The sequence below is a fragment of the Dermacentor andersoni genome, chromosome 9 (assembly GCF_023375885.2).
Source record: "Dermacentor andersoni chromosome 9, qqDerAnde1_hic_scaffold, whole genome shotgun sequence".
Lineage (NCBI taxonomy): Eukaryota > Metazoa > Arthropoda > Arachnida > Ixodida > Ixodidae > Dermacentor > Dermacentor andersoni.
Genome location: NC_092822.1, coordinates 103,069,367 through 103,141,455, shown reverse-complemented (window position 1 = coordinate 103,141,455; position 72,089 = coordinate 103,069,367). Strand labels below are relative to the sequence as shown.

Sequence of the window (72,089 nt, the reverse complement as noted above, 5' to 3'; positions counted from 1 at the left end):
AAGAATGAAAAATAAATATTGTAACCACAATATGAGCGCCTAGTCAGGTAACACCACTGCCCCAACAAGGTACTACTTCGGCATACAAGAAATAGATGGTTGTGTTGCATTCCTGCTGTCTTTTGCTATGATCTGCATTGCCGTACTTCACCCTGTATGCAAGTGCCGAACCTCAGCTGATTTTCGAAATGTATCTTGTGACACAACCCCCGGCCTTTCGACGACACAAATGCAATACACCGTATTTAGTGGTTTAAGATCGGCCCTCGTGTAAAGCCCGCATGGCCACAATGGAGTTTGAAAATTTAAGAAGAATCACTAAACGCCGTGTGCATGCTCGCGTGCTGGTTAATTCTACGAAAGTCGCTACAAGATGGCACTAGTCCGTGCCCAAAGCCCATCGGCGACTGTATATACGTTCATAGTTTCACCTGTAAATGAATTTATTTTCACAGCATTCCGAACGCAGCTCGAGGCCTCACTGAAGTAGGCATAAGTGTGCCTCGTGTAAGGCCAGCACTGGGTAAAAATTTCGAAGTGCGGGGCTTAAACGAGTACACACAAAACCAGTCGCGCGCAAGCCTTTCGGTACGCTCGTCACCCAACTTACTACGTTGACCGGCCCCGTATATGCTACGACACTTCAAATTCGCCATCCAGCATGTCCCTAAATTTCTTGGATGCTAGGCAGAAATGAAGTCACGTCACAAGATTTCTCAATGTCCGCAACACGACGCTTGAGCAGTCTGCGCCACAAATGCGCACAACAGTATGCGGCGCTTTTCAATGAACCTCTTTCACGCGAATACTTTAGCAAGCTGTGCCTCGTATGCACTTGAAATGTGCTGCTCCTCAATGAACCTCTCGCCAACTTGGATCACTATGTGCCACTGACTGTGCAGCTAGCGAAGAAGCAGTTATCAGCGTTCGTAGTCACCGACGTGCCACATTTCTCGTCTAGGAGTCCACACAAGGACTTCTCGACAGTGCCACTACATGGAGCGTCATGTTTACAAAGATGCGCGAGCGGAGAGGCTGGTTGCCGCACGATGCGTTTCAAAGCGTTCGCACGCACCGGTGCGCCACGCATTTCGGAGGCAACGCACTGGCTTCCCGGCGGCAACGCTAGATGGCGCCGAATGTTCTTTGGGAAGCGCGGAAAAGGAGACCCGCTGCATTACATGCCTCGTAAATAAGCGGTTTCGATGGTGGCAATACGTTGATTCAATACGAAACGCATTACTGTCGACAGACATCGAGAGAAGGGTTTCGGCGATATTTTTCGTCAATAGTAAGGCAGCTAATAGTGCCAAATGCAGATGTCGATTCTAACGACCACCGAGGCTAATGCGTGTTGGTAAAGGTGTAAATACTGGGAATCGTTTCTTGCTTGCTTTGTTCATAAGCAACTGATAAATTAATCGTCTCAAACTAGCAGGAAAACTTGGTCCCACACTTACTGGTCACGTTAGTCGTCTTAGTTTGCGCGCTGTCCGTGTTCACTACGTACGACTGCGGTTGGTTGCTCCCGTCACTGTCTTCATCATCTTTTCCGATGACGCGTTCGCCCGAAGCAGCTGAAGTTGGAAAAAAGAGATAGAAATAACGCTGTATGTAGTCGCTATGCTTTTAAGGGTAGCGTTATAGACAAGAACGAACGAAATAGATACATAACATGAAACAGTACCTACTCGCTCAGTTTATTGTTCCTTAGCCACTATGCGTTTACGCTTCCGCACCGACCACTGACTTCGCATACCTAGAGAAGTATCATGTTGTATAGATAGCGGCTGCTACAAGGCGCGGCGGAACTCCTATACTGCTCAAGAGATAGCTACTTCAATATCGCTCGCTACACACTTCCCTGCAAGCATGGCCTCCGAGATCGAGCGGCGCGCGCTGCTTGATATTGAAGGTCGTACTCCAAGTACTGCGCTTTTCATTTTGCCACTGCGTGGCTACGTAGTAAAAGGTTTACTTTTGATAGGAGGGTTCCAGTGGTGCTGACACAAACAAAATGTGTAACATCATGCTGACTCTCGGGTTCAGAGCGCGGCTTTTACGCGCCCGTTCTTGCGGCGAGCGTTGGTTCTTGGCGAGCGAACAAGCACAGCGAAGGATGAAAGAGCGAGCGCGGAGAGCAGCGGGGGATGAAAGACGGCGGTAGCGAAGAGAGCGCGAGGAGGAAAGGGGAAGAGGATTGTGCAGTGGAACCATGAGGCCGAGAGGGGAGGAGGAGGATATGGGGAAACCCTGAGAAGTGTAGTACCGCGCAAGACGGGCTCTGCGACGACAACGGCTACGAGGTGGCGCCAGAGTAGCGCTCGTCGTCTGTTCACCGATGACGGCACCGAAACATACATGTAAACAAAGTGCTGCATGAGCGAAGGTCTGTCTGCGGCGGTCGCTATGAATCGCGCGCACGCGTCACCCACGCGCTGCCTCTCGCAATCTCCCTGTCAGCGAGGCAGTCGTACTACACCGCTCCGTGTGCAACGTGCCGCACGCGACAGATTGTCTGCGCTACCCAATATATCGCGAGATGAAAACATGTATAGAGATGCAGTTAAATTTCGCATTAGGAGTATCGTAATCGTGGGATAATCCACCGTTCACTTACAGCCGTTTATTGATTTTACAGTCAATAACATAGAGCAATACATAACAGCAATAACATACTGCAGGGCAAAGGCCTCTCCCATAGTTGGAGAAGTATGGGAGAGACCTTTGCCCTGCAGTGGGCGTAGCTAGGCTGATGATGCTGATGATGATGAACGTACAGCTCCGCTCAAACAAAGTTTTGACGTCTGTATACTTACAGCCCCACGCTTACCCGTGTCGCTGCTGCTCAAAATTTATTACTAAGCGCAAACCCCAACTGGTTTATTTTTTAATGCGCAAACACTAATTGGCTTAACAGCGCAACGCCAAAGCCCCTAGGGCACCATGGTGGGTAATACTGTGTCATGACGTAATGACAAATATAGTAGTCACGTTGGAACAGAATATAGTGACGATTTTTAGACTCGCTCCGGCTCGCTCTGCTGTTACATTTCGACAAGGAGCCGCAACATTTGACCAAGCGAGGAGAAGTGAACCTGGTAAAATACGGTTACTCACGAAGTTCAAATAGTTGTTGAGGACATGTGCAGTTTTCGTAAAGAAACCCAATAAACTTGCACAGTAATCGCGGTGAGCTATAGCCCGCCACTGCATCTTTGCAAAGGAGAGGATGCATGACTTACACGAGCCTGTGAACAGAAGCACGGCGACAATCAAGACCCCGACGATGAGCAAGCCAACACCGACTGCCACGAACACATTCTTCTTGCTGGATCCTTTGCTGCACGCAGAAAAACAGCGAGGAGCACTTCGATGTTGATACATTATCATAGTTTCTGAGGTACGACCAAGTGACTGCTCGCTCGTGAATATTCTTCGCTTTATCCTATATATGATGCGGGCAGATGAATGCTGGGTAAAATATTCTATACGAACTGCTTGAGAATTCATGGCGCTATACCATCTCCATGAAATTTAGCCCGAACAATCAGGGCACATTCATGGCGACATAACTTTTCTAAAGAAATGAAAAGGCCAACGCCATTCAAAGCATATATCAACCAGCCATCGCCAGCGCCCTTCACAGGAGCTGCAAAAAGGCGTTTTAGAAATGGTCGGCTTAAGTATGTCAGACTGCACGACAGCCTCCAACATGCGAGGCTTTACAATGCGAGAGGAGCGCGTATTCTCAGCGTCCGTTTTCCCTCGTATTCCCATACAATCCCCCACACGAAGCTCACGATCAACTTGACCGGGTGGAGCACAACGGCTCCCATCGACTGAAGAAGCAGATAGATACGCTGCTCAAAATTCAGCAGGGACACGTAAGACTGCTTACGTCTGGGAATGCGAAAACATTATAGTCTGTTTCGGGAAATTTTCTTTTCTGACCGTTCCTTGTCCGCGCAAACTCTCGCGTGCGTTTTGTATGAGCCTCAGTAAGGCCAAGTGAAAATGCGCCAAACGTCCCAACGCGCTCGCTTGCCCGCGAGGAGTTAATAACTTCAAGGACCGCTCAGCGGCATTCAAGCGGACATAATTGCTTTTTAACGCGCTAGCGTTAAGGACTCCGCGTCCCAAACGATCGGGCGTCGGCGTCTTGTGTCGGGCGTCATTTGGCGAAATATCATTCCAAACCACCACCATGCAGGCCCTCCGGGTGGTGCAGAGGCGTTACTGAAATAATTGACTTTCACAAAGTAAGATGCGTCAGAAAAATCATAAAGTAAAAGCTAAACACAACATAAAGACACGATAGCATCGGTTTGTAATTTTAATGTACTAGAAAACATAATTCTGTTACGGGGAATGGCTTAAAGATAAACCCATTTTCCAGCGTTTCTACCATTCATAGAGCGGCGCGGTGAACTCGGTTCCTTGAAACACCACCATCCAGATGGCGCTCGCGTCCGTGCATTTGCGGCCCACGCAATAAGCCGTGTTTCAATCAGAAAGCTCGCCTTCGTGCACAGCGTTCGCCACCAGCGTTTCCCGATAAACATTACGTTTGCTTAAGCTGCAGTTGCTGGCAAGCGTGAGACGCAGTCAGGAATTTTTGCATGCTATCGCGTTCCACTCTTGAAGGCTCAGTTTAAACTTCCTCCAAATTTTATTTTATGCATTCATTTTATGCTTTCATTTTATACCCTCATGACGTAGCGCCACACATGGGCTGCGACGTCACATGCCCAATGACGCTCACTCTAGGTCACATGTTTAGTCAGCCAGCTTGCTGCGACGTCACATGCGCAATGACGCAAACGCTAAGCACAGATTTAGTGCACCAGAACCGTGGAGCCGCCGTGGCGCCGGAAAGGCATGCTCGTCGCGTACCCCGGAGGTTCGGGCTGGATTCGCAGCCAGACCGAAATTTGCCTAAAATTATTTTCAGAGCTATTATTTTACTTTGTTCACAGGAACCTCTATGAGAAATTTCACGTCAGTTCGAGTGGTTTTTTGATGTAGTTTTACTCTTTGGCATAGGCCATTTTTGGTGCCAGGATTCGGTCATGCCACCAACCTTCGCGGAATGGGGCATATGTAATGCTTTCCCATTAAAACATCCGAGGAATGCGAACGAAGTGCAGGGATAACTTCTGTCAGGGGATGGCGCTGCAATCCACTATCTTGTGCAGCCTATGAAAAACAAAATCACAATCGGGAGAGTGACCAGGGGTAGAAGGTTCACTTAAACAAGAAGAAACAAAAGCAGTTACGCCAGAGGATGTCTACTGGGATGCACCTGAATATTATATTCCTTTCCCAGCGTACACCAACGCCGTGGCTTCCCCGTAGGCAATGGCACCTCGACAAGCGTTTGTGCTCCGAGACGGAAACGCCTACCGAATGAAGTGTGCGGGTCTCGCAGATTACAAAGAGGAGCAGGCTCGTGAATTTTCGTGCAAAGACAGATGCTACGTTACAGGAAGTTGTGACAGAGGCGGATGCGGCGACTGATATTTGGAGCGGCCCAGAGTAATTATCATCCTCCATGCTGGCCTCCAATACATTACGCACAGCAGCGTACGTGTACAGAAATGGCAAATACTCACTATTGCGATCTCGACTTCGGAAAGAGAGAGCAGAGAAGCACCTTTTTGGGTTATATGGGACACATGAAGTGTCGGGCGAAGAGGCCTTGTATGAGAAGAGTAAGCAGTGGAACAATGACGTGAAACGAGCGTGCACATATCTGTGTCCGCGTGAGGAATTTGTCGGGGCACCACGCATGGCTCAAGTCAGCCACCAAGGCCTGGCGGAAGACCACGGCGGAAGAAATGGGACAGCGTCTGAGCCGTAGACTGTGCGCTTTTTTGTCTTCGTACAACCCACGCTGCGCAGCACCAACCGTGGATGAACACGTCAGAAGTAGCTTCGTTTATGGTGGCTCTTGGACAAGTAATCCACCAAAATGGCAGAGCCAAAGTTGCGGGTCAAACAAGTACGGCACCTCCACTACGCCAAGTAGTGGCCACGCCGTGGCCGTTGCCATCGCAAACGAAGCTTGAGAGTCGGTTTTCTGAACATGAATGGTGCCCGCAGGTGGGAACATAAGGGAATATAGCTATATAATGTCCTAATGCAAACGATACGTCGCTTCGTGCAATTGCATAAACACACCTCTGCGATCTTGAGCACCCCCTTGTGCATCTTGGATGACATTGGGCGGGCAAGAATCGAACTGGAGGTGACCGGAAGGGTTGGACAATTATGACGTCAAGCTATACAGTGGCAAAGTGTAAGTGATACGGTGTGAATCATTTGTGGGCACTGGGGGATGTTCTGGGCAGGCCAAATGCTGTGTTCCTGGTGTATGTGTCAGTCGGGAGCAAACAACACACTGTCAATACTCAGCTGGTGGAGTGCCTCTTCAGGGACGCAAAAAAGTTGCCGGTAGATAGATCATTATTGTGGGTGACTTTAATGAGGGCATGAAAGAACTGAATGGGTTCACAGATGGAGACGGACACCTCTTGCTTCGAATGACCGAAGAGATGAAACTAGTTGTGGCGAATCTGGAACCACACGGTCCGGGTATAATTCCACGGGGACGCCAGGTAACCTGAGTGGGAGGTGGTATTCTGTAAGAGTCCACCTAATGGACGGTCCATTCCGGCCACTGCTGATTGGTAAGGGCCGCTCGTCTCCTCTTCGCTCGTACAACTGCATCCAGTCATCAGTGGCTAAAATGGACAGCCCACTAGATGGACTCGTACAGAATACCCTCTCTCCCCTGGTGTCCCCTTGATAGCTACACATCCATCGATAATGCCCTGGCGTCAACAGGCCTTAACCACTTTCTTAGGCAGATGGACACCAACGACGAAGGTTTTTGCAGAGCTTGCAGCGATCACAATCGGCGGGTCCTTTAGTTAAACTGCTCGAGTAGTTTGGTGCCTCACGCCCGATATACAAAGAAACAGGGTAAGTACCTGCCCAGCCGAGCCACTACGGATGGCGTGGGTGAGCACAAGACTAGTGCGTTGAAAAGTGGGGCTGTGACCTAAGATGACTATGCGGCAGCCTTGCCATATAGCCATGGTACACATGGTACACGTGGTACACCTGAAGTGCGCAAACCTTGGTGAGATGCAGAAGTGAAAACTGCATGGAAAGCCCGCCGCAAGATCAACGGCCAACACCGATTCCTTGTCAAGAAGGGAGACAAAGAGGCATGCTCGCTTGCCTGGGCTGAGTACCTAGAACTCAAACACAATCTGAAAATCCTGATACAGACGCAGATCGTCACATATAATGTCCGCCTGTTTTGCTCTCTAAAAGCGTAGGTAAAGCTGCAGCGCAGAAGTTCTGGCGATATGTCCACTCCTCGCACTGGACAGTCGACCAATTCCCTGTATAGCTCCGAAATGTGGATACCGGGGAAGCAATTACGGAGCGTGAAAAGCACCTCACTTCCCACCTGCACCGCTTATATGGCTAAGAAGAGGGAAGCTAGGCCGCAGTCGGAGGAGAGTCATCCCATGTGCCTGAACACGAGACATTTCCAGGGGAGATGCCAGACAAGGGTGTGGGTGTGCGGTGGCAAGTCAGTGGAGACGAAATCGAGCGTGTATTGAAGCGTATCAGTGCCCGCGCAGCAGCTGGACTGGACGGCCTTCCCGCAGGAGCATTTATAGGCTTCGGCAAGGAGACGAAGAAACAGCTTGCTGGGCTGTTCACAGAGATTGTTGAAGGTGTTCCAATCCCAAGGCAGCTCGGCCGTGTAGTTTTTATACCAAAAAAAGGAGGCCAAGTTGATCGGATCGAAGAATACCGCCCACTAAGGGTTATTAGCGTTCTCTACAGGCTTCTTTTGCAGCAGTCTTTAAAGAGTGGATAAGCACGTGGGAAGAGGCAAAACACCTGCTTACGGAAATGCAGAATGGTCTCTGTCCAGGTCGAAAACTAGAGGACAATTTCCTCGTGAGTAGTGAGTGTGTGACGATTGCCAAGACAGAGCAGCGCTCTCTCCTATGTTGCTATCTAGATGTATAAAAAGGCATATTGCACAATGTGCCACATTCTCCACTTTTTGACTGCCTGTCTACAATGGAAATTCCGGCTACATTACTGTTTATAGTGCTGCGGCTGGACAGAAACAACACTGTTATTGCTTACTTTGTGGGTCTACTATCCGCACCTATTAAAGTTATGAGGGAACTACAACGGGGATGCCCTGTCGACTACGACAGGGTTATGTTCTGTATGTGGCCAACCTAGAGCGCAAATTTCTCAGTAGTGGTCTCGGTTTCCAGCCAAAGTTTAGTGCGGTGGGAGAGCATTAGGGGTGCGGATTACCTGCTCTCACCTTTGCTGACGACCTTGTGTTGGTGGCAGAGTGCCCTCAGGACCTACAGGCGCTCATTAACCTCTGTGAGGGTGAGATAACTCGCCTTCAGCTGCGCTTTAATTGCAAAATATCTACAGTATTCCCCCTCGCGGGCCGAGGCATGGATCAGGGCGAAAGAAGGCTAGGTAATGAGGTCCTGCTGGTGTGCTGGGCATGCAGGTATCTGAGAGTACAAATATCAAGTGGACCGGAGCTCTGTGGCCTCTAAGAGGACATCCTGCACCAAAAGGCACTTCGGACGCAGTGCATCCTTAGTCGCCGATGTCTCTGGGGATACAACCGGTTGATGATGGTTCGCGACACATGGAAAATCGTTCGTGTGCCGGTGCTGACGTTCACAAATGCTGCGCTCTGCCTCTATGCACCCACGCGGTAGTGGCTGGAGCGGCGCCAGGGAGAGGTTGGTCGGATAGCTCTAGGCTGTCATGGTGCGGTGACCAACGAGGCTATACAGGTCGCCCTAGGCTGGTCGAGCTGTTAGGCTCGGGAGGCCGTCGGCAGAGTCGCATACCGTGGCCACCTGCTCTACATGCCTCGAGAGCGGTGGGCGAGACGTGTGCTTGATTACTTGTCAGCGACATGCACGCGCACGCCATGGGTGAGACACTTATACCGCACAGAGACTAAATGCGGCCTATTTCGCTGCCCTATCAGGGAAATCTCGCTGGCGGATCGGGCAAAACAGGCACGGAGACGAGTGTAGGACGAAGAAGAAACACGGTGGATGCGTGATATGCCGACGAAATGGACGTTGGCTGTGTATTGATGTCATAAGAACACTATTGGCATGGTGCACCTGTATGACAATTTCCTTGCGAGTAGCTTGCCCTTTGAAGCAAGCGCTTGTGTGCTCAGTAAACTTGTGCGCATTCGAAGCATAAACAATGTCGTGTTTGATGGGCGGTGTCCGGCTTGCGGGAAAGAGAACGAAGCCATTGAACATGCGGTGGCATGCGTTGTGAGGGCATTGGGCGATCTGCCGCGCAGGGTGTATCCCTGGAGGCTGCTCTTGACTTCGAACGGACTAGTGGAGAAGACGGTGCATGAGGTGTAGACAGAGCCGCAGTGGCGGAGACGCCTCGAGCGAATGCTGGCGAATGCCACTTGCGAATGGGCACAAAGGACTGCCCATGAGCGTATCGTGTTCTCAAATTTTCCTTCTTCCTTTCTTTCTTTTTCCTTTGGGGTTCTCCACTTTCCGGCCTGTGCTTGCTTTGTGCTAATAGGTAGGCAGCAGAGCATCATACTGGCTTGGGCGTGGTTGCCACGTCCACCCGATGCAAGGGGTTGGCAACAACATCATCATCAGTCGAGTGGAAAACATTCTGGAGTACGAGGGTTCGAATGCTACTCCAAGGTGTCATATAAGTAATACTTCTAGAACATTAGAACATACTTGAATTAGAATAAGCAACACCTAAACACAAGGAGTTTCATGCGGCCGCCGCAATGGAGGCGGTTCAGCAAGCATGGTAATTATGGGAACTACACTAATTTTACCTAAACCTTGTCCTTCCTGCTTCGTGACTTGTAAACTCGTAATTTTCAACAAAATACAGTGCAATAAATAATTAAATAAACATTATTACAACTGTCCGACGCCAACATTCGAACACAGGACCTCCAGTACAGATGCCCCCCTTTAAGACCTCTACCTCACGGGCACATGCGTTGACGAGCGGCATGGAACGCCCTTATGAATTTCTAGCGGGCAAGTGAGTGCATTGAGACACTTGACGCGTTTTCATTTGGCCACGTCCACAAGCTGAACCGTTACAATTAGAAGCGATTGCGCGTGTTCGCATAGTCTTTCGCATTAAGAAAAAGTAAGAATGCTCTGAAATTTGAGACAAGGAAGGCAGATAAAGCACGCAAAAAACAACGCCACAAGAGCGTCTGAACTCACAAGCATGAAGATCAGATGAATCCACGTGCTTCTTCTCATTGCCATAGTGGCTAAACGATCGCTGCGCCACAGTTCCCTCTATGAAACTCTATGCCTAATCCTAACGGAACGTGCAAGAAGTCATGATTAAGAGTTAAGGTGCCGTTCAAGTGGTGCAGTTTCTTACTTTAACGCATAGTTCACGCAAAAAAAAAAAAAACGATACTCGGGCCGAACCATTCATATGGTGGTGGATTATAGCCAGCGAAGCTGCTTCTGCAGCTTGGACGCAGATTCGAACGACCTAGCTTGACGCTTACGAGCGGCCTTCAGTGCGCGCTCTTTATCGGTAGCTTGCACTCGGCGGTGACGATTAGACTCTCGCATCTGCTCTCGCTGACGTACTTCGGGGGCAAAGTCACTGGCCATAGTCTCCGCTTTTGCACGGACACGTTGTCGTTGGTCCAATTCAATTAAACAGCAACATTATTCAAATAACCAAAACTGGAATGCATCCTTAACCATATAGGCTAGTTATCGATCCATGCAGTTATTCTAAGAAAAGTAAACGATTCAGACACGGGCACAATCATTTCTTGTTTTGGATCAAACAAACAAACAAAACAAAACGAAAACAAAAGAAGGAAATGCAACCAAACAAAACCCAGTAAACTAAGACCACCGCAGGAGCGAAAAAGCCACGGCCCCCGCCGGCTCGGGCGCGCGCCATTCCCCGCATGCCGACGACACAGCCATCGGCACCCAGAAGCGAAAAGGCTTAGTTGCTGTCCAAACTGCCAAGTGTCGCCCACGACAGCAGCCCCACACGACGAGTGAGGCAGCACGTATCCGAGGCAAGACCCATGACCTCCCTCCCACGGCAACCCGCACACATACACGCTTGCGATAAGAATACATGAAACGGTTACACAAAAAAAAATTGGCTCAGCATTTGTGGCTTTATCTGTTTGCAGAACGGTAACACGTAATTATGATTCACTCAACGCAGCAAGAATGTACACAGATATGCTATATATACATTTGATGCACGGTGTATCGAATAAGATTAAGGGTACACCGGCATTTACACTCACGTTACTATACATCCATAAACACATACGCAGAAACACAAGAAAGCGTAACATCGACGCTGTATCCAGTTTATGACATCATTATAACTTTCGTTAAAGCCTAATCAGTTTAGATCGGAAAGAAAGAATTCTTTTACAGTAGTAGGCTGTCGACGCCTCCCCTCCTACTCGGCTTGTTCTTCGGTCGTGCGCACAATACGCGGTCTTCCCACTTTTCCAATTTTTGCAGCTGTTGCAATGGTTCTTCATGATCCGGTTCACAATGGTTCACAATCCGGTTCTTACACACCACGACGGCTACCACGGCGCGTTTTCCCCGTGTTTTCCCTCCACAGCTGCCGCGTCGTTGTATTAAGAGAAAGCTTTAGCTCGGGTGCTCCTATCTAAATACATGTAAAAGGAGAATTCGTTTTTCTCGGCAACCACTGCACCAAATTTGACGGGGTTTGCTGCATTTAAAAGAAAAACTTAACATCTAGTGACTGTTGGTTTGGAATTTTCGATTTAGGTTGTCATTTTTTTATAAAAATTGGCAAAAATCGCAAATTTTCAGAAAACGAAACTATCAAGTTTACAACTCCGTAACCCAGCAAGAAAAAAGGATATAGCAATTCTGTGAATTGTATCTGATAGCACATCTAAAGCGGACAAAATTGATATGTTACACATGAACCTCAAAAAATGTGTCAATGTGTTATTACAACTTTTGCAAAACCCTCGTAAATAACGTAACAAATTCACGTAAGATGTAAAATGACATATAAAATTTGTCCGCTTTGAATGGTCTAATGGATGACGTTTACAGAATCGCGATATCTGTTTTTGATGCAGAGCTATTAGTTTGTAAACTTCGTGCTTCTATTTTTTTCAAACTTCTGAATTTTTGAAAATCTTTTTAACAAAATTCAAGCCCTAAATCAAAATTCCGCTTCCAACAGTCACTAGAATTCAACTTTCTCTCTCAAATGCAACAAATTTCATTAAAATCGGTCCAGGCGTTATCTCAGAAAAACGTTTTTGCGTTTTTACGTGTATTTGAATAGGCCGCGTCGGAGTTGGGCCCGAGCTAAAGCTTCCTCTTAAGGGCAGAGTATACAGCAGACGCAGCCGGCAGCAACACCGGCAAGCGCGGGTCCACTCTGCCACTGCGCAGGTGTGGCGCACAGTGAAATCAAGCGTCCTCTTTCTTCAGCACCGTACTGTCGTTCATTATCTTTTTTGTTTACTTTATGGACGTTAGCCAGCTCAGATACCCCCACTACGAGACCAGACAGCGCCGCAATCTTCTTTGTCCACCTTACGGACGTTAGCCAGCCCACACAGACTTCCCCCCCTTCCCCTCAACCCCCCCCCCCCCCACGCGACCACACATACTGCTCATTCACACAGGTCCGTCACGTAAGCAGCTTCGCTGTAGAAAAACGTCATTTTCGATTTTTGTCGGCTAACACGAACAAATTTCACGGCAGAAATAAAAGGCTGCCGACGACTTGCTGTGGCTGCACAGCAAGTCGGACATAACGGCAGTCGTTTGACTTTCGCTTCCTGCTGTTACGATTTCAGGGCAGTGGGAACGTTAGGATGCGCGAGCGCAAATGCACTATACTTACTTATTTAGAAGTGGCGCCACAGTACCTGCGTGCAGTCAGTTCGACTTCAGAAACAGCAGTGAAAAGCGTACGCGTCGTTACGAAGTTACAAAGAAAGCTCTTATATATTTATATATGTATATATATATATATATATATATATATATATATATATAGTGATAGAAACGAAGGTGCACACTTAGGAAAATTGCACACTTACGAAACGGCCTTCGTCAGAATGGTTCATTCTGACGAAGGCCGTGCCACGGCCGAAACGTTAAAAACATTAAAGATGCAATTTTCGTTAGTGTGCACCTTCGTTTCTAACACTACCTATGCACCGAACCTACAGAACTTCTCATTGAATTATATATATATATATATATATATAAAGATTATTGGACAGCTACAAAATAAGGTTAGGAGTAATTGCAGTAAACATTTATTTACTAACAAAATTAGCAGGCATGGGCCCGTACAACGTTAAACTATTCCAATCTCTTTTTACTGCGAGAGCAACTATATGAACAACCCAGGCGCATTTCTGTCGTCGCCGTCGCCGCGATGTTCAGTGTAAAGTCCAAGGGCGATAATATCGTCGCCGCGCGCCATTCACTCTTAGACAAAAGTACACGCTTTGGGGTGTATATCTGCCGCAGAACAATAATCGGCATCTGCCTTACTTGCGTTTCCTTTCTTGAAAACGCCGCGCCCCCTAATTTCCTGTCGGGAATGCTATGTCATGCTGATAACGCGCATGCCGTTCGTAACTGGGAAGTACCGGGCTCGCCGCGTTAGAGAAAGGAAATGCGGACAAAAGTGATGACGTTTATCGTTGTGTGGCAAGGTAAAACCCTAAGGTTGTAATTTTTAGAGTGTATGCTATGTGTGCGAGTAAAAGCGTGCGAGGGTGAGCCGAGCGCACGGGAGCAAATTAGGGGAAAGCACGCTGTCTTCTACCGTGCGCAAGGCACTGGGGGCAGCGCAGGGAGGGGGAGGGGGTGTTCTACTCTGGCGGCTGCTGGGTCTTACACGGCCGCGCGGGCCGTCTCCTCAAAGCGATCTGCGACGGGGACACTCCGGCGTGTGCTGTCTTTTCGCCGCTTCGTTCGCGTTGAAGCGAGAGCTCGAGGCAGGACGAGGGTCAGTTCGCTCGCTGCTGCTGCCACGCTTCCACACTCCAGCATTTTGACAGCGAGTTTCCGCGGTCAACGAGGGAGATGTGTTTGTGTTTCCGGTGCACGCGTGACGTCATGCTTGTTAATTTCTTTAGGGAACGAGAATGCTTACAATTTTACACACCCGCTAAAACTACTATCCCTACTTCGCATAGCTGTCAATTAAGTTGCTATCGCATCGATGCTTCGCCTTCCGAGCGAAACTGCGATGGAAAAATTATGCGCTACACCGGCCACAGTGCGATGGGCGCACAGGCAGACGTGAACAGATCTCACTGCATGACCACGGACACTCGCTGCCTGGACTCTGACGTGATGAAGAACGGCAGCAGTGGTCAGCGAACACTTCGTGCTGCATCTATAGCTTCAACGCGTCTCCAAAAATTGAGATGACGCGACTTCCAACGCTAGCGATGGAGAACAAAGCTCACACCAATAGACAAATCATCTCGTCTTACGAAATCTTTGTGTCTGCCGCCACTGATAACCTCCAAGATAGGCCAAGTGCGACCACTATCAGCTGTGCCACGCGCAGCAACAGCTGGGCTAGAATTGGAGACGCGTTCATTTGCCCCCTAGTCGGCTAACACTCGCACGCTTTCCTTCGCACCTACAACATACGGCACCGCGGTAGGGATGCGATCTCATCGGGCTTGCACTTTACACGGAACATGATGGCGATGGTGACGATCGACTGAGGTGTAATATCACCTGGAGTGCCGCTATATGTATCACAATAAAAATTGTTTTTCATGCTGTAACTGCAGTTAAGCTAACTATAGACTTTCTCCGTCAACACATAAAAATTATGCAAAAGAATTATGAAAAAAAGAATTTTGATACTGCTGAGGGAGTCAAGCAAAACAATTCACAGGCATGGCTTTTGTATAGCAGAAAAAGGAAATATAGGGGCGTTGCCAAGTAATTATTTCTTCTTTAGAAAGTACAAAAAAGAACTTTGCGCAAACTTACAGGGCCCAATTTTCAAAAACTCCAGCTATGAGAGATTTGCATATTGACACGTGCATGGATAGCAAAGCATAAGTTAACAAAAGTCAATGTAGTATTTACTGTAATCCCCACTATAATAATTTCACATACAAGCTGTTTTAGACAGAGATATGCAATTTCGTTTCTTTGATTTCCACGGGGTGAAGAAAACATATCGTGCAACTGCGCCTCGGTCATTCAGGGACGGCACCAGTCTCTTTCAATGTGGGTATCACTCCCAGCTTTAACTTACTTTGGCTTGTGTAAGCGGACGCATCTCCTGTAGGTGAGAGACAAATGAAAACACGTGAGTGATAACTACAGCACGTAACCAATGCCTCATGGTATAGAAAGTGTCAAAACTCCATTTCCAGTCCACTCTACCTCAAGCTCAGAGTCATGAGTAAATTCTGGAACGCTTAGACGAACTATCTGTCGGCCTAGCCGGTGTATATTTGAGAAATATGTGTAAGGCGCAAACAAAAGACACGGCACAATATTAAGGCCATACACAGGACAGGCGCTTGTCCTGTGTGTGACCTTCCTTTTGCCCACTGTCTTATGTTTGCGCCTTAAAAATATTTGTCAAATATGGAACGCTTATTGCAAGCAAACAAGACGGCTGCAATGTATAGTCCAATATCTTAAACGAATAAAATGTTAAATTTTTTTCTAAATAATTGCATTCATGTAATAACGGTCGAGATTGGCACAACCTGATGGCTATTTGAAAAGGAGAGGGGCAAACACCTTACAATTATCTCTCCGTTGCATCAACAAATCATCAACTGAAAGGCTTGTAAAATTATATACGCTGTGTTCAAGAAACCTTGTAGAGAAATAGTTCATTAACTTTGCTCTACCCTAAATTCGAGTAAATTCGTTAACTATCTTCTAGAGCCACATTCCTTAAAGTTTCCTAGAGTTTCTTTCCTTAAATTACGAACACTAAAGCATATAACGTGCATTTCTTGTAGACTTTACTGCATTCAGAATGATTTTTCCTGCTCTGAACAATTTCTTCTTAATTATATTCGATAGAGTGACCTCGCTACTGCACCATAAATTCACCAAGAGCCAGAAATCGAAAAAAAAGCGCGAAGGGGGCAACTGCGGCACTGTTGTCCTACGAGTGGTTATTTTGGTGTAAGAATGTGAAAGCAAAAAACAAGCAACAAACCGCTGACAACTGATAAGACTTAAATAAATAAAGCTGACTATCTACCATCATACCACAGATGCTAAGCTCGCACGTAATTCGCATCTATTTTCAATGCGACATTTCTATATATAAGTTTTATCTGCACCGGCATTAGTATGGTTCTGTCCTTATTATTCAGAGTGTATTCACATAACTGATACATTCGAACAAGCTCATCACCTGCGGTATCTTATCGAACATGTATATTTCAGTCTTGCCCCTAATTCTCTGAATAAAACTAATGCGAAACGCTGCGTCTATGCAGAATTCGAATATTGCATCATAAATACCCATGGCTGCAGCTAAGAAGAGAGGCAACCGCGCATTTCAACAATTAGCTTCTCAGCTAATTTGGCTAAACGATAACCAACTGACCAAACTAAACAAACCAGCCGAGTGCGTTTCGCCATTGCAATGTGTCGCAACTCTCAGTCAAAGGTCGGCGTGGCATCAGCAGTTCTATTGGCCAAGCTTGCTGAGAAACGTGGGAACTGTCTACTCGGTCGCACCAGTTCCCATATTAGCAAAACTCCGGATGTGGAACTGTTGTAATTTGCCACCAATGTGGCGTTTCGCATTGGTCACCGAAGAATTCACGCAGGTACGCCTCGTATTTGCAGTCCGCTCGGAACTCGGTGTTGCCATATACCGTGACTTGAACCTCAATTATCTTTCCACCGCTGCACCCAAGCAGGGTCATGCCGCGCGCTTTACTGAGGGCAGTATTCGAACCCGATGGATAGCGCTGCATAGAACATCAAAGCTGTCATGTTGGCACCCATGTCTTTCTATCTTGCGAGCACCAGTCATTCCAACAAGAGTTCCCCGAGTACCGCCATGCATATATCGTGTTAGGCTGTTTCTAACCATGTGGCAGAACCTGCTTCAATGTACTAGCAAGAGTGAAGAGTATATTTCGCTTTGGCTCGTAACTGTCCTCAAAGCGTGTCCTTTGGTGTCCTGACATAATCAGTCGAAAGGTGCTACGCCCTCACCCGCTTGACGCTAACGATTGGGAGAAGATTAGCATGCCTTAAAATCAAAATACAAGAATATTTAGAGCAGGCTGCATGCGAGTATGCGAGGTGGGCGAGTATGCAATGGCCACATGCTAGAAGCAGGGACCGTATTGCGATCCGCTTGCAGCACTGCTCCCTACTGTGAGCTGCGGAACAAAGATGACCATGCATGCTATGTTAGTCAAAATACGAACGGCCTTGATAACAAATCGAAGCTATTGAAAGAACAGCCACGGTTGTGATTCCTAACGAAATAAGGCAGTAGCACTGTTCAGTGCAGGCGCTGAGGAAGTAGGATGGGTCAGTAATACATCTCCTTCAGGTACACCATGAGGGACCTTACAGTTTTTTACAGCGAAAGCTGTATATGACTAACCTCCCGTAGTTTTTTTTTTTTTTTTTTTGCGTCCGGCAACAGAAACGGACTTAGTGATTTCTAATAAATCCATACGAGTGCAGTGCGGCAGCGCATATGTCAAAATGCGGAACAGATTAGAACGCTCGCCGTGAAAAATAGCGTGACGTCAAGGCTACCGCAGCATTTAAGCAGAAGTATCGACGCTAAAAACAGCTGCGTTATCAATGTGGCGGACACTATAGTTCGTACACCCGACGAACAACATGCGTACGAGGAGCGCCGGAGGGTACAGCAACAAGAATGTAAACGGCGCCGGCGCGAAACGACCACCGACAAAGAACACTCCCGCGTTGCTGAACGAAAAGGACAATCGCGAGCCCGGGCAGCCATTCCACTCAGTGAAGATGGAATCGCAGAGAAAACACTTTGCTTTTTGTTTGAGAGCTTTGACTGTCGTCAGCTTTCGCTAACGTTCCAGCTTCACAGAGTGGAATGGTCGCCATTTCTTTATTCGTACATAGACATCTATTCGAAACTTCGGATTGGCTATCAGCGGTAAAATGTGATGTGCATGATGTCTAATTAGCTGCAAGAAAAATCAAAAGGACCGTGATTCTGAAGAAAAGCAGCAGACAGTTGTTCGTCTTTATGTGCGCCTGAATATGTCTCTGTTTTCGAGATTGCACCAGTAACAGCTCAAATGTGTTCAGAGTGACGGTGCTATGTTTCGAGCGTGGCACGTCTTTCTAAACGTGGTCATCGTGACTTACCTCCCGTAGTGGAGTCCAAGGCTGACGCCGTCTCGTGGTCACCTTGTCATGTGCGAAAGGAGCAGGAATTATGGACCAACAGTGCGGGGAATACAAATGTGAATACAATTATAGCCAATGAGCAGGCGCGTGACAGAGGTGTACACGTAGTAAGACAAGCGGCCCTTGTATTTCCGGGATGCATTTATCTGGGTAGACGAGGATCGCCAAGCAGAATTACGCGATCAGTAACACGGAACATCTTACCCGTATCAGAACGTTGACTTCCCGCAAAAAAAAGAGTGTTTATCAGACGCATTTTATATGTTTGATTTATAAGTTCATTCCTTTAATCATATGTTAGTTTATTACTTAGTTGCTTGCATTTTCTTGCTTATTAGATTTCTCTCGTCTCTTGCAATCTTCAATACACACTTCTTCCACTGTGCAGGTTCCGTGAGTCTGACTCATTTAGATATATAAAAAGAAATACTCATTTTCAAAGAAATGGTGCTTCGTGCTTCTCGTGTTTACGATAAGCTGCACGGAACTACAAATTGTGGAAGAGGCAGAGTCGATATTAGCACGTTTGCCACTAGGGCTGCACGATGCTTTCGGCTGTGTTGTTCTGCGCTGCATGGTTTATATCAAGCTAGCGAAGCACAAAATGAGTGCGAGCGGGTCAGACGTCTAAGATGCCTGTAGATCGTAAGAAGCGGTTGCCATAAGGATTTTTTTTTTTTTAATTTCCAGTTGAATGAACACACGATCCCGGAATGGGAGCCCGCAGGCGCATTGCGCATTTGTGTGCGCCAACAAAGAGCATTTTGCTCGCATATAGGCGCATCCTCTTGCTCGAGCCCCTTCCACGCCACGGCTTGCTAAGTACTTAGGTTGTGCAGCGCAAATAAACAGGGCACGAAGGAACACAAAATGGCATGCTTGAGCTAAACGTACCAACTAGCCTTTGAGCAAATTCCTCTCGTTAATAGCTTCATATTCGTGTCACAGTGTACACCAAGGAAAACAAGACTAGGTGGAAGCGTAACATCACAATTTTGAAGCGTAGTCACAAAAAATACAAAGGAAAAGCTGGCGGGCTTTGTGTGCGCCAACAAAAACTATTTTGCTCGCATATAGGCACATCCTCTTGCTCGAGCCCCTTCCACGCCACGGACATCCACCCAATCGTAGCAATTCCTACAAAGGAAACCCATACGGGTTCCTCGAAAGAATAGCCTCGCAGATGAGGAAAAATTCGTCCTGGTCCGGGACAGGAACCCCGGACCACCGCCTTTCCAGAGCGGCCGCTCTACCATCTGAGCTAACCAGGCAGCTAGCAGGTGGCAGGGAGAAGTCGAATTTGTCAACTCGAAGCGAATGCAAGTGTTAGACATAATAGATCTGCGGAAACCCGTTGGGTTTCCTTGATAGCAATTTCTTCGACTGGGTGGATGTCTCATTTTCCCTTGATGAATTACTTCTCTCTACCGTGCGGACTTCCGCCGAACTATTACGTCAGATAATGTAATTATGAAGCGCAAGTTGTGCGTCCGGGCAAATACCCAGCGGCCCCCATACTCGATAACCCAAGTTGTCTGTTATGCCAGGCAGCAGCCAGTAGCAAGTTTTCTTTTCGGACACATACCCGTTGACTCGTGTTGCCGGCTCGGCAGATGCCTAGTGGCCCAAGCTAGTAGACAACTTACGTGACATGGAAGAAGAGCGTGAAGTTGCTTAATAAGGCTTAGAATGCTAATGAGATTACAAAAGAAGAAAGCCTCTCATTGTGCGCCGCTTTAATAATGCTGCGCTGAAAGACATTAAAATATTGAATGTTTAAGCAACATGGCCGAGAATAAATAAATTCTAAGACGCCTTGCTTTAATACAGGGTATGTGTGTTTTGCAGACATTTCCTCTAGAGTCTACGGAAGTGTTGACGTTTTGTTTAATGCAGGGGCTATTCTTTTGGCAGCAAGCAGACTTGCTCGAAATTAATTTTACGGGCATTCTGCGGAAATTTCACGAGTGGATTCTGACCACTGACAGCGCGAGAAAAGTGAAAACTAGAGCAAATACTAAATGTGAGCTGCGTGTCAATATTTAGTCATGTCGGTGCACCCAGGACACCGAAGGAGCGACGGGCACACAAAATGAAACCCACACTTGCCAGTGGTTTCAGGGTTAGCCGAGATCTCCACGTGCAGGGTATGTATGAGATCGGCTGTCTACAACAGCAGACGACCGACTTCTTTTACGAACGCTCCCACGCACGCTCAGGCCTCGGTGAGTTGTAAAACTATGTGCACCCTAATAGTGAGTAATAGTATAAACCGGTCTATATCTAACACCCTTATCCACTTTTGGGCGTACGTGCGTGCCTCATTGTGTAAGGGTGTGAGTTATAGACTGATTTACACCCTTGCTCACTTTTGAGAGTGTAAATTATTTTGCAGTGTAGCCCCAACCACCTGACCACCTTGGTACCAGCTTTGATCCCCTCGTTGCCCTTTGGGTGCCCTGAAGATCCTGCCCAGTGGGCTTTATTGTACTTTCAGGCTCTCTCCTTTGTCCTCCGTTTGCCAGCATTTTAATTTTCTTGCAGGCTAAATGATCTCTAACCAGCAAATAACACTAGGGACAAAGGACGTCGGTTCGACCAAGGGACACTTTGGAAATGCTAGATGGCATAGTTATCCAACCTCAACTAGTTGCCGGCAAAATAGCCACTTTGCTTACGCTGAATCCTGAAAACCGACCTAGCCACATTCGTTGGTCATATAACGGTAATAAACTAAGAATGCCTGCCACGGAAGTTCTGTACGTAGAAATTGTTTACCCGGTGTTCTCTAGACACAGAAGTGAACGAAACAGCTCACCCATTCTTTTTCCAAACTGTCACCAACGGAGAAGCCGGAAGAGAGCCGGTGGCGCAACGGGCAGCCTTCGTCTTTGCGGTGCATGCACGGATGGTGACGATGATGGTGGTGGCGGTTATTCCAGACATTGGCGAATACCCACGGCGCAATATTGGCCATGTAGTACACGGTAGGATCATAAGACAAGAAGGGGAAGATATGTTACAATGAGAAAAATAATAAAGCCTATGAATATTCTGACATACATTTACGTAAGGATGAAGAAATAACCGCTAAAAAACACTATTGCTTATTCAACTAGGAGTTCTTTAGCAAAGTGGACGCAGAAAAAGATCGACCGGCCTTCCACTACTGTGAAAAGGGGTGCAAGCGAAGCTCGGGATCGGCAGGTCTTCGTTGTCGTAAAGCCTCAGCTTCGCGCTCCCTCACGGCGAGGTCGGCACTTCGACGGCGAGCCCTTCTCGAGTGAGTTCCCGGCGGCGTTCATGAAACGCCGCCTGTTCTTCGCCCGAACGCACGACGTGCGGCCCGCTCCCGCTGCCGTTCCTTCCACGCAGCCTGCTCTTCGGCAAAACGAACCAAGCGCGGCCTCCCCATCTGACACGAGACGTTCATTTGAGGGATCGCCAGCCGTTTGTGCGCAGGCGCGAGTAAGAGCGGGCGTGAGAGAGAAAATCTGGGGGCTTTTGCTCCTTGAATATATGACTCTCTCTAGGCACTACGGAGGAGGTTTCTTAGCGCCTATTGTATGCGTTTTCCCTTAGACATGACGGCATTGTCGAGTGCAGTCGAGTTTGTTTACGCTCCGCCGCTGGCTGCCCGCGCGGTGAGGCAGTGGGCACGGGCGCCCCATTTGGTGATCGCTGTGTCTGAAGGGGCAAGGCACTGACTGGTGTTGTATAAATCGCGGGTCGCTTTTTTCGTCGCGACGATAGATTGGATTTTTTACAAGCACTGCTCCAGCAGGGAACACGTAACCGGCAAATGGAGGCCTCAGGAGACCAGCTGAGATTATAATAAGGCAGGCGGCGCAGGATCTCCGGCGCACCCAAGGGATAGCCGGGGGACTAAAGCTGGAAGCAGGGCAGCCCGTGGATTGGGGCACGTGCAGGCCTCGGCGAGTCCCGACCCACGGACCAGTCCGTTTTCTAGCTTTGGTTTCGACGTTGCTGCTTTGATGTCCTGGAGGCGCCGCCAATAATGCGAAATGACACGTTAGAATTAGTAAAAACCACGATTTAATAAATATAGTTACGCCTAGCCGCCAACTTGTGACGCTAGGTTTACCGTGCCCCGCGACTTCTGCAACACCAGTCAGAACTTTGCCTCTGAAGGTACGTAGGACAGACTTTCTCACGCCTGCGGCGCTGGTGTTGAGTCAGTCATCGCCACCGGCGGCCTTTCGGATACTTGGGTTTAACCGCGGTTGTTAAGGTTCTTGTCCAAGCGTGAACAAACTCGGTCCCACTCCGCAATGCCGGCACGCCTAGGGACAAACGCCGACGACACACGCTAAGAAACCTCCTCCGTTGTGCCTAGGCAGCGTCATATATTCAAGGATCAAAGGCCCCCAGATTTTCTCTCTCGCGCCCGCTCTTACTCGCGCCTGCGCACAAACGGCTGGCGATCCCTCGAATGAACGTCTCGTCCTATCTGACTGCCGGGCTTGAACTGGCAGGAAACGGCGGGCGCGAGGCGAGCCAACACGCGATCACACCCGTTCTCTCCTCCGGAGGGCACGAGCCAATCATGCCTGTGATTGGCTCGTGCCTTGCGCTGCGTCTACTTATTCATGCATATAAAACCCCGCTTTAAAGGGCGCGTATGATGAACCGGCAGAGTGAAGAAGAAGAGGCCAGTTCGAATGGCCTTTCACTTAACGTGAGAAAATGCTCAATATTGGTTTTCCCTCTTAACAATCCCGTTCATATATCGCTATCCTACCGTCTCGAGACCATACCTCAAGTGGAATTGGTGACGTACTTAGGGGTAGTCTATGACGGCTCCCTCAGTTGGCTTGGCCATGTTGCCCATATAGTTAGAAAAAGGAGTGAGAGCAGTTGGCATGCTACGTAAGCTATGCAAGTCGGCCGGGGATGCGGAGAGACAACTAATGATTCATAAAATGGGGTACCTGTGGCCCATTTTAGAATTTGGATGTATGCTCTTTTCTGCTGCGCCAACTTATAAATTACGCCCCCGTGTTCTGATTGAGCGGGAAGCCCTGCGATTGTGCTGCGGATTGCCGAAATTTGTGGCTAATAATGTTATGCTTAATAATGTCTTACATCAAGAAGTCAGGTTGCCCTCAATATTGTGCAGATTTCGGTTGCTGACGCCGAAAACATTCTTAAATATGTATGAATCCCCTATTGGAAGATTGGAAAACATATTCATTTCCCAGCCTGCATAATTTTTCGGCGTACACTGGCCCCGGTTTCATACACCACAGGTGGTCTTTGTACAGACATTGATTATCCCCTTAAATGTACGTATTTGGAAGGTGCCACCTATTTGTGATGTGCGAGAGAGCCTACAAATAATCTATGACGACATCTACTCTAACAATGCAAAATTTCTCCCTCAAAATATATTAAATGGACTATTGCAAGATCATTTCTTGAGTTTAGCTATAAACAAAGTAATCGCAACAGACTGGTCGTTCTCAATTAGGATTCCGAACTACTTACCCGTATTTCAGGCTGAATTTCTAGCTGTAGTATTATCCTTACGTAAGCTAAATTCATGAATACCGACGGTAGTGATAATTTATCTTGTGTACATCGCTCACAACAAATAGTGATGTTAGCCTTTTACCTGCACTTCACTTTCTAGTGTCTCACCACATAAATTTAATTAGGTTACTTTATGTGCCTGGTGATAGGGGATTGTACATGAACGAGATGGCTGAGAGTGTCGCGAGAGCGGCCCTCAATGGCCCTGTACTATCATTACTTCCGGCATCAGCTTACCTAACTACTACTAGATGCAGGAGATATGCAATTGCTCTAGACTTTTTGAATCCAGCGATAGCAAAATTTTCAGAATATCTACGCCTCCTATTCCCTTGGCACAAAAGTTCTTTTCACACCAGAAAAACTGAAGTAATTTTTACTCGGCTACGCTGTCGAACACCATTATTAAGCTTTTATCGTCACAGGGCTGGTCTGGCACCCTCCCCTTCGTGCTCATTCTGTGCAGTCGATCATTTTTTCTTATTCTGCCGCCGTTCTTGCGCTTTAAGGAAAAACATTTTAGAACCAACATTCGCGCAACTAGGTTTAAATTTCTACATTTTAAGTAACCTTTCTATAGGAGCCTCCTCTCTTGGCAACTACCACAGGGATGTCTGCTCAGACGTGGATGAATTCATAATTGTTTCAAGACGTTTTTGTTAAGTTCTTCAAACATTATTTTTATCCGTTTCCACACGACACTTTTACCAGTTTTTGTACTACCAACATCTTCCTACTACCATCTAAATCTTGGCCGATCCCCCGCAGTGTGTACGCGCCATCGAAGAAGGAAATCCAATCCAATCCAATCGGCCACACCTGCGATGAGCTCTGCTGGAAACAGCGCATTGACCCTGGGCCGAGGATGTCGTGTGACAGCATGGAGGGCTGGCAAATGACTAAGCGAGACGTGGCGTTTACATTGAACGATGGAGTTTCTGCCACTAATCTGCATCATCTATTGAGCATGTACGGGCACCAGTGCCTCATCTTGGTTGCTGGTCGCCCACCACTTGCCTCCAGTGCAGCAGAGTCGGGCATATCCGGCGGCAATGTGGAACACCGCGCTGCAGTAACCGTCACCGCTACGGTCACCTTGCAGATGCATGCACCGAAACCTACGCTGGCAAGCTTTGTGGAAATAGACCAACTGAGGATAAGTCCATCACCGATCATCTAATGGATGCCAGTGAAGTTGTGGATGCAACCGCTGAAACACCCACTGAGGCTCATCGATAAGAGGAGATTAAGCCTTGATCGGCTTAATCGTCCCGAAGCCTGCCAGTGAGGATGAGACTAAGTTGCCTGACGACGAACCAACTATGTCATGGGCAGAACTTCCACCAGTTCAAGATCGCCCACAGTCAGTGGAATCTGGATAGATGTGCGAGGCCCATAAGAAGCGTCCAGCGCCACCTGACAACCCATCGCACTCGGTAAAGGAGGCCCGGGCTCCTAAAGTGTCATAGTTGACAAAACCGCTCCAGGGAATGCCTACCCCTGCAGATGTATCTTGTGTTAAAGTGCAACAAAAGGTCGCCATTGCGTAACCTCATCAAGAAGGGATAGGCAATCATGGCGGGCGCTCTTGTCTTCTATTTGGTACTTTAAATGCCCTTGGCTTACGCAGTAAGCGACGGCAAATACAGCATCTTCGTTTGTTACGCAATAGAAAATTATCTATTGCTACTATTCATGAAACAAGATTGAATCCGACGAAAACACAGAAGTAGCTCTATCTCCATTCCTATCTGACTATAGTGTTTGTGTAGGCCATGCAGTAGGCGTTTCCGCAGGTTGTATGTTATTTGTTGGAAAACATTTACAATGTGATTTGGTACATTTGTTTACAGATAAGGGCGCCTAATATGGTGCGATATTGATATCAGTCGTATGAGCCATAGATTTGTGTGCGTTTATGTCCCGAACGAGTTACGTGAACGAGAATGTTTCTTCTTATCTCTAGAATATCATTTCTGTACTGACCATGCATTGGTCCTTTTTGGGGACTTTTACTACGTATGTAACGCGCAAGATCGTGCGTCATTGAAGCTGAGATATGATCCAAGTAGTGATGCGTTCCAACACTTGATATGTGATTATCGGCTTGTGGACACTGGAAAAAATGAAAAGGCTAGATGTCGCTATAGTCATTTCCAAGGTACCTCACATGCAAGGCTTGATCGAATTTACGTTTCACTTAGTGCGCTATCTCTTATTTATGGTTACACTGTGCACCCTGTATTTTTTAGTGACCATTGCCTAGTCTCAGCATGATTTGGTAGCCGCGTCGGTAGCAAAGTCGGCTTATGTGCTGGGAACTGCGGAAGTTTAATAACCAATTACTTTCGCGTGAGTGTTTCTTAAATCGTGTTACTGAGCTTATAGCTCATCTGTCATGCCGCAAAGACTTGCCACTCTTTGCTGTACTAGCTGTAATTATTCAAACAGGACGTTAAAGTGATATCTATTGAAGGACCATCAATATTGGCCTTTGAAAAAAAGAATAATTACAAAGCATTGTATAGACTTCAGAATGAATTGTATGAACTTGAATGTCTGCATCCTGGTCAATATATTGAAGATATTCATAAGGTCAAGGCTCAGTTACAAACTTTGCACACGGAAAAATATAGAGGTGCACTAGCGCCTGCGCGAGAGCAGCGTTTTGTGGAAGAACAGCCTTGCAGTAGGTCCGTACGTGATGAGCGCCGACACGCGCTGTCTAAACAAATACTAGATATAGGATAGGGTGGAATCATTGTTGATGAGCCGAATCTAATAACTAAAGCGTTTTTCAAACATTATCGAAGACTATTTCGAGGCCATAAGCCATTGAATACAGATGCCGCCAGAAAATTTGTAGCGTTGCTGCCCCAGTTATATCAGGTTGATTAGGATTATACAAATGAAAACATTGATAATAATGAGTTAACTGCAAGCGTAGATTCGTTAGCGAAAGGCAAGACACCCTGCCCGGACGGCCTTACGGCCCTATTTTATCTTTGTTTGCGTTCCCTCTTATCACCATTATTACTTTAGATTTACCGTGAGGCCTTGGAAGTAGGGTACCTAACTGCCACAATGTACGAAGAGGTTACGGTCCTCATAGCCAAAAGTGATGATGAGGTTAAATTTCAAAACGTGCATGGTTATCGGCCTATTTCCTTATGCAATGTGGATTATCAATTTTTTGCAAAAGTATTAGCTGACCATCCGCATGTCGTGATAAAATATGTGGTCGGTGATCATCAAGCATGTGGCATCAGGGGCCAGTCCATTCAGACCAACATTCATTCAAGTCTGGCGCTGGTTAACACTCCTTGGATTGCATCTTGTACAAATACATAAATACGCAAGATTGCATGAAGGTGGGAATTACCGTCGCCGTAGTACAATTTGTAGTGCAATACGCGCGTAATGCAGAGGCTGTGGATTAGGCTCTCACGGTCAGCAAGTTGAGTTTTCCTCCCTTTCACATTAGCTTCTCAATTTTGCGCTTCAATTAAAAACAACGGATAATTTAGCCTATGCTTTCCCTTCCTCCATCATCTGTTGGTTTCATATGGTTCCGACGAACAACTACGTGCGAGCGTTCTTACAAAGATGGTGCCCTTACAAAACAGGGCCCCTCGGTTGCCCTTCGTTTCGTCCAATACATGAAAATCGGCTATATTGTGCTTATGGCATGCCAATTAGTCTGTCTTGCAGCTAGTCATGTAGGAGCTTTATCTTTTACGTTTCAACCAGAGATGTTTTTACAGCAAAGCTGTAGCCGATTCGCCCGTCCATCCGTCCGTTTGTCGGTCGCCTATACGTCGAAAACACCTCCGGTGCAAACCTATGCGCATGCGCAATAAAAGAGAGAAAGAGAGGCGCGTGATTAGCCAACACCACCTTATAGCACAGCGTCTGTTTACTCCGATCCATGACGTCATAGTACCTGCCCGAAATTTCAATTGACAAGGCCGGCATGATGAAATCGGTGCCGTCACAATCACTGTTGCCTTCTCGGGAGCATCCCCATTATCTTATATGGGAGTCGGCCCAGGTAACATGTCGTCATGGATCGGAGTGAAAATGCCGTGTGCTGTCTAAGTGGTGTTGGATTAGCTGCCCCAGTAGTGACGTCATTGCTCTCCGTCGCAGGCGAGCGAGCGCGCAGCAGTTTCTCTCCGGCCCCTAAATGTGTAGGCCAGGCGTCATACGTACTCCTGAGTAGCAGGCAGCTTTCGATCAGCAGCCCCGCAAACAGAACTGGGAACGAGCTTGTCTACGCCGTCCCGATGCTGATGCCTTGGCACAAGAACATGCTCGTGCAGCCGAGCGCAAGCAGCACCTGTGTATCGAGAATGAGGCAGCCTACGAAGCCGTCGTTTTAATGAACCGCCACGATAAACCCAGTGATAAACACCGGGGCCACACGCTCCAGCTTCGCTGGCTAACCATCTGTACGGAGCGCTTGGGCGGTGATGCGAAGAACGCAAGCAACGTAGTTTTCGTAGCGTGAAAATGCACTTCTGATATTCTTTTGACAACTATTTATTCTGCGTTTTTAAAAAGTTGGTCAGTTTGAAATGCCTGTCATTCTTTTAAAGCTTGTTTTCCACGAGGTTTAAAAGTGTGAAGCGGCTATCCATGCTGTTCTTTTCATGATTGTTGTGATCTTGTGTATAAAACTATCTTAATTGTGCGGGGTAACTGACTGTCTATTCAGTACAAGCGTGTCCCTAACTATACTTAAACAAACATTCCTGCTGTAAATATGTGCGCCTGCACATTCGATTTGATATTCGATACTTAATATTGTAACGGTGTTAATAAAACAACGATATTTATTCCCCCAGGCGTCCGCGTCAGCAGGCGTTTGGTGTGTTGCGACACCACGTACCCGAGCACACGTGGGTTGGACCCTCCCGCGTGTAGCCGTGCGCGGCTCAGCCGTGTCCGGGGAAAGGGGGATCCTGGGCGTTGAGCCAATGCCATGTGTTTGGACCTTTAAGGCTCCCCGGCGGAGGCAACACACCTCTTTGGCCTCTGCTTCACGTAGATGGCACCACCGGACTGACCCATCCGGGGGAATTCGGCAGTCGCCTCTTCTTGTCTCTTTCTCCTCGAATCTTCGTCTTTCTCTCTCACTTTCTGGCCTTTCCTATCTTCTTCTCTCTTCTGTTTACTTCATTTCTACTTGGCGGCAAGGGTTAACCTTGTGTGGCTATCCTACCTTAGGCACACCATATTTGGTTATAGTGATGGCGTACGACTGGCATCGTGCAGACTTGTACGCAAGCTCTGCCACGTCCCCTTCGTTGGGCTCCATGGTGGGCGGTCGGCGCTGTTGCCGAACAAACACATTTTCCTATGGCAGCGCAAGCCTCTGTAGTCTATGATCGGCGTCTGAAAAGATGCCGCACCGAAGTACCATTCCAATTCTCCTTTCGTAGCAACGCTCCGTCTTTCCCCAAGTACTGTGTAATCCACAGCGAAACCAACATGCCAGTAAGAAAGTTATCTCCATTCCTTGTAGCGGAATGCCTGAAAGATAAAATCGGACCGACATACAAAGTCTCCAATATGTCTAGCGGGGACCTCCTCCTAGAACTGAATAATGAAGATCAAGCAGATAAGCTGTCTGAACTTACCAGCATTGGCGAGGCGACCGTGACTGTTTCAGCCCACAGAACACTTAATGCAAGGAGGGCAGTAATATCTGAAGAAGACTTTATTGGTTTAAGCGACGAGGAACTGCTGGAAGGTTTACAGGAACAAAATGTTACCAAAGTACAAATAATAGTAATCCGCAGAAACGATCAAGAAATCCCCACCAAACATGTTATACTCACCTTGAGAACAAGCGTAATGCCTACCTCGCTCGATGCAGGTAATGTGAAATTCAATGTGAGACCATATATCCCAAACCCCAGACGACGTTTCAAGTGCCAAAGGTTTGGACATGCTTCACATGCATGCCGAGGACAAACAACTTGAGCTATATGCAGCTCCAACGAACACCAATCTGAGAATTGCACCTCTTCTCCACATTGTGTTAACTGCAAGGGATATCATCCAGCTTATTCGCGGTCCTGCCCTTGCTGGAAAAAAAGAAAAAAAAGGTAATTGCTCTAACTGTCAAAGAAAAAATCTCGTTCTATGAAGCCAGAAAGCGGCTATCGTACCTTCCTCGAAGAAGTTACGCCGATGTGACGTAGATGGGGGCAGCGTCACAGAGGTCTCAGGAGTCCTCCGAGACCGCGCAGAGGGGTCCCGCCGTGCCCCCCCCCCCCCCCGCCCCCGTGGTGGAAGCAGCCGGCGCTGCTCCATCCTTTTCAGAGGCCCTGCAGACACCAGTCCCGCAGGGCCCTAAGATCAAGCGAACCCCAAGGCCCGAGACACGTGACTCGGCAACGAACTCTCGGTCCTCCAGCGCCTCAGAGAGAGCGATGGAGGTCGATACAAAAACCCCGGTGTCATTGACACCGAAGGACAAGCGCTCTCTAGAGCGCGGTAAGAGGGACAAAATCCTAATAACCACTCAAAATAAGAAAGCGATAACCTAAAGGTTATCGCTCATTTGTATTAGCCTTTTTTAAATCTATGTCGCCTAAGATCTCACCTCTTACTTTTTCCATTGTGCCATTTCTTACCTTTCAATTTCAATATGGCTTTTATTATCCATTGGAGTTGTAGAGGGCTTTTACACAACTTAGGTGACATCAAAGACATGTTAAATAACCTCTCTCCTGTGGCCTTGTGCTTACAAGAAACGAACTTAGGCGAAAAGCACAAAAACATTTTAAAAGGCTTCACTGTTGTACGGTGTGACCGTGCTCAGGCGAACCGGCTTTCGGGTGGTGTAGCTAGTATTCTATAGAGTGGCATTGCAGCTAGAGAAGTTGCCATTAATACTCATTTAGAAGCCGTTGCTGTCACGGTTTTAGTACACAAAACCATTACCATTTCTTCAATGTACAGGCTCGTCCACTCTTAGGGTGAACACGGCTCACCGTGGCCGCGCTCCGCGGGGCGCCAGTGCGTCCGGCGCGGCGGCGCATGGAAGCGAAGCGGCGCAGGCGCACACGGACCTCGGGGAGGCGCTTCGCGTCGTCTGCTACAGCGCTGGAGCGCGCCGCTCTGGCTTTGCTGTGAAGTACACTTCGCTAGACCCAGGTGACTGAGCGACCGAGGCGGCGTTGCGGGAACGCGCCCTTCACTAACTTGAGCATTTTCCGGCTGGTTCGGTCTACAGCTTGTGAACAGCCTGCTTAATCAATATACATTAACAGAAACAAGCTTCTCAGCACATAAATCACTTAGCATGTTTTTATAAGCGATGAGGGTAAAAATACGGTCATTTTCTTGCGCTCTTTATTAGGTTGGGGCGTAGAGGCGACGCTTGATAGTCGTGTCAGAGACGTCACCCAGCCTGAGGCTGTTCTTAATTTCCTGAATGGTGGAGGTCGGGCTTGCAGCAGCCGCCGCAACAATGGTCATGTATTCAGCTTCAGTGGTCGCTCTTTACGAGGAGCATTTTTCAGTTTTCAGCGGCCTTTTTGTCATCTCCGATATAACGCGTTGAGAATAGTTTTGTAGGCACAGACCTACAATGCGCCTTTTTTTTTTTTTTTTTTTCCGGTACCCGCGACATGGCTAGTTTCCGAAAGTGCACCGGGGAAATAAAATTGTCCTGCAATGTTACAGCGTTTTTATCGCCGAAGTACCATGGCAACCAGCAACCGAACAAACTGCAATTCATCATGCAAGTCGAGAGAAATGCGTCATATGGAAACACCTCTGGTGTCTTTCGATTTGACGAGTCATCCCAGAATGTTTAACTCATGAGTGGCCAGTCACTCACTTGAGCAGCCGTTGGCTGCACCGCATCCCCATATTAAGCTAAGATGGGGTAGCATGACCTAAGCAAACAAAAAAAAAGGGGGGGGGGGGGGGGGTCGGCGGTAGATCCGGCTAACGCCCATGGTCCGTTAAAAAGTAGAGTGGCCCGACCACAGCAATCTGGCTTGGGCCGGGCTTGCCTTTTACACATGTCGAGCCCATTGGCCAACCACCTGCATGCTGTCCGCGGACGACACCGGGCCGGCCTCACGACCGCCGGTTTAATTACCGTGGCCGCGTTCGTCCAACACACGGACCGGCCACTTCCCCACGTCGGCAACAGCATCGCTTGTTCGCGGCAAGGGTTCCTGTGCCGTATTCATATTTGGGTTTTACCCACTCAGCCTCGCCCCCCACCCCTAACCTCTAAAAAAAAAGAGAGACAGAGAGAAATCAATTCTTCCTTTTCTCCAAATTTATCCGATGCTCACCCATATTTGAGCAACGCAGAGGCCATGTGTCGCTTCGGGACGTATACCGCACAATTAACAAATTATATGCTAGTATGCATATGACCTATTCCGAGGAAGTACTGAAATGAAATAGAAGCGAATAACGAGCTAATTACCCCGCAAGACGTAATTTAAGCTAGAAAACGAACATGTAGATTATAGATTTTCCACTCCAATTACCTATTCACAACGTACAGAAAAAGCGTTCGCATGCGGCGTGCATTGACTCCAAAGAAAAAAAAAAACAAAAAAAAAATGACGGCGCCACGTGTTTTACTTCACCTAATAAATGTAATCAAATAATCGACCGACGATTTATCTAAATGAGAGTGTTACTTCTCGCATCAGGTAGCCGTCAAAGGACTGGCACCGCTTCGGTGATTTTACCCAAACTGTGACAACAAAAATGAATTTAGTTTTTTTATAGGATGTAGAAAGATGAAACGGGGGAGTGAAATTGCCATCAAGTTAGTTGCTATATGCCGGGGAGAGCGCTGTCCTACATCGCGTAAGCGCTTCATGCAGCCCTACCAGAGACCTTAACGCGTCAATAAGAGAGTCGCGAAGTAGCGGATGTCTCTTCTTGGTTGCTGTCGAAGTAATGTTATTGCCCTCCTTAATAGCAAAATCGATGGAAAACATGATGATGCATGATTGAACAATTGCTCTGTAACTTTCTGTGGAATTTATTGCGGGTTTCGGTCGCTTTCTTAGGCCAATTAAGCAAACTTATTCTAGCATCAAGACATGCGCGAAACAGCGCGCTGGGCTCATCACATGATGACTCCAACGAAGACGAGCGCGCCTAATAGGCTTCTCGGTATGCACTACACCAAGTGCTGTGAGAGAAATAAAATGGCCTCATCCTAATAGAGAGCGCGAAAAAATTACTATTTTTACCCTCATCACTTATTAAAAACATGCTAAGTGATTTATGTGCTGAGAAGCTTGTTTCTGTTAATGTATATTGATTAAGCAGGCTGTTCACAAGCTGTAGACCGAACCAGATGGAAAATGCTCAAGTTAGTGAAGGGCGCGTTCCCGCAACGCCGCCTCGGTCGCTCAGTCACCTGGGTCTAGCGAAGTGTAAGTACTTTGCAGCAAAGCCAGAGCGGCGCGCTCCAGCGCTGTAGCAGACGACGCGAAGCGCCACCCCTGGGTCCGTGTGCGCTTGCGCCGCTTCGCTTCCATGCGCCGCCGCGCCGGACGCACTGGCGCCCTGCGGAGCGCGGCCATAGGGTGCCTCGATGCGCGCGCCCCCGCTTAGGGTGAGGACATCTGCGTCGTCTGCTACGGCGGCCGCCATTCTCGTCCCCACTGCATGCTCGTTCTCGCGGAGAACGGACTCCTCCGCTTTCCGGCTCCCTATCTCACGCTCGGCAGCGACTGGGGCTAACCCCCTTTCTCCCGCGCTGTTATGCGGAGGGCGTTAAAAGGCTGAATGGGCATTTTTCTTCGTGAACGGAGGCGCGGTAAACAGGATTGCATGGGAAACCTCACTGATGTCCCAATGCAAGTGAGTGAATTTGATCGGTAAGAAAATTCAGCCGACGCGGTCAATGCAACAACGTCTTGGTTCTGCACGCTTTGAAGAAACAGCATCAGCAACGGTAATAAAATATAAAGTCCCCTTTTCGTCTGGTAACAGCCAGATGAATACAAAAGCTGTTACCCAAGCAAACATGAAATCATTTATTCAGTGCTTATGAAAACACACAAAGTTAGAGATTTGTGTTTAATGGGAACGTGAACACTGAACATTATTGCACTTTTTAAAAGTCGACATTTATGTTAAATAGACCGTAATTGATAAAATAGTTGTGATCACTATATATATAGATGCAGACTTCAGACTTTGAAGGAAAAGGCTCGCAGAACTGCAGATTCCAGCTTGCTTACGCAAGGCTGACCCCTGCACAAGTCTTGCTTCCGTGGCCACTAGGATGAGTGCTCGGAATTTGTCGGAGATGAATTCGGAGCCTCACTCTGGCATATGCAGCAGTCAGCATTTTGCTTATTCGTTCTTTGTGAGCCATGCATGTGTTCACTGAGGGTTTGTCTATGCCTTCGAGATAGGCTATCAGAGAACGAAGTGGCGACTTCATGGTGAAAAATTTGCCTGTGCACCATGAGTTGACAGCGGTGAAATGTTCCTCGTAGTTTTTTAAAGTTTTCATGACATCAGCGCTTGGATATACGAGGTTTTGCCCATCCCTGACGTATTCCTTGAGTGCAGTCAGGGAAGCATACTGATCGTCAGGCTTGCCAAGGAGAGCAGCCTTGCACTGCGGACAAGTTATAGATTTCAAAATTCCTTTCAAAATAAAACCGCCAAGGTAAAACAAGATGCGGCACTCGGTTGACGTGAGCTCTTCAATGAACAGAATTTCCGTGTCGTTGATTTCATCGACTTCGCTTTCTGCACATTCCTTCTTGCTATGTGCAAGCAGATCGACAAGGTATTCGCGGTCGTCAAGTTCGTAGCTTGTTGATCTCGGAGTGTGAAGAAAGTGGCTGACGCTGACGAGTCGGAGTGCACACTTCAAGTCATACGCAGTGGGCACTGGCTTCATGAGCCGCACCACAGAAAAAAGGTTTTCTAGGCAGTCTTGCAACAGCCTGCTCGTGAGGAGGAATTCATACCCTTCACTGCCAAGAAGCACTTCTTGAAGGCGAAGGACAGCCGTTGTCGCAATTAGGACCCCTGCTTGCGATGGCTTCCACTGAGATCCAGTGCCCATTTTCAGTTCTCTGATGGTGTCTGTTGCCGTGCGTAGTGTGTCCAAGGCGGCATGATATTTAGTAATGTTCCTGCGGCTTAGCGCCATGGTGGGATGACGCGATGACATGAGGGCATACCACCTAGAAACGAGGTCCATAAACCACGCTGTTGTTTCGGCCTCTGGCTCAATCACTCCTTCTTTTATTAGGAACCGAATAGCTGGTGGGGCTTCACGGAAGAGCTGGACAGCGACTCCTACTTTCATTTTGGTGAAGTGCCCACAACTAATGTGGGTTTCTGACAAATTTGGTGCTACCTTAAGTTCGTTGGCTGCGTCATAATCCAAGACGGCCTGTACATGCTCCAATTTCACCTTCGAGGCCGTCAGTCCGTTCCTGCTTACTGTAGTATCACTGAGTGTGAAAACTTTTGAGCTTAGAAGCTGTCCTTTCAGGTTCTTAAGGACATGTGCCGGGTCCGAGATGAAAAAAAGTTCCTTCCCTTTTAAGGTTGGGTGAGGTATTGAGCACGAAGTTGTCGAATGGCGGTGGCTCGAAAAGCCAAATTCTCTCCACATAGCGCGGTTTGCTGCACCCATGTCACATGTGATAACACGGACTCTTAGAGAAATCTGGCTGCATATCTGCACTATTTCCAGGACATATGCCTTGAGTACAGAGCCGTCCACGTGCCTACCAGTGAATTCATAGGCTATCACTTGCTTCCATCTCTGGTTTACCCCACCTAGCATAAACACCAAAGCATGATTGGCTGGCTCTTCAGGCTTTGAGGGCAACGTCGTTCCTCCCAGAAGCACGTCTTCGCCACGGTCGAGTTCAAATCCGGGTGCTATCTCCATTTCATCTAAAAAGAGAACGCAGTCTTTCTCCACGTCCTCCATTCCCTCTGCTTTCGACCTCATGACGTCGATCACTTCATGCAGGATACCTGGCAGAAACTTCAGGCCCTGAATTCTTCTTGCTAACGTTCTGCTGGATGGAAGAGGGTAGCCAATCTTTCTGAGTGTTTCATACCCGGTGGTTCCACAAGCAAATTTAATTTTTAGACCTTGCTTTACTGTTTGCGCTGACCACGAATTACCATGATTGTTGTTCCGAGAAAGAGCACGAATTTGGTCTTCATTTAAAAACTTCGTATTTCGTGAGAAATTAGTTGCCTCTTTCTGCAGCTTGCGTACCTGCATCTGTAGTTTTTTGACAGTGTTCTTAGATTCGTTATGATGTTGTCTAAGCTTATTATTGGCTGCTGTGAGATCTGCAATCTTCTTCCTAAGCTCAGCTGCCTCAGAATCGAGGGGTTGGGTCGCAGTAACTATTGCAGTTTCTTGAAGCCGTGCATCCCTGGGGGTCGAAGTAAGTTGCCCATTAGCATTGTTGGTTTCCGTAGCCGCCAATCTCTCATTTATCTCCCCGTCTGACGAAGAATCAGCGGGAGAAAATTCCTGCGTAGTTGAGGGAAGAACATTTCTCACTTCTCGTGAAGAATTGTGTGCGGCTGCGTCGTCACTGAATAATGCAGGCACGTGTGCATTTCGTTCCCTTGGTGGCCTTCGCTCTTTAGGAAGTTCTGGAAACAGATAAATAAGAAAAAATGCCCATTACATATATTTAAGATTGTGTTAACTAAAAGCAGAATAGAAGGCGCGCCAGAAAATTTAATATGTATGCGCATGAATCGTTTCCTCACATAACTTTTTCAAATGTAGATAATGAGCCGATAAGCAACGTGGTAACAAATACCAGGGTCAGGAGGCATCTCACCTTTGAATGGGAACACCGTTGGTACAGCATTAGGCTTGAGCTTCTTCCACCCATCCGCGCGGTTCTGTTCGAAGCTGCTGGCTTCGAAATGAGCCTGCAGATGAATTTGATATTGAAATTAGCGGCGCATTTCCGGCTCGATAATGAAAACAATGAAGGCAGCACGCAAGAGAACACAGTAGTCCAAATATCAGTCGAATTACTCGAATGAGAGCCTCAATCTGCACATAACATATCCTGTCTATCTCATTCACTGACTTAATCCGCCATCGCAGAACGAAGCGTCGGGTTAACAGGCCAAAGAACAAATTAGTCGAAATATCAGGCGAATTACTCGAATGAGCGCCTCAATCTGCACATAACAACGATCTCTGTTAATCTCATTTACTGACATAATGCGGCGTCGTAGGACGAAGCGTCCGGTTAATAGGCAGCGGAAGCTACCCAACGCCGCACACATGTCAAAAACAACTTCAGAAATCGTGAGTGAATTAATCAAAATTGGTTCCTGGACCATCCATTTGCACAGTAATTGCCACAGCTTATGTGCCCTTGCTTGTCCTCATGCTCTGTGCCTTGATGCAATGTTTGGGCCCAGACCGCAATTCGCTGGCAAGCGCCTAGTAAAGGCAATTACCTTTGAATGAAAAGAAGCGGCGAAAGCACGCGTGGTACGTATTCCCCAGCGGACACGTGTCGTGCAATTTCGGATGCGAACAAGCAAGCGGCAGACAATGGCCTGTACCGCGCTGTAGTGAAACTCATTTACTTTGTTTTAGTGTTTCACGCAGCTTTTTTAAGCCGAGCAAGAAGAATATTGAACGACACTTAGCTGCCCAAACGCAACAAAATACAAATAAATCGCAACAAAAACAGCACTGAACCAACATGTGGCACTTACGCTGCAGACACACGAGGAGTTCGTCGGTTGCCACTTGTCACGCTTGACTCGCACCAGCCACAGAAGCCGCCTTTTTGGGTCCCTTGGAAAATGGAACATCCTCCAACCATTTCTCGAATGGTTGGAGCACTGAGGAACACAACATCCAGGCATTCTACGCCGATGAAAGCCGCGCGAACGCAGCAGCGTTTCGAGGACGCCCGCACAGCAGCGCGGCGAAGTCGACGCGGGCAACGCAATGGCGGAGGGAGCGCGCGAAAACAGGTTTAGGCGGCGCCGGCTGGTTCAAAGGGTGACCTCACCCTAAGCGGGGGCGCGCGCATCGAGGCACCCTACGCGGCCACGGTGCGCCGTGTTCACCCTAAGAGTGGACGAGCCTGTACATTTCACCACATTCCCATTTTACTGTAAAAGATCTGGAGTCAATTTTAAACCAGCTACCTAAACATTTTTATAGCGGGTGATTTTAATGCTCATAACATATTGACACAATGCTGTGGGGCTCCCGCACCGCGGGAGGGCGCGCGCAACGGCCGGTGCCATGGAAGACGACGAAGCGCGTACGCTTCACGCTCTTCTTCTGGCCCGCCATTAAAGAGAATAGTATATTTTGTAAGACTCGTCTTCAATCTACGTTACAATATTATGGGGTAGTAAAACAACTGACACCAGGGAACAAACACTTGAAGATTTTATCCTGACAAACGAAATATGCCTTTTAAACACTGGTGCAACAACCTACTGCTCCCCAAGCACAGGAGCTATGACCTGTCTAGATCTGGCGCTGTGCACTCCATCTCTCTTCATCGATTTTAAATGGAGTGTTATTAACAATTTTTATGGTAGTGATCATATGCCCGGCATTATTAAAAAAACATCTCCTTTCCCTACAGTACCATTAAGATCACCCCGTTGGAAACTTCATCTAGCAGACTGGCCTCTCTTCAGTGAGAAGGCCAGTCTGGATGACATATCAGATGATCAAACGATAGACGAAATGAATGAAAAGATTATTGCCTCCATACTTCCTGCAGCAGAACAGGCGATCCCGCAATCCTCCGACTTCTTAAGGAAAAGACTAAAACCCTGGTGTACGAATGAATGTACTCAAACTAATAAAGCACAAAACAAAGCGTACGGTATCTTTCGGCGATACCCAACTCAACATAACCTCCTGCATTTCAAAAAAGCCAAGGCGAAAGCCAGGTACACGCGTAGGCAAGCCGAAAGACAGTCTTGGCAAACGTATGTATCCTCCATCAATAGCTCAATAACATCCAAACGAATGTGGAATCAGCTTCGTAAGTTTAGAAGCGATTACGCTCCTTATACGATCCCCATACTCTCACCTCCAGGTACACAAACGATTTTAAAAGAACAAGCAGACATATTAGGGCAGCATTTTCATAACATATCAAGCCCAATAAACTATTCCACTGAATTTCAAAAGTATAAACAATCAGCAGAAAAACAAAAGCTTCCGACAACAGGAAGTTCCGAGAGATCATATAATGCCCCCTTAACACTTCCGCAAATTAACAGAGTACTCTCTACTGGCAAAAAAACAGCGCCAGGTCCGGACAGAGTTCATTACACAATGTTCGCACACCTATCTCCAAAAGCAGTTAAGACATTGCTCCGCTTTTTCAACATAATCTGCGAAACAGGAAAAATGCCGAATGAGTGGAAAAACGCCATTATAATCCCTTTCTTGAAAGCTGAAAAGCATCCTACAACAGCTACCAGCTACCGACCTATAGCACTCACGAGCTGTCTTGCCAAGTCCTATGAATCCATTATAAACATCAGATTGGCATACGTCCTTGAAACTGAGAACCTGCTCGATAATCATCAGTGTCGGTACAAGAAAGGCTACTCTACAACAGATCATCTAGTTCGGCTAGAATACGAGATACGTGCGGCCTTTCTACACAAGCAATACTGTCTCACAGCTTCTTTGATATAGAAAAGGCGTACGACACAACATGCAGGTATGGTATTTTAAGGGACTTAGCGGATTTAGGGATCCGTGGTAGACTGCTTAAATGTCTTGCAGATTTCATGTCCGATCGAACATTCCAAGTGCGTTTAGGAACGGTGCTGTCCCGCGTATTTATTCAAGAAAACGGTGTACCTCAGGGATGTGTATTAAGCACAACATTGTTTGTGGTGGAAATGAACTCGCTCAATAATGTAATTCCATCCTCTGTAATGCGCTCACTATATGTGGATGATCTACAAATTGCGGGTCGTGCATCGAACGTAGCAACCTGCGAACGACAAATTCAAATTACATTAAACAAACTAACGCAGTGGGCATCTGAAAACGGCTTTCGATTCTCAAGTGAAAAAAGCTATTATTGTTGTCTTCACACAAAAAAGAGGCCTATAACCAGATCCCATCCTCAAACTACAGGAAGCCACACTACCGGTAAAACAAGAACTCAAGTTTCTGAGTGTTCTGTTTGATAAAAAGTTGAACTTTCTCGCACACATAAATAGTAGTAAAATCAAGGCGAACAATGCACTTAACATTTTAAAAATCCTCTCCCGGAAACGGTGGGGCTCTGACCGTAAATGCCTGCTACGCATCTACCGCACTTTGGTGCGTAGTATATTAGACTACGGTAGCATCATATATAGTTCAGCCAGACTATCTTACATCCGACGACTTGATCCAGTTCATAACCTATGACTACGACTGGCATGCGGTGCTTACAGGACATCACCTATCCAGAGCTTACATGTTGAATGTAATGAGCCTCCATTACAGCATCGAAGAGCGCTACTAACTTTTTCCTACATACTCAGAATCCGATCCTCTCCAGAACACATATGCTACAACACTGTCACACAGTGCAGCTCACGCTTACATTATACAAATAAACCAAACATGATTAGGCCGCTTATCCTGCGGTACGAGCAATACTGTCGGGATTATGACATCCCTCGGGAAGTCCTCCAGGTTGCCAGAAAGCCAGAACGTTTGCCCCCGTGGTGTGATTTCACACGGCTAGGTGACTGGACACTAACACATTTTAAAGAAAGAGACACACCTCATGAACACATCATACAAGAATTCCGCGCTCTTCAAGACAAGTGCAAAAATTACATGGAATTTTATACAGATAGCTCTAAAAAGAAAAAACCCGTTGGTGTGGGGGCCATAACAGAAAATTGGGAAACAAGTATTCGACTGCCTCAGCATGCCTCTGTCTACACAGCCGAAGTGTACGCAATATGGCCGGTAGTTCAAAAGATCATTGCTTACAAACTTGAAAAGCACTGTCATGTACACAGATTCATTAAGCGTACTGAAGGCTCTACGCATGAAATCCCAAAGTGAACCCTTGTTAGGCGATATTTTGAACGCATTATCGTCAAACAAATATGGCAGATTAATTAGGTTTTGCTGGGTACCAAGCCATGTTGGGATACTGGGTAACGAAGCAGCGGATAGATGCGTATCAATGGCAGCGTACAAAAACATTCAAAATACAGCACTTCCATAAAAGACAGTGTCAATGCGATTCGGAAGGCCTTGACGTCAAAATGGCAACTCGATTGGGACAATTGTTTAAGCAACAAGCTACATCCAATTAAACCTGTATTGGCGAGTGGAAATCATGCAGTCACCAGCAACGCTTCTACGAGGTGACCTTGTGTCGACTTCGAATTGGACACACACATCTGACGCACAATTTCCTTCTACGAAAAGAAAACCCGCCAACTTGCGAAAAATGCAATGAGGTTCTTACAGTCATGCACATCCTAATAACATGTCCACACATCGACACACTGAGAAGGAGGTTTTTACAAAGCCTGTATAATTTGAACACTCCTTTACACCCTGTCCTATTACTAGCAGATGACCCCCTAGTGCCATTTACTAACCTATCCGACTTTTGAGAGAAAACTGGTTATTTACACCAACTATAATGTAAGGCAGGTTTACCTGCTCTAAGGTTCCGTTTTATATTGTCTTGTGGCTGGCGCAGCATGGCCTTAGTTGCCTCTGTGCCATTAAACCCAAACTAACTAACTAACGATATTTATTAAGGGCGAACTTGTGCCCACAAGTAAATGTCACTGCGGTCGTGAAGAAGTCCCTGGCAGTCGCGTTCTCAAAACTGGCCTCGAACAGTCTTCCTCTTTCTCCTCGCGTGACACCTCGTGCGCGTGGCGCATACGAGCAGGGTCCAACCAGCTGCCCGTGCCATGAAGGTCGCTGCCTGTTATTGGTGAACAACACCACGGTACGGCGCGCACAGTGCCCAATACAAAGGGCGCGCAACTTGAATGTCACAAGTTTGTCGCGGCAATACTCGTATTCGATTCGTACCCGAAAAAAATTGACATTCAGTCGCCTACCTCTAATATTTACATACTGGATTATGACAGCTTAAATTGTTCATTACCTTCAGATTGGAAGGATACATATCCAGCACGCATAGACGCCGACTACGGGGGCGCTCCGGGGCCCGAGCCCCTTGCGGAGTTTTCCGGGGGGGGGGGGGGGGGCGCTCAGCCCCCTCGGCAACGCCGTAGCCTAACCCCCCCCCCCCCCCAACCTAACGTGTCATGGCCAGCGTTTTGTCACTCATATCATTTAATATTTCTTTTGACTTGCCTCGACCTATTCACTTAAAGTGATATAGTGGCTAATAGCGTACTGTATCATTTTTGGCGCGGACGTGCGCGGATTTTATTTCATACTTTGCTTTATTTCCGCAAATCCTGACAATAGGAGAACAAGCGCATTAGGAGTACAAGCGCCGGCTACCTCATGCGTCTTTTATCATTTCAACATTGTTTTAAATTTTCACTGTATAAACACCATTCACATACATACACAATATATTAAATATGTACAAAGGAGAAAGTTCATTATATATTTAAAGAGAAGGAGGTAGCCAAATAACAATTATTTCTAAAGGTATGGATAGCTTATGCCTAGAGAATGAAAATGTTGCTGTATGTTCACATTGCATCAAAATGCTTTGTGTGTGTGTTTTTTTACCCTGAAAAAAATAAGATTGTAGGCTTTAATGACCCCTTTGGCAGAGTCCTTTATCAAGGGCGCGTGAAATTCACGTGAATAATATGTCTCAGTACCGCTTCGCTTTCTAGTAAGCAAAGCTAACGATTCATTAAAAGAACACTTCTAATAATTTACAATACTTAGTAGGGATGGAAACATCGTCACTTGCATGCAGAGGCCTTAAATACATACAGGATGTCCCAATTCACTATCATGCACCAAACTTTAAAAAAGAGGCATTGCATTACTCGATGAAAACCTAATGCATATTGTTTCCAGTACAGTGGAGTAGCTCAGTAATTTTTTCGTTACTGAGATTTAATTGGGTAATCGTAATAATTATCTAGTTAGAGGCGTACTACCATAATTATCAAAGTGGCAATGTGGCATTTGCAGCCACCGTCAAGGGACATCTAACTGCGGTATTTTCACCAACGTACTAATTGCGTATTAATTTTTTTCCGACTGGTAAATGAACCCTGAGAAATATGGCGAATACCACGTGACTGCGCTCTCACCCGGAACACAAAGCAGCGCCCTCGAACAGGCTTCTACCGAGTTAGCCAGGTCGAAATGACGGAAATAAAGAAAAACATCGCCGCCCAAGCACTCCGTAGAGATGGTTAACAAGCGAAGCTGAAACGTGTGACCCCGGGGTTTATCACTGGGTTAATCCCGATGGTTCATTAAGCGACGGCTTGGTTGACAGCCGGATCCTCGGTAAGCAGTTGCTGCTTGCGCTCGCCTGCACGAGCCTCTTCTTGTGGCCGGGCATCAGCATCGGGACGGGGTAGACGAGCTCGTGCCCGGTTCTGCTCGAGGCGTTGCTGATCGAAAGCTGCCTGCTCCTCAGGAGTACGTACGACGCGTGGCCTATCCATTTCAGAGCCGGGGAGAAACTGCTGCGCACCCGCTCGGCTACGACGGAGAGCAACGACGTCACTACTGGCGCAGCCAATCGTGCGCCTCCCTGTCACCTTTTTTTTTTTGTGCATTCGCATGGGGTTGCGCCGGTGGAGTTTTCGGCGAACCGGCGGCAGATGGACGGACGGACGAATCGGCTAGTCATATACAGCTTCGCTGTAAAACATCGTGATCGAGCTAGTGCCTTATCTGCCACGCTTCGGCCGAATTAACACATCGCGTTTGGTGTTACCTGGAAACAAGCTGTGATAGCTGTTGTCTTAACGTAGATAAAGTGCACGGATTATTCTTTCTTTTACCACAAAACCCCCACAAAAGCGGATTGACAATGTCAGTGCAAATGTATAAAGCTGCGTTTTGTTTCGTCCCATGGAGGCACCGTGTATTTCTGTAATGAGCAGAAGGTAAAAATAATCCTTGCCTTGGGAGATGCAAATGACGACAAGAAGAAGACCGCAAATATATATCAGTCATGGAAGTGTGGCAGTAGACCAAACGCGTCCACTATCATCAGAAATGATGAAAATTCTGAGACAAACCGGCAGCTTCAAGAAACAGCGGCGTAGGGCTCCATCTTTGAGTCCTAGCCTACGCACGGCCGGATGTTCTAGCATTTATGCCCTCAAGCCCTCACGTTAGCTTGCGGGACGTGGTCGCCCAGATATCAATTTCCAAGTCATCAGTTTGGAGGATTCTATACGACGGTCTTTCACCCGTACCACCATAACCAGTACCAATGCTTGGCAGACAGGGAGGGACCTGTATAATCGCCTAGATTCCTCGATTGAGTCCTCACAAAAGCCGATGAGTCACCGGACTTTTTGAGTAACATCATGCCGACAGGTAAAGCCAATTTTCACAGAAACGTCTAGGCAAATTTTCATAATGCACACTATTGGAGTGACTACAATGCACGCTGGGTAAAGCGAAATCAGCACCAGTACCAGTGGTTGTTCAATGTGGCGCGCAGAACTTACGCCGGTGCTATAATCAGCCCCATTTTCTTCAATCACACATTGACTGGACAGCGTTGCGTGGACGAAATGCTTGAAGGAGTGGTGGGTGAGTTTCTCAGCGAAGTCCCGCTGTCCCGCCTTTCACTTCTGTGGTATCAGCGAGATGGAGCACCAGCACAAAGCAGCAGCCGAGCACGAAACTGGCTGGATGCGACTTTTCATGCGCAAAAGATTGGTAGGCACTGGGCTGTAAATTGACCGGCTAGGTCAACTGACCTATCTCTACTCGGTTTCTTTCTTTGGGTTTCTTTGTGTATAAGATCGTGCTTACATGATGGGGACGGACGTCAGGTCAGCTCAAGGCAACGATAACGGATGTATGCCGTAGACTTCGAGCGTCGGTCATCAAGAAAACCACTGAAGATGTGATAAAGCGGGCTCACTATTGCGTAGTTGCAAAAGGAGTCCTATTCGAACACGTCCGCTATATCAGCAGCTAGTGTTCAACGGCGCTTAAGAAATCATGGATAATAAGGGCACACTGAAGTCTGATGTATTTTTTGTGCAGGCGTCTCGGTTGCCACTTCGGCTCATTTAGAAGTTGTTACTTACTTTCTTGAACGCATCGGTTTTGCCTTTTCTCAACACTTGGGTTGCTTCCTGGTCTGTTTATTTCGCTTTTATTTTTTGGCACGAACCTGTTTTTGCAGCACGTATACACTCTCATGAAAACTAAAACCGTCACTTTAATTTGGCTTATGTCCGAAGCAAGTTACTGGCGCGAAATATAGCTGCGCACGCACTCTTTCGATGCGGTGCGAGCAATGCCCAGATTTTTAAACATGCTATACCTGTTACATTGGTTTTCGCGTTTCGTGCGTGGTCAGAGCGGCGCTTCGGTCGCATTATCAAGCGCCTTTTGTTATTAATGTCATCAGTCGGCCTTGAGAGAGGGTAATAAGTGTGACGTAGAGAGGAAGGAATAGCTACAAAGTCGCGAAACCTTCTTTTGGTGCTCCTTCCGTACACTTGTCGAGGTGATGCGCTGTCCCTTCGGGTTTGCGACAGGCAGTGCAGTTGCTTTCAATCAGCTTATTTGAGTGCGATGCTTTGTGATGCGGATGGAAGCACAGACACGTGGTATTTTTTTCATATTTCGGGAGGTTGGTTTGCCAGTCGGAAAAAATTGCACGCAATTAGTACGTCGCCGAAAACACTGCAGTTATATGTCATTTGGAGGTGCCTGGGGGTGCCTACAAACGCCTCATTGACACTTTGATAATTAGGACAGTACTCCTGGAATAATATGAATAATCAGAGTTATCAAATTAAATTTCAGGAACGAAAGAATTACTGGCGGCAACTCCACTGTACAGGAAACAATATGCACTATAGGTTTTCTTTGAGTGACGCGAATGCTCTTTTTTAAGTCTTGGTGCATGGTAGTTGGGGCACCCTGTACAATTCACTCAGTAACTGAAATGAGGCCAAACCGGATTCACTCAAAATCAGAACCAACTGCAGTCATGCGCAGGAGTGCTTAAACTCGGACTCACAGAAAAATAAAAAAAAAATGGAGGATGCAGTTTCGCCGGAAAGGCGAAGCAGTATTAGTGATAGCGAAGTATACGACATTTACGCGAAGGTAGATTACATCACCGAGAGACACCTGATTCTTGGTGGTTGGAGAGAACTCAGGCTGTAAAATTAAACTGTCTCCTACTATGAGGTCTTGTAAATTCTCATATAAGGCCGTCACTTGAGTGAACAATTCTTCGAGGTCACACGAAGTTTCTGCAGGTGCAAGAAAAATGTATATATATATATATATATATATATATATATATATATATATATATATATATATATATATATATATATATATATATATATATGTGGGGTTAGGATAAATGGTCGGGCCTCAGCATCTCCCCCCCCCCCCTGGAAACATGAGTACTTTCCGCCTATAAAAGCACGATTCCGAAGAACACAAGCAACGTAGCTTTCCTAGCGTGAAAATGCACTTAGACTACGTATTATCCCAAATCTTTTCGTGCTTCTCGACGTTCGGGGTAATAGAACTAGATTCTGCGGAACGCACTTGACCGCATGTTGTTAACATGGTGATGACAATTACCTGAGCTTTGTGCAGGTCGAATACCACATTTTCAGCCTTGATCTACTTGAAAGCCTCTGTGAATTACTGATTGGCCCGAAAGACGAGAAACGGAAGCGATTTGTTCAGTCGCGCATGAACGAGCTCAGCCGTTCCGATATATACGCCTCTTTTACGCAGTCGATATGTCTTATTCATTTGCTGTGTTCTCTACGTGTACACAAAATTCGTTCCGCTTGGTTTTTGTAAATTAGCTCTCTGACACGCTTGCTCACCTCCACCAATCAAACGGAATTAGAGACACCGCCGAACCCGCAGCGTTTAGTTATAGCTCAGGCCAACCTCTCTGCCTTTCTGTAAATAAATTTCTTTCTCTCTTTCTAAACGCGTTCAAATAAGTTTTGTACATAATAAAAGAACTTCAATTCTTTGAGCTCAATGTGAAGGCTATGATGACCACTTTGCTGTGAAACACAATCGCAATGTGAAGGCTACCAATGTGAAGGCAACCGTTGGTTCATCATGGTCGCGGAGCCTATGCATCGTACAGCGAGTTTCGGCCACTTAAATGTAGCTTTTGAATATTAAAGTGCGTTCTAGAAAATCAACAAGCGGTGGCCTGGCGCCTTCTTCAAATTAATACGTATCCGAACCCGGTGAATTATAGACACTACTACTCAGGCCAGTATTCAGACAAGTGTGAATTATGTAAAGAACGGGTGGACCTGCCACACATTCTATGGTCTTGCCATCAGGCGAGCCGACAGGGCCGCATAATAACTAATGATGAGCAGTGAGAGACCGTGCTGCCTAGCTTGGCCCCGGAAGGCAAAACACAGGGCCGTCCAGCAAGGCAAGGACACCGCCAGGGCCAAAAGGCTACTGGTCGCCGTTTAGGCTTGGGCTGTTGTCCCTAAGCTACTGGACACTGAATATAAAGTTGTCTCTCTCCTTCGACGTTAATTCTATTAGGGCAGCGATCTGACAAAATTTGCAACTTTTAATTCGAGGAAATAAGTATTCGTTATACCATCTCGTGCATAAAACTGGACACGCACCCCCTTCACTCCAAAGCATCTCCTGCCACATGTTCTACGCCCATGCCCCAGTGGCATCCAACCGCCATCAAACCATGCTATGCTGCCTCCGTGGCTGCATCTGGAACGCCTTTGCACGTGTCACAGGACACCTTTGGTTCAAGAATGAAATGGTTGACACATATGATTCTGCAATGTACTGTTTTATTACTATTGGTCGATTCTCTAAATTGAAGCTCCGGGAGCCGCTGGGTCGGATGAGCCACAAGGCCGGGCGGCGAAATCAGAGCTCCCATCAGAGGCCGAGTCGCGCTCCAGGTCCAATGGGTCGGGCGTGGAGGCAGCCGAGATGGCAGCACGCCTGGTCATCCTGAGTTTCTCCAAAGCCTCGATTTGTTCGTCGAGGAGCTCCTTCTCTCGCCTGAGTTCTTTGATGGAATGCAGACGCTCCCTGTTCTTCCGCCGCATGGACTCGATGTAGTCGGTCGTCCTCTCGAGGATCCGAGCCCGCGATGCCTTCTGCAGCTGTAGACCTGGCACTGCGTCACGCAAGCTTTTGAAAGTCTGATTGACCACGTGCCTTCTTCGTCGTTCCACGTCTCTGTGGTGTGCCCTCCTGGCAGCCTTGATGTCCACATCACACTCTTCGTCGCTCATTGTACCCGTCCTGGCAGGCAATTCACAGAACGAAATGGTCGTAATAGACGTGGCAGATGAGGGGCTTTACAAGAGCACTAGCAGCAACAGGCGACCCAGAGAACATGAGCACGTGCGGTGGTGAAACACGGCCAAGAACGTGGCGCGAGGTCGCTGAAGAAACGGTCAGCGCGCGCGACGCCAATTTTTTTCCCCTCATCGTCTTCCTTCGTTTGTTTTCAGCAGTGCTTCGTTCATTAATGGTTCTCGTTTGTATTTAGTAAAGGTTATCGCCCGTATTTAGCCATAAAGTAAGTAGTTAAAAACATAATTTGTGCATTTTTGTTAATTCGTCGAATATACATTTCAATTTTCGTTGTGCATGTCCGCCTCTTCGAGTAGACCAGCTCATGCACTATAGTTGTGTAATTTGCCACTGACAACTTTAATTTTTTTTAAGTGTTCGCTGAGGCACCCGATTACGCACACGTCTTAATTATGAGGCATGCCCTCGTTTTTTTATTTTTATTTATTTTTGTTTGTGGGGAAGGTGGCTTTCCAGTGAGAAAGAGAGAGAGAGAGAAACATTTATTCGAACCATCGAGGTGGTTGAGCTTGAGGTCGAGTGGATGGTGTCCTCCTTCCAGGACTCCACTGGCCATGGCTGCTCGTCGTACTTGCTGGACGAGAGCTTCTTGTCCCGCCAGGGTATCGCCGGTCAGCTGTACCTCCCACCGCTCAAATGACGTGCTAGGCGTCTTTAAGTGTTGAGGTTTGCCCCCGCACCCCCACGAGATGTGAAAAAGTGTAGGGCGTGTGTCGCCGCACCAGGGGCAGATGCCGCGATATGTATGTGGGAACATTTTACTGTATTTGTGTAGGTTTGGAAATGTGTTTGTCTGAATAAATCGGAGAGCTACGGCATCTTCAGTGCTGAGCTTTCCGTGAGGCGGAGGATAAATCCTGCGGTTGAGTCGCTGGATCTCGAGTCGGTCGCAGTAATTGGACGGCAGGAGCATGAAGGTAAAGGGTGGGGATTGATGAGACGATTCGTCTTGCCCCGCTCGGTTGATTAGCGCTCGAGCTAGGGCGTTCGCCCTTTCGTCCCCTCCAGACCCGCGTGGCCCGGCGTCCACGTGATTTGATGGTATTCTTGCAGCCTCGGGCCTAGAATCTGAGCCGCCAGCAGCGGTGTTCGTCCGTTGGTAAAGTTACGGCAGGCCTGTTGCGACTTCCCTGCCTACCCTGTCTTCTTGCTTTTTAGAAGATTACGACGCAAAAAAAACGCGGAGGATATATATACATTGAATGTTGGGGTTTTACGTGTTTTACGCGCCAAAACCACGGTTTGATTATGTGGCACGCTGTTGTGGAGGACTCCGGATTAATTTTGACCACCAGCGGACCTTTAACGTGCCCCCAGTGCACGGGACACGGGCGCGTTTGCATTTCGCCGCCATCGAAATGCGGTCACCATGCCCGGGATTTGGTCCAGTGACCTCGTGCTTAGCAGTGGAACATCGTATCCGCTAAACCACCGCTGCGAGTGATATACACGGTGTCCCATAACTTTAGCCAGAGCTTAAAAATATGCACATTCCACGTAGCTGGAGAGAACAAAGGTGATGTAATTTGCCGTCGCTTGGAGATACTCAAGCTGTTTTAAATGCGCCAGCATTTCCATGGTAACCCTAAGAGAAAACTCTCCGTCCGTCCTTCCTTCGCGTAAAACGATAACTTTCAAGATAGAGCCAGCCAGCTGTGCAAGAACACGACGACGAACGCGCGAGCAGTGGCACGAAGATTTGTGGGTGGGCCAACTTGAAATCTGGGCATGGGTCAAGTTACGTTTGGGGGTAGGCCAGCTTTAAATTTGAGGGCACGCCATTCCACATTTGTGCGTGGGCCAACTTGAAGTTTGGGGATGGAACGACTTGAATTTTGGAGATTGGTCAACTTGAAATTTGGGGATGGACCTATACTTATATTTAAAAGGGGAGAACTAAAATTTGAGTATGGGCCATGTTAAATTTGGGTGGGACAACTTAAATTTGCGGGTAGGCCAACCTGAAATTTGAGTGTGCCCCTTTGAAGTTCGGATGTAGCCCTAGATGAAATTGGGGGGGGGGGGGGGGGGGGCAATGTTCATTTGAACATTGCTGAGCGTTTTCGAGTTACGAACACCTCGCGTGCAAGCGAGCGCGTTGAGACACTTGGCGCGTTTTCATTGGGTCTTACCGAGGCACAGTCGGAACGCAGGCGAGAGCATGTGTGGACAAGGAATGCGCGCATAACATAAGCGTGCGTGAGTGACCGCGAAGGTGACATGGCATCGCCGATGCACTCTCCCCTCACGCAACGCCCCACGCGCTACTGCGGCAGCTGGTGTTCGCTTTCGAGCGGTCTGCTCCGTCGAGGCACGCTCATGCCCGGCGTTCTGGTTTAATTGGTACAATTGCGTTGAAGGGGTTGGATGCGGCGGCAAAATCTGTCTATTAACGCCTAAACACTCCTTGCCACCGGAAAGGCCATGGGTAGACGTGCATGAGCTAGGAAAGGCAAGTAAGCAACACTGCGCAAATACGAGGCCAGGCCGAATCAAACAGTGCTTACTCTTTAGTAGACAATATCACAATTCCTGTAGCTTTCTTTTTTTTTTTTACAGAGCAGCTCATAGGCGCCCGTTCCTGCTGCGAGCGTCGGCGTACTCGTAACCGAGTGAACGAGAACAGCGAAGGATGAAAGAGCGAACGCAGAGCGCCGGTTAAAGACGGCGATAGCGCAGGGAGCGCGAGGATGAAAGCGGAGGAGATGGGTATGGCGAAAGCGGGAGAAGAAAAGCGAAGTACCGCGCAAGACGGGCTTTTGCGGCGACGATGGCTACGAGATGGCGCCAGAGACTCGCGCGTCGTATATTCACCGATGACGCCACTGATACCATTTATAGAAACAAAGCGCCGCATGAGCGGAGGTCTGTCTGCGGCGGCTGCTGTGAATCGCGCCCACGCGTCACCCACGCGCTGCCTCTTGGGTTCTGCTGATTAGCGAGGCAGTCGCGCCACACTTCACTCCGTTTTAAACACATAATTTAAACACATAAAGTCACAGGGAAGGCACATACGGCGTCAGGCGAAGAGAGCTAGCTGGGTGAGGTTCCTTTCAGGTGTCAGTTCTTACACACAGGAGGCGAAAGTTTAGAATGGCGTAAGGAAGCTAAAAGGACAGCAAATAAATCCGTTGCCTTTGGTGAACAACCAAGTAAATATCTTAGAAGAACAGGCAGACACCCTAGGGGAGCACTTTGAGCGTGTGTGGAGCTCAATCCACTATTCCCAATCCTTCCTTAAACATAGAGAAATAGAGGAACGAAACCCAATCACACGAAAATGCAGACAGAATGAACCATATAACCGGCCTTTCAGTATTGCCGAGCTGAGAGCCGCCTTGAACACATGCAAAAGCTCTGCACCGGGACCTGACAGGGTCATGTATAACATGATAAGAAACTTACATACTGACACACAAGTCACACTACTCGCACTTCTTAACACAATTTGGGCTGCGGGATACCTCCCATCCACATGGAAGGAAGCGGTCGTAGTACCTGTTCTGAAGCTGGGAAAAGACCCTTCCTTGGCGGCAAGTTATCGTCCGATAGCTCTAACAAATTGTCTGTGTAAGCTTTTTGAAAAAAATTATAAATCGCAGACTTATACATTTCCTTGAGCTCAGCAATATGCTCGAACCCAATCAGTGTGGCTTCAGAGAAGGATGATCGACAACCGATCATCTTGTGCGCTTTGAAGGAAATATCCGTGATGCATTTGTTCATAAACAGTTTTTCCTATCGATATTCCTCGACATGGAGAAAGCGTATGACACGGCATGGCGTTACAGGATCTTGCGAGACTTGTCGGAAATGGGCATCCGTGGAAATATGCTGAACACGATTGAAAGCTATTCGTCAAATCGTACCTTCCGTGTAAAAGTCGGTAATGCACTGTCACGTCCTTTTACGCAGGAAACTGGTGTACCCCAGGGAAGCGTGCTTAGCTGCACTCTCTTTATCGTTAAGATGAATACACTTCGTTCTTCACTGCCCCCAGCCATTTTTTATTCCGTCTACGTAGACGATATAAAGATAGGTTTCAAATCCTGCAACCTTACAGTGTGTAAAAGACAGGTACAGCAGGGCTTAAACAAGGTGTCCAAGTGGGCAGACCAAAATGGATTTAAAATCAACCCGCACAAAAGTTCTTGTGTTCTCTTCACAAGAAAGAGAGGCCTGGTACCTGATCCCTATGTAGAACTGGGTGGACAACAAATTCTCTTCATCAAAGAGCACAAATTTCTAGGTGTTATTCTTGACTCAAAGCTCACTTTCATTTCACACATAAAATGTCTTAAAGAGAAATGTCTAAAAACCATGAACTGGCTTAAAGTTCTATCCCACACTACATGGGGTAGCGACAGGAGGTGCCTGTTGAATCTTTACAGGAGCCTAGTTCGATCACGACTTGACTATGGGGCCGTGGTTTATCACTCTGCCGCACCGAGCGCGCTAATGATGTTAGACCCCATTCATCATCTGGGTATCCGCCTGGCCACTGGCGCATTTTAACGCGATAGCGTTAAGGAGCTCGTGTCGCAGAAAAGCCGGTGTCGTCGGTGTCGGCGGCGTTGGCCGTGAGCTATAAATCCCAGCAGGCACTTCATGAATAAAAAACAACTTGCAAGATGGGCTGGGTGGGAATCGAACCAGGGTCTCCGGAGTGTGAGACGGAGACGCTACCACTGAGCCACGAGTACGATGCTTGAAGCGGTACAAAAGCGCCTCTAGTGAATGCGGTGTTGCCTTAGAAACGAGCTGTTTCAAGGCTCAGGCGTGCGTCGCTTGCTCAGGCGCACATTTCGTTGCCGCGCCGAACGCTGCATTGCTCGACGCTCACCGCGTCCAATGCGGGGCGCGTAGTCGCTGCGCCGTAGCCCATTGTCTTACACCCCTTGGCGGGTCGACGGGAACGCTGTCGCGTTCCACTCTTGAAGGCGAAGCAGAGTAACGCATGAGTTGTTTCTTCTACTAGCCGAACCAAATATAGCCAAGCAACAGCAGTTCACCAGGCTAAACAGTAGTTCAACAACTAAAATAAAGGCTAGTATGCTTCGCATCCTGGGCTTAACCTTAGCTAAGCCACAGCCATTTCTTTAGAACAAGCGCCGTCGAAAATCTATATGCAGAGTCAGTCGAGTGGTCACTACATTTTCAGAGAACGTACATCAGCTTTACCTATTTTCTCAATGTGCGCTCCAATAAAGAACAGCCGTGTTTCAACACTGTTAACGACTTGACTTTTTCATAATAAACCCTCTATGAGACTTCCTTTCTCACTGCGTGCAAGAGAACTTAGCACGGAAATGGATGTCCCTGTTCTCGAACATCGCTTAATGCCTCCAGCTAAGCTATTACCGCCCTGGGAGTGGCAGGTGATAGACTGTGACGTATCCTTTGTAGAGGTCACAAAGCACGCACCTGACATCGAAATCGCCATGCATTTCCGTGAACATCAATCGAAGTACAGCTGCTCCGAATTCTACACAGACGCGTCAAAGTCACATGCTGGTGTATCTTATGCTGCTGTTGGTCCCTCTCTTTCTAAATCTGACTTGTTGAATCCGCAAACAAGTATCTTCACTGCACAAGCCTATGCAGTACTGTCTGCAGTAAGACATATACAGAAATTAAAACTCGACAGAGCAATTGTATACACAGACTCGCTAAGTCTCGTAAAAGCGTTAATTTCATTACAAAAGCTTAAAAATCCTGTTTTCATTGAACTTTGCTCCCTTTTATGCAGTATTTATATATCACATATACATGTAGTAATATGCTGGGTACCTGGCCACAGAGGTATCGAGGGTAATGTACTGGCTGATAAAATGGCGACATCACTAACATCACTAAACACTTTTCCTACAGCTGCTGTCCCTGTCACAGATCTGAAGCCTTTCTTGCGTAAGAAACTGCGACAACACTGGAAACGCATGTGGAACGCAGAAATAAACAATAAACTGCACGTTATAAAGCCACAGTTAGGTTTGTGGCCCTCCCCAACAAAATCACGGCGAGCAGATGTCCTATTCTGCCTCCTCAGAATAGGGTACACATTTGGTACACATTTGGTACACATCTGCTTACTGGAAATGAACCGCCAAACTGTGGTCGATGTGGTGAGAGGCTGACCGTCCTCCACGTCCTCTTGGAGTGTCGCAAAGCCGAATCTGAAATAAAGAAACATTTTCCTCTTGCATATCGTTATTGCATACCTCTTCACCCAGCTATGTTTTATGGTAAGGAACTACTTTTCAACACCAAAGTAGTCCTCAATTTTTTTAATGAGGTTGTCCTACATGTTATGAGCCCAATAAATTCGTAGCACATCCTCTTTCCAGAGGATGCCGCTGTGATAGTTGTTTTATATAGATCATGCCTCCAGGCCCTTGTGTCTGAAGGGCTCTAACGAGGCCATGGTGCTCTAGTGAATTTAGAAACTTAGGCATTTTTTTTATATCGTATAATTATGTTGCAATGCACCTTAATGCTCATAGTACACGCCATTTGTCATCGCCATAATTTTATTACACGTACAGTCGCGGACAGAATATTACGGACCATGAAATCTAAGAAAAAGCTGAATATCTCCGCAACCTCACAACGCAATCTAGTATTTGCATTTTGGAACTCGACTAGAATATACTAACAACGTTGTCGTGGGCAGTTTTACTGGTTACTGCTACAGGCTGCTCGGGAATTGAACGTTTTCGGAGATCCCGTGGTCCATTTTATTCTGTCCGCGACTGTACATTTTACGCACTTTACAGTGACTATATTTTAGGCCACTTTACAGCCACGTCACATATCAACTTCATAGAACCCGTCACTCCACTGCGAAATCACTAACACTTGCATGGCGCTCTTTGGCCATACCTGGCCCTTGCGCCAATAAAAACCACACATTCATTCAACGTCTTATTTTTCTCCAAACAGCAGTACAATAACGAATGTTAAAAAGGAATACTTTGTCGGAAATATTCAGCGGCGTATATTCCTACTTCAAATTATTTATGAACTAATTTGTATCTCTCTTAAGAAGCTTGCTCCATTCATGGGACTACTTCAGCTTCAATAACCTTCAAGCCACGCATGTGCACTAAAAGAAAGTGTGCTGGCCAGCGAAGGTTGTTTGCTTACCTTGCAACGTCCGCATCTATTATCACCAGCTTTTTGCTGGGCGCAATCGTTGAACTGAAATCAAACTTTAGGTAATTACTGGACGGGGAAAGTGCAGTCATCAAACATCGGCACGGAGACGTGGCACGATAGAAATAATGCCGACAAGGCGCTTCTCTCCCGTTTCGTTTATGCGCTCCGATTTCTGTTTTCCTAGTTACGAGCTAAGGCACTGACATTGTACGATAAAATGATGCTACGCGCTTTCCCGAAAACGCCGATAACCGCTGGGAGCGCAAGTAAGTCGCTGCGCTTAATTACTGTGCTTTTGTCGTTGTCTGTAACTGAAAGTGTTTTAATAAATTCATTTACGCGTTCCATTCGTATGCATCACTTTTCACAGGCACTCGCCGTGTAACGGGGACAGGGCCCGCTTTCTTGCCACGCTAGCTGTGAAATCATTCGTAGGACCGCTTGTAGAAGAGTGAATTTACTATGTCAGGCTTTATAATAAATGTAAAATAGACGTAAAGTCTCCAGCATAGCACGCGCAAACGAAAGAATGGCCTTTGAATTTTTACTAGAAAAGTAAATTCTTTCCAGATAATTCCGAAACCAAAACTTGCGCAGGAATGCTTTGTTCAGAACCTGTTTCTTTTATATATATATTATAATTTTAAAGAATCGCAGTCTATTTGGTGGCATCAACGAGAATTGACCGTGTAATGAAATTCACGCTCAGTTACAGAAACACCATGACGTCACTAGTCAAGGCGGTTTGAACAGTTCGAACAGTTTGAAGTTTCAACCGCAAGCTCGCGAGGTTTGAACGCGACCACTGTGGCCTCGCATCTGCTCGCAGCTTGATCTGTTGGGCTCGTCATCTTCCTCATTCGGTGAGTTCGACTACCATCCATCGCAGTTTGCGTTTCGGGCATTGAGAGGCATGCTGCGTGAACATTTTGGTGCTCACTGTAGGGTGGCCACCGCGACTCGTGGGACAGTCCGCCATTGAGGGCTGTTGTCCCGCGCGAGATACGAATATATTAAAAAATGTCCCGCATTTCACACTTTATTATTGTTCTGCAGCACCTTGAGTTAATCTGCGTCTCGCCACCCCGTTTGAGTATGTGTTAACTGCAAACACTCCAAGCTTCCGAAAAAGTCGGTTTGCCGCGCGGTTCACGGCGGGGGCGAATGCTTCTGGCGGCGGCTGCACGCGCCGTCTCGCCGTTCCCCCGATGTGAGCCCCCGGTTGAACGCGCGCGCACCGTCGCGTCTTTAAAACTTCAGTGCTTGTATTTGCAGCGCGAACTAACGTTCAGCGACCTTGTGAAAGTTGTTGCGGCGTTCCATTTTACCTCGGCAATCAACATGGACAAGCGGGCATGATGAATTGTGCTGTCTGCAGCCAGCAATCAGGCAGCTAGGCGCAGCGAAAGAAAAAAAAAATTTTTAGGGAGCAAGTGGAGCAGCTTGTACAAAGGGGCTTCTTTTCCGAACCAGACTGTATTGCGCTGTCAGTTGTGCTGAGCATTCCAAATTTCCAGTGACGAATGCTTTCGCGGGGCGCACGCGGGGCGACTTTTTTCACTCTTGACGGGAGCCACGGACCGTGACGGGAGCTTTGAGCAGTGAACGAAGCCGATGCAGCGTGGACCTGTCAAGGCCGAAATATTGGTAAAGGCAAACTGTGAGCAAACCTGTCAGGAGTTCTACCAGTTCGTGCGATCAGTCCGAGCCATTTTAGAGGCGGTTCGATCTGACACGAAATGCGACTTCAAGAAAGTAAAGCAAGCGGCGTCGAGTACTTCCCAGCTCTTAATCGGTAACGTGTGTAAACTAAGCCACAGCATTTTTGTGAGTGGCTATTTCTCGAGTTGTCGAATTTTCATGTTGAAATTAATAGCTCTATTTCGTGTTGGATCATATTACAATGATTGTTTACACAGATATGTATTTGAACTTCAACTTGTATCAGTTATCTATAACCATAATTGTGCCATCCTGCCACAGGCAACCTTTAAGAATATTCAAAGTGTTCGCCAATCTAACCTAACCTAAAAACTTTGGTGTTTGCTGAAACACCTCCTATACATCACAGGACGGCTACGAGTGTGTGTGTCCAAGCGTTAGCTATTGTGCGGGAGCAAAGCATATTTCGCATTCAGACATGTTCGATGAGTTTCGCTATGTGGCTTCACTTCTTGTGCGACTCGAACCGATGAGCCCTCTCGCACCTCGCGGCGGCCTCCGCGGCGCCAGGACCGTTTTGGCGGGCTAGACGTTCTCGCTCCCGATCTCGAGCTCGCGCCAAATCGCTGGGGGGGCTGAACGTCCTCCTCCGTCCACGACATTTCAACGTAAAGGATGTCGTGCAACGATCTCGCTTAAAATGCTACCGTCCTCTCCGATTCTCAGGAGTGTTCGCCGGCTATCCAAGCATATATAGACACTGGCGCAGCAGCGCGCGCTGTTTCGAAATCCGCTGCCGCTGGATAGCCGCTAGCATAAATTTCGTGCATGCATCTCCCGCGCCTTTCCTTCAAGAGTGACCGAAACTCGGCAAAGGAGTATATAGCTGCGTCACTGATTCAACCGGCATGGGTCTTGTGTGCATTCCAAATGGCGAATGTACTTTAGTGTGCTTCGCCGCAATACATAAAATGTGTATTGCGGTGAAGTATAACGATTGTGGCAGGAAGTGACGTGGCGCGTAGGTTTCGAGCCAACAACGATTGTGAAAATATGAACGCAACCAGAAAAAAAAAAAAAATAGAAACTGCTTCTCTGCGCTCCACAACTTTCGGTTCGTCGTTTGGCGAATCCCTACAGGGCCGGTTCTTCCTTTCCATTGAATTAGCATGGGTCCGCGCCAGGAGTGGTGCAGAAATTCTTTCCAGGTCAGGGAAGGTGAGGGGGTTGGAGAGGGCTCGAAAGGTCGCTTGCTACCCCCTCCTCTGGAGGCAGGGGGGGGGGGGGGGGGTGTTGCGTGTCAAACGGTCTAGCAGGCCTCCCCTAATTATTTTGAATTATTAGGTGTGCAGATAATTTAGGAGGTGTTAGACAGTGTTGCACATACCTGTGGATGTGGGAATGATTTAAAATAAAGAATGCGGTGGTTTGTTTTAGCCATGCATAGTCAGTCAGCCTAATCAGGGGTGAAGCAGTTACGTATGGTTCCCTCAACAAGAACCGACTGTCGGGCTCAGCAGAGAAGCAATTTTTCTTCTTTGGTTGATGTCTTCACAACCGTCATTGTCTAGAAGCCTATCAGCCATGTTAGCCTTTCGCATTGTTATTGAAAGTAAAGTGTGTGCATATTGAAGGGTGCCCCCTATCAGCCATTGAGGTTCAGCAGTGGCCAAGGAACAAGTGGGGCGAGCAATTGTGCCAAATTTCCAGTTGACCCTCCACAGCAGCTCAAGTCTGTAGTGCAGGGTGTTTTACATACAGATTAATATTGCTCTCCATTGGATCATAGCAGATCTCATGGTATTCCTGGGGTAAAATGATGCAATGCACTCTTTGTTATATAATTATATTGTAATATTATAATAGATGTAATAATTGTAAATGTAAAGGCTATATAATAATCGAGGAAAGTTAAGTTATTGAGATGTACGTAGTGTGACATCTGATTTAATGCGATTCTTGCCTGTCTTTAATTTATGCAGCAGGTGATCGAAAAGTAAAAGAAAAAGTAAAAAGTCATTTGTAGAGTGACAGGTTTTTGCAGGAAATCAGCAGAATAGCAATAGCACTTGCATCTTTCACCACCAGGTGGTGCTACGGCTACGAACAAGCTGCAGCACCTCATCTACAAACACAAAGGTCATAAGGATGAGACGAGCTCCTACAGGCCAGTTACAGTAACATTTTTGATATGTAGAATGGTAATGCAAGCCATAAAACTAGAACTGCCAAAGTGGGTGGAGAAAAGTGATCTCTTGGGGGATCTACAGAATGAACTCAGACCAGGCAGATGTTTTAGAGGATAAAATGTTTGTAGTAACTTGGTGCATAGAAATTTTAGTAGCTTGGAATAGGCATTTCTGGATAGCATTCCTAGATATTAATGGAGCCAACAACACTGTAGACAGTGAATTGTTATAAGATATTCTCAAACACGAAGGCATATATGACGATTTCATGGAGCTGCTGAGGGAGATATTTAGAGACAACCGAGTACAAATTGTATGGGAAGGCTAAAAATGTAATGAAGTGGCGGAAATTTACGAAGGACTGAAGCAAAGGTGTACTCCGTCTCTGTCGTTGTTCAAACTTTATGCTAAGGGCATCGAAAAAAACAACTTGACAACAGTGGATTGGGTTTTGATTTATCCTACGTGCGTAATGGACAAATGGTGCAACAGAAGGTCTCCGGCCTGATGTAGTTGGACGACACAGAGCTACTAGCGGACAATGCAAGAGATTTAGAGAGACTTGCAAATATTTGTGGTAATACAGCAATATATCTAGGCCTTAAGTTTAGCCCATACAAATTGGGAATTATAATTTTTAAAGATGAATAATTATGATATGTCAATCTAACGGCAAGTTATACCCATAGTCAAGCAATATAAATACTGTGGCGTATGTATAAACTAAGAAAGGACTTACTCAAGCATCGACCAAGATAATCTAAAAATAAAGGGGAAGCAGAAGGCAGAAATAATGAAACATGGAACACTTTGAGCCCACAATAAGTATGAGGTGGTGCGTGAAATCTGCAAAAGAGTAATGGGGCCAGCACTAACGTTTGCAAATGTCATTCTGTGCTTAAAATTTTAAATCTCGTAGGGGTTGGAAGTTAACCAAAGATCGGTAGGCCGGTTGTCTTTGGGAGCCCACGGTAAAACCACAAATGAAGCAGTGCAGGGTGACGTGTTGGGCCTCCTTTGAAGTTCGAAAAGCGCAAAGGAAAATTAGTTTCAAATAAAGGCTTAGTAACATGGATCAAAATAAATGGATGGCTAAATTGCACGATTATCTGTGCCTGAAAAGTGGGGACACAGAATGCAGGAAGATGCCAAGAAAGGTGGCCACCAAGTACAGGGTAATTGAAAGGTAAGTGGACAACCAGGAGTCACCAGAAAGAAAGTGAGAGGAACAGAGATAGGGAATTGGATGCAAGGAATGGAAACAAGAAGGACCGTGGAGAATTGCAAGAAGGGGAAGAAAGAAGTTATAAGGGAAAAGACGTACGACAACAAAAAGGGCAGGGCCTTGCTATTTGAGGCTCGGGCTAGTTGCCAAAGGACAAAAACATACCAGAGCAAATACTGCAACAAGACGAGGCATGTGCATGCTGCAGCAATAATCTGGAGATCACTCAGCACAGCCTAATGGAATGCGAAGGGATTCATCCTGTGAGACCCCTAGGTAACATAGACGTTCCTGTAGTGCTTGTATTTAAAGTGGACGGAAGCATCAAACGGTCAGTAGTCAAGGTAACGAAGAGACGTTTAGAGTATGGGTGGAAAAAAAGCAGGGAATAGGCCGATACAACCGGATCCTTAAGAGGCATGGGTATTGTTACAAGGTAGACAGGGAAGTTTGAGGAAGAGATAAAAGAATAAGGAGATACATACAAAAATGCTAGAATGAAAAGCATGTGTAAAATACCTGATTAACTCAAGCAGGCTAGGTGGCTACATCACACCGCCTGTTTCAGAGGGGATGCCAATAAATCATTGTCATCATTTCAAGTAGATAAAAATGTGGAGTCTCCATCCTTGGGGTTTAGCGAAAGTAGGGAGTGTGTAAATATTAGAGCAGTAAACATAAGGAACACACATTTGCGATATTGGTGATGCATATATAGAGAAGAACCTGAGTGATCTCAAAAGAAAAATTGGTATGTACTCTCAGAATCATGTAATTGTGTATTTTCGATAAAGATCAAAGAGTGGGGGTTAAAAAATATCTAGTAATAGTGAAGTTGCGTATAAACTTAAATGGTATGTGCTGTAGTGTGGTGGCACATACCACCACCTTGTGTCAAAGCAGGCTGGGTGACTATTTGCCACCACCTCATTTCAAAGGGGATGCTATTAGAAATAATTATTGTATGTTTTGTGTTACATTGAAACATTTTGTTCATTAATTTTGCCTCCATTTTACCCGGCCTTTGTTGTAGGATAGCCAACTGCACTATCCTTTTCATGGGGCTCCATTACACATGTCACCTTTTTCTGTAGTTTGGTCATTTGTGAGGTCTCGGTGCGCAAGTGATCATCAGCGGTCGAACATGGGATGTGTCTCTGCAGCCCTGGTTTGCACTAGGGGACTTGTGTAGAGTGAGCTGTGCAGGTGCTCTCGAGCAAAGCTCTTGTCGTCTTGGCGAGGACAATCCCTCTGGTCTAAACGCTGGCCTCAGAGACAGATCCCCAGCTAGACTGCTGTCCATCCCTTCAGATGTCCGTTTTTCTATGTATACCTCTGTAATGTCTCCTTCTTGTAGGCAGCATGAGGCACACTGCCTGTATCACTGTGCAAGTTTGCCAATCACAGAGGTGATTGGCAAGCTTACACAGTTCAGCAGAGCACGCTGATTAGCAAAGTAGAGGATATGAAACTTAAAGACTTCTTATACAGACTGAAAGTGTTGATCAAGCTGGTCGGCATTCATGACAGGAAAGGCAGGAGTTGTGTCTGTTTGCACACCGGCCTTCCACACCTTCCATAAATTGCTGCTCACGAGGCAACATCACATGCTTCACATTTCTTGCAGTGTAGGAGTACCAAGAAAAGTGCTCGTGACCGCGCTCAAAAAACTCGACAATTGCCCCTTTACAGAAGAAAAAGCTCTAGGACACTGGTCCAGACGGGCTTCGGCACTCGAGGCCTTAAGGGCCTTGCTGAAGTTCTTAAGGACATGCGAATTGTGCGACCGCCTTTGAATGTTGTAGCGCATAGTATCGCGTTACTGTGTGAATTTTCTGCTTTCCATTTTTTTCCTCTTGTTCTTCTTTCTCCTTTTATTCCCTTTTTCCCTCCTTTTACCCCTTTCCCCAGCACAGGGTAGCCAGCCGGTACTTACACTGGCTAACCTCCCTGTCTTTCCTCCCCTTTGTCTCCTCCTCCTCCTCCTCCTCCTTACAGTGTAGGAACAGGCGTGTTTTCGCTTTTCTAGGAAATTGTTTAGCTGCGGGTCATTACGCAGTGTAATACATCGTATGCTTTGCAGTTCATTCCTATTTCTCTAAAATTTTGTTCTCATGAATCGGGTCCTCCTGTGACTTGTCTGATTAATTGTACTCCCACACAGCCTACAGGGGCTGACTGTGAAACACAAACTCTTGTTTTCTTGCCAGGCTATTGGTCACAACTTGAGTCATTTGCACATTAATCTTCAAACCCACTGTTATATCTGGCCAGTTAAGATCTTCACTCAGTTGCTTTAGGCCATCTCCATTGTTGCTGAATGGGACGTCACATGCATTGTGGATATATAGCCCTTGGAGATATGAAAAGTGATACTCCATAGCATATGCTACGTAAACATACAAATGCTTGGAGGTGGAATTGCAGTTTGTATTGTATGCATGCATATCACCATCCTACAGCCGCCATATCTAATCTGCATCTCTCGCTGCTGTCTTTATTTCAGTCACAACATCTAAGGCGCCGCCATCATGTTCTACGTGCATGAAATTCTGCATCGGCGCAAGGGGAAGTTCGGGCTGCTTTGGTGAGAAGCACGATTCTCTTGCTGCCTATATGATGAGTTTATTTTTTTAGTTAGAACAGATTCTCCTAAGAATTTCCTGCAACAGGTAGTGCAAGTTTGCCTTTTCAAATGGATCGCCTGGAAAGGTGGATATTACTTGTGCAACAAATTGCAGTGATTACAAAACTATTAATTACCTTTTTAATTGTTCACTTCAGGACTTATGTTGTAATTGCAAGATTGAAAGCCGAACAGCAGTGAAGTTATGTCTGCTTAACACATGTGCTGAGACTGGTGCCAGAATTTGGCTTCAATACTTTAATTTCAGTCTGTGCCGTTGGGTGAACTTAAAAGACTAATTAGTGATTCTTAACATAATCCACTGTGGCAGTGCAATTTGTGCAAGAAAAATGCCTGCCTCTTTGGGTTATCTACCTAAACAGGCTGGATATGGCAGCTGCATACAACAATTATCAAAAGTGTCTGTCTGTTCAAACTAAAGGAAACCATCCTGTATAACTGAATAATTTTTACTACTGCACCACAGGAATAACTGCCGTAGCACAATGGTAATCCTCACCATTGCAGATGTCTTAAGTAAACATGTTTAACCCGAAGCGAACAGAATGCACACAAAGCTTTTTGTCGTAAGCAAATTATATCAAAATGGGATATTATCTATTTAATCGTAGAAGCACTGTTATTTGCTTATTTTTAGCCCAATTAATGTACCCTTCCAAGACAAGTATTGAGAACGCTGTCTGCATCGGGCAGGCTTCTTTCCACATTCATTTTGTTTCACTCTTAAAGGCAAAACTGAGTTAAGATTTAACTACCAATTGCAGCTGAATTATAATATGAATGCACATTAAGTATCTCTAAAGGCATAGATAGCATAGTGCATTCTATCAGCCTTTTTCTCAATAAATCGTTGTTGTCTGAGTTATATTGGCTTTATTACAAGCTAGCTTCTTTTTCTTTTCATGCTAGGGTAAAGGTGTTCCATACGTGGTGTTGCCAATGCAGATGGTGGGGGAAAACCAAACAGCCGAACAAAAAACGCTGCCGGCTGGATGACGCATGGGCAAGCAGATGCAGGCTGTATTCTAATATTCTCACCTTAGATGGCTAATTAGATAGCTAAGTGGACAGCAAGGTCTCGTTCGAATTCTGACAAAACTTGCTAAAAAAGCTTCGCGAAGACGGCATTGAAGTCAGGAATGATGCCGGCTACTTTGCTGTCTAAATAAGATGGTAACTTAGCCGAATGGTTGGAAACTTGACAAGAACTTTGTCTACGCACAAAAACACGCAACTATGCATTGCTATGTGCAAGGCAAAGTATGGACGTTGCGTTTTCCACGGATTCGCACATGCAAAGTATTCAAATGCAACAAAAAAATGTTTTTAAGGCTTTTTCTTGTCAATGCTAGGTGGCATCAAGACGCAGTGACGTCTTCCAAATGTGTTCCATTATGTGTGCTCGAAGTTGTCTTCTTAGCAGTCAAAGCAAACTTTCTTCAAAGCTGGCCAGGATTTGAACACCTGTGCAGTAGGAGAGTGGAAAGAACTCTTTATTGTAACATGTGATGGTTGGTTATACAGTCAAACCTGACTATCAAACCCGTTTACATCAAATTATTCTACATAGCGAACAATTTCTGGACACGGTATAGTTACAATGAGTATGCCTAGCAAAAGTTACGCTTACATCGAAGGAAAATAGCAGTGACTCCCGATATAACGAACATCAAGCGGCAGAAAAGTGTTCCCAGAAATTGGCTTTCCCTCGCGGTAATGGGGAAACCCAGTGGCGCGGCTCCATCCAACCGCTCTCCCTACCGTGACCACGCAGCCTCGGATGAGCCGTTGATACCCCCTCTGCAAAAAGTGATCCTGGCCCACCCGCAGCACTTGCTGAGACAGCCAATCAGAATCTGTTGTGCACTCTTCGTGCAAGATGTCGAAAGTGCGAGTTGTCTCTCTGCTCTTCTGGTTCACTGTGTGTGCCTCTTGTGGGCCTCCTTCCGCAGTGTTGCCGTGATGAAGCGGCAGAATTCGCCTTTTGTCGTGAAGCTCAAAATCATAAATCGGGTCGAACACGGTGAGAAGTCGGATGCCCCCACAGCGTGCAAGATTCCGAGGAGCACTATAAGCACTATCTTGAAGAATAAGGGGGAGATTAGTGCTAAAGCGGCTAAACTTGCGACCCGGTGCCTATGGTGCCTGATGCATACACACGGCTGTGTACGAGTGGTTCATCCGAAATCGCTTCAGCTGTGCCGGGTTCCGCTTGCTCGGTGATGACTAAATTCTGATGAATGGGACGAAGCTGTTGCCAGTGTTGCAGAAGTTTGGAGCGAGCTGTCAGAATTTCCGGAAGCTGTTGACGAATTAACGGCGAACGAGTTTGTGAGTGTAAATGATGGTGTCGCGACCACAAGAGAGCCCGAAAACAAAGACTGCATTGCCGACATCGTACCGAGCACAACTGAAAGTGGGCACAATAAGGAAAGCAACGACGATCTTTTGCCCATGACCTCCGAAGGGATTGGTGCGCTCGCACCAGCCTGGTGCTTCTGCGCGAATGCAGAAGGTTGTGGCCTCAGTTGCTCCGACTCCTTAGACAATGTGGAGAAGCTTCTCCACATTGTCTAAGGAGTCTACTATTGTCTAAGGAGTCTGCTATTGCATTGTCTAAGGAGTCCTCTGCTTGGGCAATTTCGCTGCCTGCGACGCATGCACTAGTGCATGCGTCGCAGGCAGCGAAATTGCTCAAGCAGAAGAAAATGCAAGACTATTTCGTGTGAAGCTAAGCTAGCTTCATCAATAAAGTTATTTTATAAATGGTATGTGTTTTTATGACATCCATTTATTTAGCAGGCTTGTATTGAATTATGCTCTATATCGAACTGATAGGCTTTTTTTACGAGTTGAATATAGCCGGGTTTGACTGTATACTATGACGAGAAAGAATGTCACAGGACGTTTCACTGGCTGGCCGATAGAGGTGTGCCACGACAAGTCAAAAGCCAAACAGGGGACAGAACATCATACCGTACATGCAGCACGCATGGGACACAACAGTCGATTGGAGCAGAACATACATGCCCAGGAAGTGGACTATATAAAATTGTGACATGATGGCCTGGCAACCGCAACATTTGTCATAACACCACTTGCCTAGTCCATCATGTTTAAGAGCGTGCGCTATGCTCGCAGTGTATGCTGCACTCTCAAACGCTTTGGGCACAGTCTCAGCATGACCTCACAGGAGGTGACGGGGAGCCACTCTTTGACCGACACATCATGGTCTCAGAGGTCATATTGTGTCTTGACCTCTTGTTCCCTGCTCTGAAGTTATGTGCACACCTGATCTTGGCGTTTTAAAGTTTTGATTAACAACACGAGGACAGAAGAGAGAACAGAGCGTTGGACTTCCAAGAATTTTTATTGTTTGAAGTTCAGCGCTATGTTCTCTCTAGAACAGAGCACTGAACTTCAGACAATAAAAATTGTTGCAAGTCCAACACACTGCCTTCTCTTCTGTCCCCTCTAGTGTCCTTGTGCTGTTAATCAAAACTTTAAAGCATGTTTTATCAACAAGCTCAATTTCACACCCTTGTTGATCCTGGGGGGGGGGGGGTGAAACAACTCGCTCCCTTTGCCAATGAGTGGCCTGGCCTAGTGTCTCTTACATTCCACCTGCACCGTTAAGAACATTTTTTAAAGAAAAGGACATTGACCTTAGTGCTGTTTCCTCCAAATAGTTATGTAATATACTTATGCAGTGCCATACTTCCTGGACTATAGGATTAAGGTTGTTTTCGTTTAATTTTTCACATTTTAATTTATTTTTTGACATTTTATACACTTGTGCAACTTATAGATGCGTAAAACCATGCACGCTTGCACGACCAATATGAGTATCATCTTTGATATTTATTTTTGTATGAGTGCAAGAAACTGTGCACAGGATCATTGTGAAACTGCACCTTATATTAACAGTTGAGCAACACTGGCAACCGGTTAGCTCCTAGGGCTAACATCCATTGCTGGATAGGGTTATCCAGCAAAAACATGTCAGTGTGTAGTCATTTCTGACTGAAAATGACGCTTTGCGCATTGTTTCCTACAAACATAAGAAGATTATACGGCTGCATCCATCCAGCTGCATAAGTTCAAGTTGCCATTTCTGCGAGACGGTTCACCTGCCAAGCCTGAGTCTGTTCACTGCGAAAACATGCGAAAACATGCAAATACTACAAAGACATTGTTTTGTGCTAGGTGCCCACTTCAATTCTTTAAACGAGTCTAGAAATCTCGCCCATGGTAACAAACGGCTCTTCTACAGGCAAAAAATTCTTGCTGTCAGAGGTTAAACACGCAGGGAAATCCACAACATGCAATAATTCCTATGTTTTTGAGGAGGAAAGTTAATTTTCTCTACTTACAGCCCACCTTTTTTTCACGCATATGAATGCTGCGAGAGTATCAAGAAAGTAATCCAAGCCTAAATCTATCGTTCACACGTAACCATCTCTTATGCAACTATGCCAACCTTTTTGCCGTGTCTTCCTCGCAGGTTGGCAGCGACCTCGCCAAAGTCTGTCCGGCATGTGAAGCTCTTGAATGTGTCCTTGGCCAAGCTGAGGTGAGCACATTGGCCAACGGCTTAGATAATGGAAGTCACTCGGTTGTTATCGTCTGGCTCGTGTGGATCCTTTCTTTAGCTTGGCCACGTACACAGCGGCTGCGCTGGTTGCGTGGTATCAACAGCGTAAGCTGCCGTGCAGTGCCAAACAGTGCATCTTCACCCTTTCCTTGTAGGGTTGACCATGGAGTGGACTGACAATCCCAATATACTAAAGAACCTTAAACTTCGTAAAGTAGCGCCACGCTTTGAAAAATGCCGCCTCCTCCTCGCGCACTCTGGCCGAGGCCTACGCCGCGTCATTATTGGCCTAATAACATCCCATGGGCCCTCACACCGTGCTCCAGCGCCATTTTTGCTCGAGAAGTGTCTACGGAGTGGCGAGGAGCGCATGTTGGCGCCGTTGCTACGCTTGAGTGGTGTAGGCGGTGCCACGGTCGAGGAGGGGGCGTGAAAGAGAGGAGAAACGAGGAGGGAAGGCGGAGGAGGAGAGTGTCGCTGCTTTACGTAGTTTAAGGGGCTTTACAATGGACAGCGTTGCCCTTTCCGTCTGGATCAAAGGGAATGAACACTAGAGTGTCCCACCGCGTTTCACTGGCTGCATTTGATATTCATTGTCTGAGTTAATTATGAAGGTAATACACTAAGTGCAGTGGAAGGTCTGGTTCTTAACTAACAGTTGTGAGGAACTGTTCTCACAAATGCCAATTTTTATGTAAATGTAAATCGCTAGGGCATTTTGATGGGCTAGTTTGTGCATTTATAGTAACTAGATTGATGAGTTACATAAATGAGTATGTTTCTCAGAGAGCCACGAATAGGACAAAACCAATGGACGGTAACATCTTCTGCGAGTACATTTTTAACGCTGCTTATACATTTATTTATAGTAATGGCATAGCTCCCCGAAATTGAAGTTTATGCGTTCTTATAATGTGTGCTACACACTCATTGTGTGCTATATTTTTGCCCTTACTGTGAATGTGAAACATTTCGTTGGTACTGCGAGTTTTACTGCCTTATATGTGCAAAAAGCGTGCACTACCTTGTCTACTGCTATCCGTATGCCTACTGTTATGTTTTATATGAAAGCATGATGTTCCGTATTACCACTCCTGTAAGGGTACTTTCAGGGCCTTGCAGTATCGATGAACAACGACCATTGTAGCACAAGCTGCCCAAGGAAAGCAGTTGTTGCCCACATAAATGCAAGTATCCTTGCCAGAACTTCAAGTTGAAGCTTCTCTGGTTCTGTTGATCCTTTCAAGTGCTGTGTTGACTCGGGATATTACGATAGGTTCACTCAATGCAGCATGGGTGAGAAAAGCGCAAAGAGGCACTGTCTTGGCGTGCAGGATGGGCAACTGTGAAAAACCGCCAGTTAGCAAATTTAGATTCACTCATTGAATTGGTAAGAATATTCGAACACCTTCCTATGGGTGGGCAGCACAACCCGGACGAAAGGCAAGAGGAAGTACACGATACAAGCGCACTCTGTAGCACTGCGCTCGTATCATGTACTTCCTCTTGTCTTTCATTCGGGTTGCGCTGGCCACCCATAGGAACATGTTCAATCACCAACTCGCCCAGCTTGCCGTGTTAATTAAGAATATATTTTGAATATATATATATTTGCTGTACATAACAATACGATCTACAAACATTCATTGTTAGGTATTTTTTATAGTATTGAAGTTTCAATCATAATATGGTAGTAGCAGCTAGAGCATGCTTCACTTGTTGATTTTGTAAAACTGGTTGAGGCGGTACTCCCATACATGGGCATTGAGTTACTTCATCGACCTTCACGCATGACCTGCACACCCTTTGCAGAGCTCCCGCAGTTGAGAACAGTTTCTTGGTGTCGCGGGATGATGATGGTAGGGTCAAGAAAGTTTCCGCCATGGAGCTAAGGGCAAGGTGTTCGGTTTCATTCAATCTTTCGTAATTACAGGCCTCTTCTTAGACAGACGATGGTTCGTTCAGATAAATGTCAACTGTGGTCTGTCCGATTTCCAAACCCAAATGTACCTGAATTTTTTTGCTATAGCTTGTGGCACTGTTCATTTGAAAATGGCTGTTTATTTGCGAATTGTGAAAGGAAAAAGAATTGGTTCATCCCACTTTGGAAGAATTCGCCATAACGCAAAAGTGGAACATGTATTCGACGAAGCTGTGGCAGCTTAATTGCACATTCACAAATAGTCCATAAATGTGCACAGTCTATTTTTCATTGCAGATTCGCTCGAAGGGTGAAGCAATGACAGCAATAGCAATTGTGCAAGGCCAGTGGTGCTGCGCAATGCACACAGCACTCTGGAGGCTTCTAGGCATGGGTGATGTCACAAAATTGCATCATTAGAACTCTGGCGACATCATGCGCACGCACTCAAACCCATGTGCAAACGCGAGCAAGACTCTTTGAGGCACTATAGTCTTTTTGTAGTTGGTGAAGCTGGTGGCCGGTTTTCTACATAATTACTTAGTGAAGAAACATATAATACCTATATATTATGATTGCATCAAGTAAATGTAATGAAAGTCCTATGATTAAGAAAACCCTCTGACCTTGTTATACCTACTTTCCTAGCCGTTAAGTAGGCACAAAACGGCAAGGTATCATCTCATGGAATTCTGTGAAAATTTTGGGGCTCGTAGAAACACTTGGAGAGATTCTTTAAATTACAGACGCTAATCGAACAGATTTTCAGTGAAGCCCGGCATAAAACACATTCGTGTTTAAAAATATAGTCACGACACCAGCAAACTACCACATGTTCTAACGGTAACGAAGAAAGCCGCAAGTGAAAGAAGAGGAAGAGAAGGGCAAGCAGAAGAATAGAGTAGCAATGGGTCAGGGGAGTAGTTGGTTTTTGGAACGGCTAAGATTTGGGCATGTCATGTTCTGCTTGGAACCCATTCAAGGCACCAGGCTCCCATTACAGTATTTATATTTAGAAGCTCGCAACACGTCTGGTCTTGTTTGAAAAGAAGAATTTGCTTATAGCTCGTCACTCATTAGAGGCACGTACCCCTGCACTGCCGCAGTTCAAAATGCCTAGCAAGTGTAGAAAGCAGTAAATGAGTTGCTGTAGCGCTTAATGGAAGGTGGTTCCGCTCTCATTTTTGTGACGGTAAATTGTCCAACGCCTATGGTAAATTTGTACGAATACGAAATGCCACTGAGGATTAATTTTACCTGTGTGCACGGCAGCCGTGGTGACTCGCTGACTAATCTTTCACCTGCCGAGCATGAGAACCGTCTTCCGTTATGTCACAGCGGCTGCATTTCAGTAGGGGGCGGGGTGAAAAAAAAAAAATCCTTGTAGTAACGTCTCGCTGGTGTTCATAAATATGCCTGCGGGGTAGGAATCACTGGAGCTCACCGCTACGGTGTCTGTCATATCCCTGACAAAGTTTTGAGAAGGGAAACTTTATACAGTTGACTTCCGTTCATTTGACCCTGACAGGAGCAGTGAAATCGGTTGAATTATGCAACACGTTGACTTAAACAAGACACAGGCAAAACACGAAAACCACGCTATTCATTTGGCAGTATTTGACCAAGTATATAACATGCCACTGAATCAAGCGCGCATGCACTTTCTATGTGTCCGAAGTGAAAACTACATAAAAATGACATTAAAGCTCCTATACAAAGTAGCGATCTAATGCGCACCGGATTTTATAGCAAAAAAAAAAAGTTGGCAGGGTTCTGTTATGCATTGCACAGTATAGTGGCGGCTGGTTTCCTAAAATCAACTTTGTCGTGTGTTTTTCCCTTTTTTGTGTGTGTGTGTGTGTGTGTGCGCACGCGCGTGTGTTGGCTTCCCCACGATACATATATGTTATGTGGTAAAGCATACAAATTCCGCGAAGGCGCTATCAGTGTTGCATCTTGAAATACAAGATGGCCTTGTTATGTTGGGTAAATGCTGCAATCAGACATTGTGAGCTACGGTTATTGCTTGAAAATGTTTTTAG

The 72,089-nt window shown here is 46.6% G+C and overlaps 1 protein-coding gene, 2 long non-coding RNA genes and 1 pseudogene across 3 annotated transcripts in view; 1 reads left to right on the top strand and 3 right to left on the bottom strand.

The window, feature by feature from the left end:
- LOC129384155 (uncharacterized) overlaps positions 1-21,437 on the bottom strand; it is a 23,896-nt gene extending 2,459 nt beyond the window's left edge. The window contains exons 1-6 of the mRNA XM_072284585.1: positions 21,355-21,437; positions 18,495-18,536; positions 15,400-15,426; positions 13,000-13,024; positions 3,246-3,343; positions 1,461-1,577 (exon numbers count right to left, since the gene is read on the bottom strand). Of these exons, the coding sequence (XP_072140686.1) occupies positions 1,461-1,577; positions 3,246-3,343; positions 13,000-13,024; positions 15,400-15,426; positions 18,495-18,536; positions 21,355-21,358 (313 nt within the window). The 5' untranslated portion in view covers positions 21,359-21,437. The remainder of the gene's footprint in view (positions 1-1,460; positions 1,578-3,245; positions 3,344-12,999; positions 13,025-15,399; positions 15,427-18,494; positions 18,537-21,354) is intronic.
- A 15,204-nt stretch (positions 21,438-36,641) lies between these two features.
- On the bottom strand, positions 36,642-38,170 carry LOC140213116 (uncharacterized). The gene is made up of 3 exons (XR_011890058.1): positions 37,839-38,170; positions 36,938-37,031; positions 36,642-36,743 (listed from the first exon to the last, which is right to left on the bottom strand). It is a non-coding gene; the product is annotated as an uncharacterized lncRNA (long non-coding RNA).
- Positions 38,171-48,137: 9,967 nt separating this feature from the next.
- LOC126527897 (protein max pseudogene) lies at positions 48,138-48,569 on the bottom strand (annotated as a pseudogene).
- Positions 48,570-56,566: 7,997 nt separating this feature from the next.
- LOC140213242 (uncharacterized) lies at positions 56,567-68,108 on the top strand. The gene is made up of 3 exons (XR_011890190.1): positions 56,567-56,672; positions 63,392-63,472; positions 68,037-68,108. It is a non-coding gene; the product is annotated as an uncharacterized lncRNA (long non-coding RNA).
- Positions 68,109-72,089: the final 3,981 nt, after the last annotated feature.